The sequence below is a fragment of the Opisthocomus hoazin genome, chromosome 4 (assembly GCF_030867145.1).
Source record: "Opisthocomus hoazin isolate bOpiHoa1 chromosome 4, bOpiHoa1.hap1, whole genome shotgun sequence".
Taxonomy (NCBI): Eukaryota; Metazoa; Chordata; class Aves; order Opisthocomiformes; family Opisthocomidae; genus Opisthocomus; species Opisthocomus hoazin.
This window is the reverse complement of record NC_134417.1, coordinates 58,726,158-58,789,769: the sequence shown is the minus strand read 5'-3', so window position 1 is coordinate 58,789,769 and position 63,612 is coordinate 58,726,158. Positions and strand designations below refer to the sequence as shown.

At 40.5% G+C, this 63,612-nt stretch overlaps 1 protein-coding gene across 8 annotated transcripts; it reads right to left on the bottom strand.

The window, feature by feature from the left end:
- Positions 1-7,309: 7,309 nt before the first annotated feature.
- HYCC1 (hyccin PI4KA lipid kinase complex subunit 1) lies at positions 7,310-54,997 on the bottom strand. 8 transcript variants are annotated; one of them, XM_075419173.1, is made up of 12 exons: positions 54,909-54,991; positions 34,267-34,346; positions 33,245-33,366; positions 28,516-28,695; positions 25,511-25,591; positions 24,980-25,095; positions 24,545-24,640; positions 22,203-22,319; positions 21,368-21,455; positions 20,674-20,833; positions 11,507-11,874; positions 7,310-9,364 (listed from the first exon to the last, which is right to left on the bottom strand). In XM_075419173.1, the coding sequence occupies exons 2-12, from the start codon at positions 34,325-34,327 to the stop codon at positions 9,320-9,322; spliced, it is 1,434 nt and encodes a 477-aa protein (XP_075275288.1). In that variant the 5' UTR covers positions 34,328-34,346; positions 54,909-54,991; the 3' UTR covers positions 7,310-9,319. The 8 variants fall into 8 exon arrangements, with proteins under 8 accessions (XP_075275288.1, XP_075275286.1, XP_075275283.1 ...); XM_075419176.1 differs by lacking the exon at positions 7,310-9,364 and adding an exon at positions 12,795-13,009 and having other exon boundaries at positions 11,778-11,874; XM_075419175.1 differs by lacking the exon at positions 7,310-9,364 and adding an exon at positions 12,715-13,009 and having other exon boundaries at positions 11,794-11,874; positions 33,245-33,346; positions 54,909-54,997.
- Between the last annotated feature and the right edge of the window lie 8,615 nt (positions 54,998-63,612).

The following is a 63,612-nucleotide window of genomic DNA, read 5'->3' as shown; positions in this document are numbered from 1 at the left end:
ATTGTCACCCTGCCGTGCTTCACATCATCTGTCCAGGTAATGAAAGCTGCGAAGAAAAAGTTTAATGTAAGTATACCCGTAGAGCACAGAGCAACAACCCACACGGAGGCTTTGTGTGAAGCCTCAAGGAAATGTGATCTGCTGGGGTAACCAAAAGCTTAAAGGAGACCAACCGCTGGCCATGTGAGTTACTGGAGTGTCCTTCTTGGCATGGAGAGTCCTCTCCATTCAGGCCACGTACCGTGGCACGTGAGTGAACCTGTGGAGCTGACCCTGGTGCCTGGGGAGGGAAAGATGAACAGCTCAGGCAGGGCACTGCCTGAGATGCCTGGCCTTGCATTGTCAATTCAGAGAAGCAGCTGAGACACTGACTGTAGGAACGCAACCTTACTGTGCACCCTGCTTTAGCCTTTGGATGTGCATCCCCATGTCCTTGTACTGACTGGCCATGGCCAGTCAACGTCAATCTTCTCGAAAACATTTTCTTGTGCTTGCTGGTCTCAGCCTCTGTTCCTCCCCCTCCCCCTCCTTTGTGCTTTGTCCCTTGTTCTGTTTTTATAGTTAAGGAATCTGTACATGCATTTTAATTTCCTTTGCAAAAGTTGAACTCAGTTCTGTCTTCCGGTAATTCAGTCCTTCACAAAGACTTTCTGATCGCACCAGACCATACGTTTTCTTCTGCTCCCCCTTCATTCAGTTCCTCACAGGTGCTCAAGTACACTGTTTAAGGGAATTATATTCCAATGCCAGCTTTCTATACAATATTTCTCTCCTTCTTAAGGTGCAAATGCTAGAGACTCTGTCCTTTAACTAAAGTTTCTTTGAGCTTCTGGGTTGTTGGTTTTTTTTTTTTCTTTCTTTCAGGCCAGTAAACTTCACTGTCCAGCCACCTTCATTTCTCAAAGTTTGCCCTTTTGAAATAAAAAGTCCTTTCATTTATGGTCTATTTTTTACTGTTTGTCTAAAACAACAACAAAGTTATTTTATATAGCTCTCTCTTACTTCACTGTAAGTCTTGCACAGTGGTAGAGGTACCAGGCCAACTACCACCAGCCAGAAGGTTGCTCTCACCAGCCAAGTTCCCACCTAGAGCCGATTTACTTCTTTTCCCAGTTTCAGAAACCCATTGCTTGGCAGTGTGCAACATAAAGAAGCTCAAAGCCTGAAGCAGTACACCCTATTCTTGGTTCAGGAACATTTTGCTGAACAAGCATGTCACTTGTGACTTCCAGAAGCAGTAAGGACCTGCAATTATTGACAGAATTTGTCCTCCAATCTACAGCAAGAAAATTTAAGTCTCTCCAATGACAGTTTCTGTTAACGTTCCTCTGCGAAGATTACAAATGTTTCCCCCAAAGGATTACAGCAGACCTGTAACGCTATCCCACTAAAATGTTTTTACTACTCTTCTCCCAAGAGATTTTAGCTCAAAGACCACCCAGTCATTTCCTATTTTCTGCCACATTGTTCACGTGCTGCACTAGTCCACCCACCTCACCTTTATCTGTGCCTTTCACAGTCCCTTGGATCTCTCCGTGCTCATATTCTGCTTCCAAAAGCTACTCCAGCGTATTATTTCTACAGTAAACATTTTCACATACTGCTGCATGAGTGGTCTCTGTTAGTCCTGTTACGTAAATTCCTTGCATTATTAAAAAAACCCCATCTAAGTCACGTCACACTGGCCAGTGAGACAATCGGCAGGATTTTTTTATTGGCGTCTCTCGTAGAGTCAGATCTGCACCTCATTCTTGCTCTGGGTGGACAGATCAGCTGTGCCATGCCATGTGAACAGCTGTGTTCCTCCACCACACCAGACTTGCCCTTTTCATGTACCTTGTGAACTGCAGGCTCCTCATTCTCCTCTTTAGTTGATATCTGCAAATCTCGAGATGTCCGTCTTCCAATGCTCCATCCTTATTGATGTCTCCTTCACACCTTGCATGGTCAGGTCTGACCAAAGGCTGTAGCCTTTGCACTGTCTCTTCCATTACCTCCCTCAGATATCCAGGTGATAGCTAGCACATTCACCAACTCCTCTTAATTCTATTGTCTCCTCCGGCTTAAGGGCCACCTCCTTTAAGAAACAAAAAAAATGCTTCACACCCACTCATTGTCTGTCCTTTTCTTTCACCCTGTGCCAGAAGCAGTCCAGAAGTTCCTGGCATTTTGGCTTCAGGTACCAGTCATGTGTTTCTTGACACCAAAGCACGACAAGAAAATCATCGACACTTAAAACCTATGGAGCAGAACACAGCCACCAGTAGAATCTTAGAGTGTACCAGTACTGCCCACAAACGCTCTTCTCGTCCCACGTTAGGTTGTTTCAGCACTGATTTCCTGTATTGGTTACTGTGGTAGCACCAGCGCTCACATTCCTCTCCAAGAAGGAGACAGAGACACAAGTTGTAGGCAGAAGGAGGGAAGGGGCAGAACACCGAGCCCTGCCTGATGGGAAGATGCCTGCCCTTGCAGTCAGGTGGGAGCCACGGGAGAAGAGATTTCCTCCAAAAGCTCTCCCCCCTCCAGTAATCTCTCGGCTTTGTGCCTCTCATTTTGTGGGGCTACTTCGTTCATCCAAAACAGAGACAGGCAGGGAGGAAGCGTACTGGCCATTCTGAAATGCGTTTGAAGCTGCTGGTTTAGCCTCCCATTCACCTCTTTTCCCACAGCTCAGCACAAAGTACACTTTATACAACGTGTTCCTCCTTTCAAGCATGAAACAAAGCTGCCCCTCAGTAGCTGTGCTGTACGGCGCCTGCTCTTCGAGTAGGAAGGAATAATTACAGGGATTATGAATGTGGCACTGAATGTCAAGGCGTGTTAAAACTGTTCAATATCTCAAGATCAAATAAAGACTCTTGCAAGGTGCTGCTTTTCTGCCTGAAATTAAATTATGGCATCAAATACCTTATAAGTGGATCTACCTAGTAACAAATTTTGTTGGCGTATTTAACAAGTTACTCATCTCACCGTTAACAGAATGCGTCAAAACTCTTCATGCTTGCAAGCATCGCAGAGTTTTTGATCCAATACTGCTCCTAAGGTACAAAAACATTCTGTCGTTCATTGAGAGCAGAGCGCACATATCATGCTGCAGCATGTATCATGTATGCCAGGCTTTAAGAAAGAGATGGATTGTACAGTGTGGGACCTCGGAGAAATGCATTGCTCAGTAATTTCTTCAAGTTATTGTCTATAAGCACATGGCATTTTGGGTAGTGATGCCAAAGCAGTGAACTAATCTGTTTACAATCCGGAGTGCAGCATTTCAGGAGGTTGGCAGCTGAATCGCTGCTTGGGCTCAATGCAGTGTCCAGCCCGAGACTTCCGAAGCCGCCTCTCCAGCCGGGCATTTGGGAGGTGCATCCAGCCTCCTGCTGCTCCCCACCGCAGAGATCGGCCCATGCAAAGGCTGAATACTGGAAACTTCTCCAGCGGGTGACTGTGCTGGCCCCATCCTCGCTCCCGTGGCCACAGGTAGAACTGGCTCCATACGAAGGCCTCTGGGCAAGGCTGGCAGCACCGTCACACATCTGACATTGGTCAGACTGAAGAAGCAATGGCGTTTTGCTGATCTGGGGAAGACCTGAACACCTGAAATGCATTCAGGTTAATGCTGGATTCAAGGCCAAGGTTCTTGTAGCATGGCTTCGTACTCTGGCAGCAGGAAAAAGTAAGGTCTCAAGGATAAACAAAGAAGCTTAAAGTTATGAATTTGATGCAGCATGCGAGGCAGTCGAGAAGCTCCTTCCCAGGCTGAATAGTCAAGAAGCAAGGCCCAGATTTGTCAGAGGATTCAGCTAGAGCTGAACAGGCATCATTCAGCTGCAAGGAAGCTTTAACAGCCTTGCTGCTATTCTACCTTTAAATTCAAAAGCTGATAAAGCTATTACATATTTTTAAGTGGGATCCCAAAGCAAGAATGGCAAAACTAGGAATGCTAGAGATTTGTGCTCCAGTTCTTTCCTTTTTCCCTGCTTTAGACACTTGCAAAGGCAGCTTCTGTTGGCTTTGTGCGGCATGAAGGGGGCATGCGGATTGAGCTCAGTGGGAAGCAGCAACGCTGAGTCGGTCGTTGAGGAGGAGAAGGAAGCGAGAGGCAGGATGAAGGCTTTTGGGTTGTCAGGGAGGATCTCCCTGCCTCAGGATGTGCCCGACCAGTTTGACAGGGCCTGGATCTTTCTTCAGTCAATCCCGGGAGAGCTGAAATGAGTAGCTTACATAAATAGCAGTTGGACTGGTTTTCTTTAATGGCTGAAATGATGAATATATATCCCAATGAACTAACAAGTAAACAATCTTCTGGGGAATATCAATGCTGTTATCTTGCAAAAGCCTTTCCATTTTGTGATTTATTATAGCAGATTTCTCAACCATCAATTTTAGGGGCAGGACAGTCTGCTGAAGGCTGACATTTGGCATGACAGTTGGCTTGCACTCGATTCCAAAATGGTATCATCTATAATGTTATCCCACTTCAATTATTCAATCTGAATTATTAGCAAAGTCTGAACTGCAGGTTATTAACAATAATGAAACCACAATGCATTTTAACAACAAAAAAAATCAAAACATTACTATTGCAGAGGTTTTTAAAACATATTTAAGGAATAAGTGCAAGATCCTTTACCATTTATGTTCAAATTAATTTACTCTCGGCAGATAACACCACAAGGAAAATACACCAGTGACAGCACAATGATTTAGTGCCTGGCTATGTTTATTTTAAATGGTATCATAAGTCATCGACGTCAGTGCTGGTCCAAGCCTCTGCCAGCTCCAGTCGTCTCCCCAAAGGTTCTACAGCCTCCGTACCTTGATTAGCTGAAGAGGAAACCATATATATGTGTACATATAATAATGTTTTTATATGTATATTTTAAATGAGTCACTGTTCTGTTCCTACTTTGATAGGAATCAAAGATGATATTCAAGTTTCATGCATGAGCGAAGCATCTTTCCAGAGAAATCACTGAATTATTTTCATATTATTCATTATTTTGGTTCACTATTTGTATCGCAGAAACATTGGAAGAATCATATCCACACCAAGGACTTCTTGTGCAAGTACCTGGCAGTCCTTCGTTTACTTTGTTGTGTGCTGTGGAGGTAAAAGCTCGTATTTCTTCTCACCTCCTCTGAAATCTATCCTCTCTCACTAGAAAAATCTACCATCGTCATCCAGACGAAGACACTCTATGCAGAGGACTGCCAGTATTAGTCCACGTTAATGCTGAGAACAACAACTAGGCAGCTTGTCAGAAGTACAGCGTGACTCAGACTAACTTCCACAAGTCTTTCCGCACCATTAAATTCCAGTATTGTCCCAGCACATTTAGAGTAACAGATGATTAAACACAACCTCATTTTAGGAGTCAAGTTAATGAAGCGAGCAACACGCAATCTAAAGACTTGTTTCACACAGGTTTCTGGAGCCACAGTGACACTTTTTCCCCACTATCCTGACTTAGCAGATGTATTTACTACCTGCCAGCTGTGGGTTGGCAGAAAACCCCCACACTGAAGTCATCTTTAATACAGAGCTAGATGAACATAAAACATGAAAAATAATTATTACAAGCTCAATGCAGGCAAATAGCTGTAAAGTCCATAGAAACAAATGTAATTTTGGTAACTGGTTACTAATTGCTCATATTACCTTCAAACATCCCTCTCACTGAATTGTCCGGCATGCTCTCAGGTACACTCACCCCCCATTAAGGGCTCTATTTTAGGGTACCATTACCATCTTTTGTACTCCCTACTACATTCTGGGAACAGAAGAGGTATTCAACTTCACGTTGTCTTTCACTGATCAATAACAATTCCAACCTGAAACCACGTTAAGAGCCTGTTCTAAGCACTGCCTTTCACCCACTATAACTGAAAGATCAAATCTGACACACAGGACAATCACAGCATGAAAACTAATTTGTACCTTTTGGAAAAGAAAACTTTTAGCTTGTTCAAGGGACATGTTAGGAATCTGAGAGCTCATTTCTCACCCATTTGTATGAAAGGAAATTGAGTTTTGCCCATTGAAAAGAACTGGTTAAAGACTGATATTTGAAAACAATGCAAAAATGCAGTGACATCTCCCACTGCTGCCATCTACTACAGCTCTTCCATTTATCCAGGTTTCTTTACAGCATTGCACCAGAGACTACATTTGTAAGTGGAAAGAAACCTTGAACAAAATGCAGAATCACAACCCTAGACCTACAGAAGATCAGAACTGGCCTCACGCAGGGAATCTGCTCAGTAGATGCCTATGGAAGACCATTCTAGAGAGCAGAAGGGCCTAGGAGAGCAGGTCAATGTTCAAGACCCATCTTCTCCAGGCTCAAGAATGGTCCATCCCAACTCACACAAAATCAAGCAGGAGGCCTGGATGCACAGACAAGGAGCTCTCAACTAAACTTAAAGCGGCATACAAGAGGTGGGAGCAAGAGCAGGGGACCTAGGGTGATTATCACTGCACTATCCAAGCACGCACTGATGGGGTTAGGAAAGCCAAAGCCCAAATGAAGCACCTCTGGCAAGGGAGGTGAAGCGCGAGAAAAGCTTTAGCAGAGAGAGCAGCAGGAAGACTAGGGAAGAGAGCCTCCACAGGCAAGTGGGGCAGAGGATCTACTGACAGGAGACATGGCCGAGGTACTCCCTACCACCTTAGCTTCTGTCATTACCAGCAAGAAGCAGCCCTTGAGAATCCCAGGCCTCTGAGCGCAGAAAACCACCTCCATGGCCAGGCTCAAAGGGCCAAGACCAGTGGCACAAAGCCCAGCTAGAGACCTGGCCTTACTGGTGGACACCACGGGTCAATACCCAGGCCAGGACAGTTGAACATCCTCATTAACAAAGCCAGCCAGCAGCCCACAGATCATCGTCAGCAGGTCACAGGAGGACAGTGAAGGTCACTGGACAAAAGATCTAACAACAAAGACACATTGCAGGTAGCGGCTATATAGCAAACCACTATTACCTTAAGACCATCAAAACCACCAAGCTGGCCAAGTAGCGCTACGTTACTGACAGGACAGTCACCTACTCCTGCCATCAACCAGTCCACAACTCATCTGCTCGAACTTACCTTTCACCTGTCAGTCACCTGACAAGGTTGCATTGGCAGAGGCTATACTCTGTAAAATGGGTATTCAGCATATTTTAAGTGGTCAACCTTACTGTGACTTCTAGATGCATATAATGAAAAGTGAACAAATATATTGCTATCTAATGTGTATTTCAACAAAGGCTGTAAAGAAGAGGCAAAATTTTCTGTTGTAAAATATTTACAAAAACATACAGCTTCAAAAAAACAGTTTATTTCACTGGCCAAAGTATTAAACACCAAGCAGGACAAACTTGTAGTTTATACATTAGGAATGTAAGTTTTCATGTACAATTAAGTGAACACTTCACTGAAGAAGGTGAAATACCATATTACTAAAACACAGAACAGTGTCACACAACAAACTGAAGAATATGAGAAAGTGTGGCACATTCATTTAAACTCAGGCTCTCAGATGAAGACAAACATCTACAGACTGATGCAGCTACTCCACACACTTTGGTGAATATTAAGAAATGTACACATCTAGTCTTAAAAGTAGAATTATACAAACACAAAAGGCAATATATTACACTCCTATATACAGCACGGTAAGCCTCAAACACCGACAAAAGGTATCAGACATCATAATATGTTAGAAATTTCTAGAATCCTCATAGAAGTCAGAAGGTACCTCCTTAGAGAAGCGTGGCTAAAATAGCTATATATTTCTGTACCTGTCAAACCTGTCAGGTATTCAAGGCAATTCAAGGACATTTCACTCCCTTCAGAAAAGTCACTCCAGCTCCACAGCAAGAACTTAGAGGCCATACGCTTTTTGCACAAGTGTTATTGATCCTCACAACAGACACAATTCTTAGCTTCAATAGATTTTTGAAAATGTTTCTGTTCAAAGCCATCCCTGGAAACAGTGCCCTTCGATTTAAATTAGTAAGGTCAGTTATAGATGTCATCATTAGAACAACGTCTTTTATTACAATTTGCCATGATTCACTCCTACATAACATTTTCTCTGCAGAATGCTGCAGCTGTGTATGTTCTTTGGAGTGTATTCGTCAGAACTACCCACTCCCGGCTAGACTACAATATGGGATGTCTTAATAGGTTTTCCTTACATTGTTCAAAGACCTCTACTTCTTTAATATGCATTTTTCATTCACCAGCCTCAAGTGATCAGCTAATGGTCAAAACCCAAGAGCTTGACAATTTTAGAAATATCACAAAAGAATTAAGATATTTGCTCCCTGTCCTACCGTCCCGTCCCCCCCCCAATCCTGCACTGTGTTTATTTGGACAACAAATAATTTTGCCCTCCTCCCCTATCCTGGTTTTTTTTTTTCTTTTATATTTTTAAGAAAAGAAAGAAGCACAACTGAAAGTTTTACTACTCGCATCAGGAAAGAAATCCTTTAGATTCAATTAGCATCAAGGTGTAATGTCAGTTCAAAAAAACATGTTGATTGTATAATTTGCTCCAGAGACCAATACATACACATTTCTGTGAAGCCACACATGTATTGAAACAGTAATCTTTAGTATCAAGAACCTTTCCTTTTATCATTTTCTCAAAAAAGTACGAAGCTTTATGTGACTTCAGTTGTTCCAGTATGATCCTATATCTTGGGTTCAGGCCAGACCACAGTTAGAATAATTAGCTGGATAAAACAAAAGTATAAACTAACTTTACTTTGACACTGTTTGACTTGTAGCTAACAGTATTGTAAACTTCATGTTACATATCTACATTTTATGGCATTTTAGATCCTTCAAATTCTAATTATTTATAGCTAAAGTGACTAAATCTTCCCAGTATAACAAACATCTTTTATACCAACACCCAGCTTGAAAGAGTGTCTACTGTGGAGACAAACAATCATGAACTAAAGGAAACAAAACTAAACCAGTGGAATTGCTTAAAAAAAATCCAGTCCTTTAACACTAACTCACAACTAACACCCTCACAACAAACACTCGTCAATTGAAATTTTATTTATCTATTCTAGTTTATGTTTCAATTTAAATTACTGTAAAGTGATTCCAAAGTATTCTTAAATGCTACCCTGCAAGAGCAGATTGGGGGCAGCTGTAAATTCTGCAGGTTATTTCTTCATAACACCTAGAACAAATTTCAAGGAAAGGAAGAGCTCTACATTCAGGATGTGTAGTCTGAGCCACTGTCTGCTGTCAGCTGCCTAAAACCCTTCTATTGCCTGCGGTTATGCAAACTTCAGCAGCCATGTGTATCAGTCATTCTGAAACAAATGTGCTGTCTAACATGTATTGCAGAAAAACCTGTAAAAAAGAAGAGGAAAAATTTTCTGCTGTATACAAAGTATTTACAAAAACATGCAACTTCAGAGAACCAGTTTATTTCACTGGCCAAAGTATTAAACACCAAGCAGGACAAACTTGTAGTTTATACATCAGGAATGTAAGTTTTCATGTACAATTAAGTGAACACTTCACTGAAGAAGGTGAAATACCACATTACTAAAACACAGAACAGTGTCACACAACAAACTGAAGAATATGAGAAAGTGTGGCACATTCATTTAAACTCAGGCTCTCAGATAAAGACAAACATCTATAGACTGATGCAGCTACTCCACACACTTTGGTGAATTTTAAGAAATGTACACATCTAGCCTGCAGTCTTAGAAGTAGAATTATACAATTTACTTGTCCCTATCAACTATGTCTCCTCATCTCTTTTCATTAATTAACCGGTTTATTAATTGCAATAAACCTGAATAACATTAGCTGCTTAAAAGTTACTTGTGCTTCAGTTTAAGTCAAAAAGGGATATCTAAACTTGTCTCCAGCCTAATATGAAAGTCTACGAGAATATTAGCGTTTGTTTTGTGGCAAGGTTCTTGACAATACAGGATCACCAGCTACAGAAATCTGGACAGTAGGGAATGACTATGCCTTAGATCTTCATCCTATTTCTCCACTCATAACAATATATCGTCTATCAGCTAATCAATGCTACTGAAGTGGTTTTGTCAGCTATTGCTTCTCCAAATTTCTACATATTAAGTTTTAATGTCCATTTTAAATTAAAATCTTAACACTATAAAAGTTGGTATCAAACAAGGTCACCAAAGTAACTGAAGGTTAAAGGTTAAGTAACCTTCAAGAGGGTGTTGTTTTAGAATTTCAGACTAGAAAAACAACAAATATAAAAGACTAGGAATTACAGTGCTAATTATATTTACATTATAATTTCCCTTTGTGCTTGCAACCTACTGAAAGTACACATCCTTTGGTAGTATTCTCTTAGTTGCAGAAGTAAGAAGTTAAGCGCATTCACACTCCTGATTTGCTTGAGTCAGTGCAAAGGGCTCACACCTTATTTCCTACATAACGTTGTAACATAAACACACCTCTTCCCCATAAATCATAAAAATACTGATGACAGCAACTTTTCAATCAGTAGCTTTGTGCCTGATATTTAAGAATCTGAAATAAAGACAGAGTCTGTCACACAATTTGGAAGTCTAAAGAGTGACTACTGCAGCAGCTGATCAGGACTCCCATCCACAAGTGCTGCTGCTGTACGACTTTTGGCCCAGTTTCAAAGACGTACAGAAAAACCAGAATGCAGCTATGATTCAGACTCATACAGGCATAAAGAAGTAGGAACATGGCAACATGTACTAACTACTATTACAAAAAAAAGCCGTAAGATCAACCACTGAACTGATGCTTCTAGTTTCAACCTTACGTGTAAGCACAGCTTTCTCATGGCTAACACAAGGTAATGTTCGTTCTTATAATGCTGTTCCAAATTTTCATGCCCATACTACAAGACTCCTCTAAAATAAAAGAAGTGCTTGCAGTTTTGCCTATGCCAAGTGGTGGCGAAAAAGCAGAGTCTGGGAAAGAGGCTCTGTTTGTTCCCATCCTACGCATCTGTAAAATGCCACACGTCTTGGCCAGTGGCTAAACCACCAGTCAATGCTTCTTAAACTGGTGAAGCTGTAAGCTTCATATGAAGCCATAAGCAATCAGGTGTATAAAGTACAGTAAGTCAAAGAGGAACTTTCCAAGCTATTAGAAGTCGACGCAAAATAATTACAACTGTTGTCTATTCACGATTACTGTCAAATGTGAGTCAATAAGAATTTATGGGTTTGAGGTTTAAGAAAGTGATGTAGAGCATATTAAGGAGCTTAATGTACCAACTTACCAACATCAGCATAAACCCTCAGTATTTTATTTTTCATACTTGCCAATTTAATATCAATCTGTTGACAAAGTTATGCTAATACTAGGAGGTCGCTGCTGATTAGGCTGTTTGCCTAAAATCGGAAGATCTGTTCTTTCTGTTCCGTATATAAGTTTTTCCTCCTGAAGACTGCAAGCTGAAAACCTGTTTGCCTCTGTACCAGATACACCACCACGATTATTTGGAACTGTGACACCACTGACCTGTTCAAAGGATTTACTAAACACAGTAGTGGTTGTTCTGGCCAGACTATGGCTGCCAGGCTTTGGCAGGGACTGGCTAGTTGTCAGTGTCAGTCTCTTCAGAGAGACAAGCTCTAGATTCTCACTCAAGGCTCTCTGAGTTTGTTTTCGTGACAAGTGTTCTCTGCAGGTTTCTCCATCTTTTTCTTTTCCTCCAGGTTTGTTTCCTCCAGACCTTCGTTGGCTCTTCCCTAAAACATTCTTACTGCTCATGTTGCTGCTGTTAGATAGGGCAGACTGACTTGTACTAGAAGTAGCCCTAGAGTAAAACCCTTCATCAGTTTCAGACACTTCTATCAGTTCTTCTTGAATTGCTAAATCGGTATTACCTGCATGGTAGAAAAAGAAATAAAGAATCAGCAACTGACTTTCTCACATTTATTGATTTTATGCATTGTTAGATTTTGATATTTACAAGCATGAAGCCACACAGCAACACAAGACAAAACACTTACCTATTCCATTACATTTTGGAATTAAGGTTCATTAGGATATAAAGTTGCAGCAAATAATGCTGCATTAACTAGATCAAAAAGCATGCCCGCAATCTCATTTTGTAGTGATTTTGAAAGAAAAAAAATGCACTCTTGTTAATTCATGCAGGAGATTAGAAACTTATAGATTAGAAGATACCACACAGAACAAAAAAGTGTAAATCTTATTTTGAGCAAGTGCTCCAATATATGATTTTGCAAAGCTCATTAAGTATAAAGGTATGTGATCAATGCCCCAGGACACCCAATATGGCATCTGCACATTTAGCAACCCAAGAATGCTTTAGGACTGAAAGGTCACTTTCTGCATCACAGGTCTGGTGGTATGAGTTGGAAACTCAAGAACAACATGAGATCTCCAGTACACTGTGAAATGTGGAATTTGAGGTTCACAGCAAGATACTTTTCATTTCCATTTTGATGGATTCTTCATACCATTGATCACTGGATTTTGTAATCCCAATAAATATGCTTAATAAATTCAAAGGTACATTGATCTTCAGTGTCTTTTCTCCAGATTAAATAAAATTACTTGTAAGCATGTCATCGTTGTCTGTGGCACAGACGAAGCTCTGTGCAATACATGCATTTGTGTTATTACACATGCAAATATATTAACTGCATACTTCAATTCTCCAAACATGCAGCAGTGACCCTTTCAATCAATAGTGGTACCTTAGAGTGCAGCTACAAGTGCTCTGCTAAAACTGCACTCTGCCAGATGAGTTTATTCCATCCTCCATCATTTTTCTTACAGATTTTTGCCTCCTGATTTCTGGCATGCCTTTGCTGTCAGTTCTAGGATCTGTAGCTGTTTCCTGTACTCCCTGTAAATGCTGAACATCATTCTCTGCTAGTGCTCTGCTCTTTTCCCCATTCCCGGTCCTCTCTCCAGCCACACTTGTGACACTAATCTCAGGTATGATAAAGTTGCCCAATTCAGTAGCATCATTAACATTCTCTGGTTGTTCTAGAATTAAAGATGGATAAGAAACAAAAAACAAACAAAATATGTCTGAAACAAAACATGAAACAAAAGCCAATAGATACAGATGACTAAAGCATTATGAATCAAAGCAGATGGTCACATATTAACCTTTTGTTAATTAGCAACATTAGCGAGTATAGAATTCTGCTTTGTTTAAATTGCAGACTTCAATCTTCCAATTATTGGCCCGCACCCACGTACTGGAAAGCCCCATGTCTTGATCTTTCAAAGTTGAAGTTTTTGAGGATCATGAAACAAACATTCAGAGATTATCAGAAATCAAAGAACTCTCCATAATTCACTTTTATGACTATATTCTCTGTATCACCATGCTAAAGTGAAACTAATTTTTACAATGAAATGGCACACCGACTTCATGTAAGACTAGAAATTCTACACATACAATGGCATGATGCTGCACAGTGGTGAAACAACTAAGCCAACTCAAGCACGCTAACTTCCATTTTCTTTCTTAATTTCAAAAAACTGCTTTCAACCAGAAAGATATTTACAATTAGGAAAATGCTCCAGTTACTAAAAATCAACTTATTCAAATAAAACCTATGGAGTTTTACTGAAATTTTTGCTATCTACTAATAATATAACATAAATGTTGATGATCTCAGCTTTTTTAAGCTCCTTATATGAGCTTACAACTAAATTAGTTTGCAACAAACTTATTTGTGTCACACAAGTCAGTTACTAAGTACAGTTGGGAAAACATGGATTAGGCTGTGGGGAGGGAAAGCATCACATCTTTCTGCAGCACTAGGGAAAAAAAAAGGAAATTGAGGCAAAAACCAATGCAGCTTGGCTCTAGGATTACTTTTTTCAACTGGGTAAGTCATCAACAGCAGATACACAAGTGGCTCAGCCTGGCCAAAAAACTATTTCAAGACAAAGAGTCCTGCAGACACAGCCAAAAATCCCCAGGCAAACAGAAAACTCCACTGCTACCCAAAATGTGAGAATGATGGCTGCATGTAACCACAAGACATTTAATCATTATATTTAGTGATAAGAACGCAGTAGTTCCTACCACGTCCTGGTAAAACAAACCCCAACACAAAAGATGCCTGTCTACGTTAGATGAAGACAGGTTAGAGAAGGATGAACTCTTCAGGGGAAAAACAGTGAAAACAAAAATTAGAGTTGAGACTTTATGGAAATTCCAAGTGTATGCCAGCAACAGGTTACAATCCTAGCGACCTGTCAGCTCCACAGTGTTTGAAGCATTCTCAGTATCTGAAGGTCTTTTTTTTAAAAGTATTCAGAATTGCTTTATGAGCACTAGCTCTATAACCACAGAACTGCATTTACATGACCTAGAGAGGAAAAAAGAGAAGCCATCAGTTACAGATAGCCACGGCACATCCTCCATTAAGATGTACACCACGAAATAAAGTGAAGAACAAGAACTACACCATATGCTAGAGTTATATGCTCTATAGGTGTTATATACATATACTATATGCAAACACTACGGCCACTAACTCAACAAGACTAAAATGCACTGAAAGCACAGCTCAGAGTAAAGCTCAACTGAACCTCTGTGTTTTGTTCATAACGCAGCTCTTTCAGACCTGAGGACTGAGTAAGGGCCACCCAGACTATCTTGCCAGTTTGCTGCTGCATATGACAGAAGCTGGCAGCACAGACATTTAACTGGCAGTATGAAGTCAAAAACCAGAGGAATTTATGATGAGATGGTTTTTCACAGAGGCAGCTCTAATGCTTTTTAGCTGGAGGGGATCCTCTCTCTCTCCTCCTGTCCCCACACTGAGGACTCTTGTGCAGGCACAGCGTACTTCTAGGTCAAGTGGGCTACAGTGCTTTTCGCTAGCATTTGTGTTGTCTGCGCTTACCACGACAATGAAACAAGTCTCAGAGCGAGAAGGTTATTCTGGCAGCGATGGACATCATTGTCCCCCAGTGTAAGAGCTATCCCTGATTTTACCTGCAAATGTTAAGTACAATGACTCTTTCTGACTAGTCAACTACTAACGAAAGTATCTATTTAACAAGCTGTACTATGCAAAGGAAATGGCATTAATAATCACTGCTGTCAGCCACTAACTTCCTGCTATTTGGCAGGAAACTGAAGTTAGAACTGTTTCCAAGTGTTACTCCTAACAGGACCTTCTGCAAAAGTCTTCTATCATCAGTAACAAAGGCAACAACTGAGCACTATGAACTGCACTAGTAATAATAAGAAGAAAAAATAACACTAATGGTAATAGTACCACCAAGTATAGCCTTTTTTCTGAAAAACACAGGAGCAGAAAGTTTAGTGAGCAGAGATGATCAACGCTCTGATTGGCCTCATTGGTCTAATTTTACTAAGGCGAAGTACCTGTGCCTCTCCGATGGCAATCTTCAAACCTCTTCCTGCTACCCCGTCAGTGCAACTATAGGCACCTTATTTCAGTAGACCACCTTCCCAGGATCCACTGATGTCCATCTGCAGAAGTCGATTCTGCTAGAAATCTCATTTAGAGCCAGGACACCAGAGACACGAGAGGGTGGAACAGGGCTTACTGTCAGTCCCTGCCCCACCAAGGGCAGAAAAGCACTAATTAACAGCATACAGCTCCAAAGAAAGGAGACTTGGAGTGCACAGCAGAAATCAGAGGAACAGAGGAAGATTTTTTTTGTACAGATTTTGTATAATAGCGATACTTATTGTTGGTGGTATGCATTTCTAAGTGTAATACCCTACTGTGATATCAGCACTTTACCCATCACTGCTGCATTCCCACAGCTGTGTAACCATTACCACAATGAACTGCGGAAAACCCCCAAAACTCAGCACAATTAATGTCTAATCTTTTAGTTAAGTGCTATTAACTACTTCTAATGAAATGAAATATACTTTTCTCCAAGTATAACATTGAACTACAGGAGGAAATTAATGAAAAATGGGATACTGAGTATCTCAACTCTTATTAACACTGTCTACCATAGCATCTACAGTTTCATGGCAGGAATAAGACTACATAATCCATGTCCTTCGTAGTAGCATCCCCTCCTTATTTTAAAACTTTTAAGAACACCTAAAACAAACCTTCAGCTTCGTAGTGCTTGGTTTTGAAGATAATAGTGCGTCAAGCTGGACAGCTCTGGGGGTCTATCCTTTGAGAAAGAGATAGTCAATACCCAGTGCACAACGCAATGTAGCAAGAGAGAAAACAAGAAGACACTGCTAAATAGTGTAGAAACAAAACTGAATAATTATGTCAGCTTGAAAGTTAATGTAAATCTGCTCATAGCAGCTGAAGGAAAACGCATTTGGAGTCACATTTCTGAATGCTTTGAGTAGTACAACCAACCTTGATAAATGCTTTTCATGATTAGTTCTTAGCACTAGTAATTCAAAAGATATTTCAATCATAATCTATTACGGTCACCTACATCATTTACCTCAGACTGCACAGGCAAACTGCCCATTTGGATTGTAATTTGATTTTAACCACCACAAGCTCAAGCTGCATTTCCTGCACAATGTTAATGTTTTGAATTATTCACAAAAGCATCAAGCTTATACCCCAACATTAACATTCATTCCAGATTCCTAAAAAAAGTTAACTATTCCAGGAATTAATACTGATTCAATGAAAGTAAGAAAATTCTCTCTACAGAGACTCAAAGACTACTGTTTCTAAACCTTGTGTACTACTTCAAAGTCAATGTCTGCAATGGGGAAAAACATAACATCTTGTCCTTCTTCTCTAGCTGAAGTCTTTGTTTTTGTGTTATGCATCTTACTAACATCTGCTTAGCTGTTCTTACTCAGTCTGTTACATCAGGGTATTTCTCTTATATGCGTTACCTCTACACACAGGAGTTTTTCCTGAGCAACCCTTTTATGGCGCAGTTTGGCAGATTTTACATTAGCAAGGAAAGTGTTGCTAGGGCTTGCTTTGGTTTTTTCCTAGCTTCTGTAAATAACCATTACATTTAGGTGTTAATGCTCCTTACACATTATATGATTTTTCTGATTTTCCTCTGTGAATGGAAGCGGAGATGCCTCTCAAGGCTTGTTTTTAAAACATGAACACAACAAAAAACTAATGCTACACAGAGGAGCTAATGCTCCTCTTCTTTAAGCATGATGATTTATAGGCAACCCAATTCAACAGCACTAAATAATTTGTTGATAAGTGGTGGCTAGTGTCAACCGACTCTGTAAATACTATCCATTTGTGATTAGATGGATCCATTTTGCAAATGACCTTCACCTTTAGTACCTCTAAAGTACCTACCTTAAGAGTGCAAATTCACAATACCAATTCGATTTTAAAAGAAGTCCTTCTAAGTAACAGCTGTAATGAGTGAGTTACAGGTGCAGTATCATAAGAAGATTAATTGTTAAATTGACCATTTTTCAAAACTGACTTCAATCTAGAGCTCTAGCAAAGGCTGGAAAGATCTAATCTCCAAAAACTTTTATAGTAAAATGAATTTTTTAAAAGATAAAAAAATAAAGCCCATGCTTCTCAGCCTGAAGTGTGATTGGCTGTAATCCTTTTATTTTATTTATTATACACAAACAGCTAGTGATTGAAAATTGCTGCCCTTGCTTCCCCAAGGGATATTTTGCTTCATTGAGTCTTCTGGTCCAGGTAACGTATAAGATCAAACTACCTCTCAGCTGCCTCCTCTAACTTTCCAATCCATTTGTACAACTAGTTTTTATTATACTGAAACACAAAAATAAAACACCCGAATACATTTTTTTTCCTCCCCTTACACCCTGGGAGAGAGAATAATGGTCAGGACGTACAAGGTTTGTCATCTGATTTCTACTAATTCTAGTATTTATTTTAATTTAAACAAACATCTGTAAGCACAAGGCTTTTTTTTTTTTTTTTATTTTTGCATGCTGACCCTGAAGATCTCTTCCATATCTTTCTTTCATCAGGAATTATGGGGCACTGAATCATGTTACTAGGAATTCTGAAATCAGGAGACCATCCACTCTGACTTTAAAAAGGCTTTTCAAGTCACAAACAATTTTAGTATTTTATATGTTTATGTTAGTATTTTATAATAAAAATTTTGAGATTAGCTGAAGTGGTATATGCATGGGACACGTACCATTTAAAACAAAACACCGGGATGGTCAGTTAGCCAAAGATACCATAGACTCAGTTTTGACCTTTAAGATAGCCTAACGTTTACATAGCCTTCAAATTTACAACTACTCCACAACCTGCTATACAAGTTCCCATCCATCCCTGCCCTACACCGAGTGATTTTCTTCCTCTTCATTAAATCCTGTACCATCAATGCAAAGCCAAAGTTTTCCCAATAATCCAAACAAAATGTTGTCAAGACCTTTTTTGTGAAATCTTAATCTTTCAGTCCTGATCCCTAAACACTGATGACTTCTCACTTGCGCCATACTAACTAGATTATCACTCTTTCTCTCAACTTGTCCTGCTTTATCATACTCCCATAAAACACAGCGTTCCCCCCATTTCTATGAGTCCTACTATTATTCTCACTTCCCTTTCACCTTACTGTGCAGGGTGTGCTGCAGGGCACACTTGTCCCACCCATTTTTCCTTGAACTTCACTAAACATCATCCCCTGCAAGGCAGCAGTAATTGTAAAAACTTCTGGATTTCTGTATTCGCTGAAAAAAAATGCATTCTTATAAGGATGGTTCCAATACTAATTCTGTAACATTTCTATTTCATTTTTTCTGTAAATGCAAATACAAAAAGAATGTTTATTTTAATACACTTTCAATTCCTTTGAATGAACTAGCACTCAGTATCCCTATCTGTGTTATCCACCACCACATCTGAACAAACACCAGAACCACTCAAAAATAATAGCTGACAAAATTGACAAGCGTCAGAGGGCATTTGTGCATTTAAAAGCTAAGGTATCATACAGGTTTCTTGCACCTGGTCAGTAATCCCTGCTTAACAACTGTTAGGTTGAAGAAAGGAAAATATATAATAAAGACTAAAACGCTCTTCAGCAGTCTTGATATTTCAGTAATAATTTGCTACTGGACCTCGCTGAAGTTAGACACTTATGTTTTGCTCCTCAGCTTTGTCTGACAGTTTTAAGCAGTTTTTAATCAATTGAAAAGAGGTTTGGTTATTTTACCTTTCTTTGCCCTCACCCCCTCTGATTAATATTAATATCAGCTTAATATTGGTTCTACTACCACCACCAATGTGTATCATTACTGCTCAGAAAGCTCTATCATTATTTTAAAGTCATCTTCTAATAGCATATTTATACATAATTTCCTGAACACTTACGTGAATTACCTCTCAGTCCTTTACAAGTAACTTGGCAATATTTTTCTAACTGAACTGTCCATATACTACAAAAGTTCATATAGTACGCATCATACACAATTTTTTATGATACTGCTGCACAATCTTTATTGAACCTATTAGAAGAGCATTCTTATCTACACTCACTCGCTTAGTCTGTCATCAGAATTACAAGCCCAGCAGGACAAGGCATTGATAATTTTGATCACTGGTCCAGCAGCTCTTCCTTCATCTGAAGATGGTAGAAGAAGTGGAATATAATGTTTCTTCTTTTGCAGTACATTTAGCACCATTTTTTCTACTTCTGAGCCCAGACCTGTGTTTTACTTAGTGGAAGCCCTTATATTAATTTGCCCAAATGCACTGGTCTTGGCTGGGATAGAGTTAATTTTCTTCACAGTAGCTAGTATGGGGCTATGTTTTGGAGTTGTGCTGGAATCAGTGTTGAGAATACAGGAATGTTTTTCTTATTGCTGAGCAGTGCTTTCACAGCATCAAGGCCTTTTCTGCTTCTCACACTGCCCCACCAGTGAGTAGGCTGGGTGCACAAGAATCTGGGAGGAGGCACAGCCCGGACAGCTGAACTCCAACTGACCAAAGGTATGATGTCATGTTCAGCAATAAAAGCTGGGGGAAGAACAAGTAAGGCAGGGGGAACAGGACATTTGGAGCGATGGCGTTTTTCTTGCAAAGTAACCGTTAGGCATGATGGAGCCCTGCTCTCCTGGGGATGGCTGAACACCCGTCTGCTGATGGGAAACAGTGAATGAATTCCTTGTTTTGCTTTGCTTGCGTGAGTGGCTTCTGCTTTACCTGTTACACTATCTTTACCTCAACCCACAAGTTTTCTACTTTTACCCTTCTGGTTCTCTCCCCCATCCCACCGTGGGAGAGTGAGTAAGCAGGCATGTGGTTCTTAGTTGTTGGCCAGGGTTAAACCAGGACACCAAAGTCCTTAAATCCCTCTACATTTAAATCTGATTTTTATGTAAGTAATTTAAGACAGATGAGGTTCTGTGGTACAGTTGTTAAATATTTGCTTTACCTCAGGGACTATACATTACTTCCCAGAAGAAAACAGGACCATTGGTCCCTAAAGAATCAATACCTTTGTACAGTTCCCTTTAGGAAAAAGGTTTTTTGTGTGTGTTTTGTTCAAATATGAATAAGGAAATAAAGAACACACTTCATATGAACTGCATTAAGATGCCCATTCACCAGTTAAGAAAATAAAAACCTCCAAACTTCTGCTTGCTTACTAGCAATAAAGATGTGCAATAACAAAACTCTCAATATTATTTTAAGTATGTGCAAAAAGCTGAGAATTCATTGCAAAATATTTCTTACCATGTCTTTTCCATCTATGTCCTCGGATAGACATGCTAGTCACAGCATTTCTTGATATTCTGGATGAAGTAGGTGTAATTTCAACCTGAATGCATCTTGTACCTTCTTTACTAGATTTCATAGCACCCTGAGGCAGTGAAGCTTTTATTGCATTAGCAACCTAGAACAGAGAAGATGCAGCTAAGTTCTTAATATAAAGATCCAAATTTTAGAAAAATTCCATCAGGGGATTCCTACTACTCAAAGAAGAATACTGTGTACAATTCCAGTTTAAGATCAAAAAGCACACTAGCTTTTAGCAGGGGTTATGAAGAACCCTGGTTGCAATCACCTCTCACAACTAAGTTACATTTAATACCTGACACTTTTTAAAAGAAAGTTTCCAGTTTAAAGACGTGACTATTACTTTACAAACTCCTGCACTATCATCTAACCTTTCAAGACTTACAAGCATTCTACTGAAAATAACTTGTTCACTAGGAAAGATGACAAAGTATCTAAGTATATTGAAAACATCCGCGCATATATGTGTGTGTGTGTATATACTTGCAGATCTAGCTATTCACAAGAGCACAGACACACAGACCTCACAGGATTTAGGTTCCTGGTGTCATGTTGCATCATGCGCAGTCACAGGAAGGATTTCCTGGACTAAAAATTCCACTCAAAAAAAAAGCTGAAATACAGTACCTACCAGCAGAGGTTCTGGATACAGTTCCAGCTGTGCTCTATACAAAACGTCATCCATTGCTTTACGAGCCAGATCCCATTCTCCATTATAACTATAAAGGTAAATATATACATAATAATAAGCATCTATATCAACAGATAAACCTTCTTGGTCACATAACCTTCACAGATTCAGTATTCCTTGAGAGCTCAGTTTAGGGGAGTTGAGCTACTTGTGTTCATTCGCAGTAAGCCTGCTATTTAGAAAACTTGTTCTGAAGTAGCGTCTATGGAGACAAAGTTTTATTTTCATTGGCCACCCTGAGCAGTTTAAAAATGGCATCATTAGTTATTGATCAGCTAGTCATGAAATATTCTGAAATTCAAACAGGATCATTCTAATATTATTCCACCTTTTGAGTATGCCTGTGTTACTAGTCTCTAGTTATTTCAGTTAAAAAGAGAGCTTTACGCATTAACATGATTATCGACAGTTAAATGACATCAGCATTTCAGAGAAAGCATAAGAACTTTTTTCCTTATCTAGACTGATGTCAAAACTAAGCATGCAAAAATGCAGATAGCAGACAATGGTTGGAAAAGGTTTGGGTCTTTTAAAGGATTTTTTTCGCACCGGCAATTATACCTATTAAGTGCTGTTCTAGCCCTCTTTCCCCAATATGACCTAGGTAACTTCAGCTAACTAGCTGGAGAACCATACTCTCTTCCTGAGGACCTTACTGCTAGATATAGCATCTGTCCACTAGAAAATAAAAAATTTCAAAGGTAGCATGCCTAAATGAATGTAGAAACTAAGCTGACATTTATTTATTTTGTATGCATATAGAAACCCAACTTACAAGGCATAATAAATCCCTGTTAGCATTTGCACCATGAATTCAGATGAAACTGGAATCCTACTGTTGACTCCCTTGTACTTTCTCACTTGTTGGCGAGGGTATCCACAGACACAAATTCTAAAGAAATCATGCATTTGTCATTAGCAAATAACATCGAGCGACTTTTGTCTAGAACTCTACAAAGCTAGGTGTTTAGCATACATTTTAACTACAACAGCCCCACAGGACGGTACCCATCCATCCCCCAACAGCCCCGTGCCGGGGCAGACTGGTTCTCATTAGGGAAGCAGGCTATGCCCTCTACCGGCACAGTCCCAATCCGCCAAAACAGAGACCGCCTGGACACTCCTGTTACATTTACACTGCACGGAAACATGCAAGAAAACTGCCAGTAATAGCCATTCTGAATCCACGCATTTGCTGCGGAACAGACAAAAAATAAGTTAATAGTATTTAAGGAAATCAAGCAGCATAGCAACTGTATTACAGACACAAGCATAAGGGTCATTGCATAAAATACGGAAGCTGCACACAAGTTTTCAAGTAAAAAGACTAGAAGTGTCACATTCATAAAACTACTTTAAAATGCAGTAAAAGTCAGCTTTAGAATTTAGTTCTGAACTGAATTCCACAACAGGTTCTTAGTCAAAACATTTTGGAAATCAAAGATATTGGGTAGTTAAATACTGAATTCATTGGCTGGACTTCTGGAGTGACCTTTAATGACATTAACAAAAGGTATGTCCTTCTCCAAAGCATAGACTAGAAGGTCTAGTCTCAGAAAGCTCCAACTCTTCAGCTTCAATACCAGAGATCTTGTAAAACTCTTCTTAAATCTATTTTTGCCCAGAAAAAAAAAAAAGAGTAAGATTGTATTGTAGTACCTTTCAAATTACACCTGTAACAGATTTCAGGAGCCTTTTTTGTTAATAGTAACTTCACCACTAACTTACTGCACTTTTTTGTGCTCCTCCTCTATGCTGCAACTCATCTTTTCTGCTTTGGCTGCTTAAAAAAATAACCAAACAAAAAACCCCAAAAAACCAGAGAGCACGCCCAAGATCTCTGGCTCAGCAACTCTCCCAATACGTACTTTGCACCTAGTGTGATATAAATTTGACCCTTCATGGTGCTATCACCATGTTTCCAAATAACAACAACAACAACATTTTAAAAACTTCATCAGGAAAGACAGGAAGCCATGCTAGTGACAACATGCAAGGAAACAAAAACATTATGAGATTACGTTTATAAAGGAAGAATCATAGAACAGTTTGGGTCAGAAGGGACCTTTAAAGACCATCAATTTCCACCCCTCCTACAATGGGCAAGGACGTCTTCCATTAGGACCAGGTTGTTCAAAGCCCTGCCCAACACATTAATTGTAAATTGCTTTCATACAGATCTTCCAGAAGAAACCTATATTCAACACTGCTCAAAGCAGTTAAAGGTGTTATTCTACAGATTCTTCCGAGAATTTTGTCAGCACCACATTCAAACAGGATACTGAAAGATATTCCAGTCTTCTGACACATATTCCCTTGAATCCCTAAATGCTGTCAGGGCAAGATTTTCAGTAAGTAGAGAAACATGGATGCCAAAACCAGTAGGGAATGAAGAACTAAGATAAAAGTCAAATTGTGTAGTATACAGTATCCAAACATTCAGCATCTTGAAGTAGAAAGACTTGCTTGCACCTACTGGTAATTTGCTTGGGGTTTTCTGGAGGCTTTTAAAAAACTTTTTATTTATCAAAACCCAATGAAGCAGAATAAGCAACATCAGTCTCCTGTCCATGTTCCTTAGCTTCTGAATATTTTCTATCTTAAATTTTAGACCAGCATGTCTAACAAAGGTCTTGTAAAGACTCTTGTAAATATTGTCAAGTGTTTCAACGCTCTCTCACCTCCTCTGAAGAGGAGTTCCAATGTTTACTATAATTTCAAGAAAGTTTCAACTAGCACAGCACCCAAATATATTTAGTAAGCTTGCCATGCAAAATTTACCAAGATTCTAGAAGACATTTCTGATTTTATTTAGTTAACACACCTACAACTACTTTGATTAAAAACCAACAGTTCCTTTGGTTTGACTTCTCCACTTAACAGCACAGCATATAAGCCAGGTCATTCCTTCCCCATTTTGAGATGTCAAGCCAAAGTTAGATTAGACATACTTTAAAAGCAAATAATGCAGCTGTAAACACTTATGAAAAAAGTCAAGTTTACAAGCAGCTTTTGGGAACCTGAAGGGTTTTTTTTTAAAAAAAAAAAGAAAAAAAAACCTGATTGCATTTCAAGTTGAAAATGCCATTTTAAGTGTAATCAACATACAGAAATTACCTTGAACAAATCTGACACAATGACTGAAGAGAAACTGCAGGCATGTAGCTTAAGGCAGCATTGTAACAGAGCAGAAGGAAAGTCAGCACTTCAAACCTAGGATTTACAAGAAACATTAGAATTATATTACCAATTTTATTTTTTAAAAGAAAACAAGTTTATGCAGACATTTGCAAGAGTTATTTGAACAGAGTTGGTATTTCATTTCAATAAAGTTGACAATTGAGTAGTCTGGTTCTGTAAGCTTTTTCTCTTCATGTAGTAATGCGTGCTGCTAGTCTTTCTGCATCTACTTTACATGTGTTTAAAAACAAAAAAAACCACCACAAAACACAGCAACCACCTATCCACCTTCAGTCTATACCTACATTAAAAATTATGACAAGTCAAGATTCATTAGTGATTCTCAAGCAATATCCTATCGTACAATTTCACCTGTTCTGTGCTGTTAACATCTCCCTCTGAGGATGAGGTCCACTGTATACAACCCTGGACAAACCATGCTGTGATAAAGCTCCTTCAGTGAGAGCCATGGAGCCAATGCTGGAAGGCTAAAGGAAAAAGGATCATTCAAAACACGTCCACCTGAAGTCTTGCTACAATGCAAGTGAAAATAGACAACGATCAGCATCACCATATTGGTACATAAATTTTCAACAGGCTTAACGTTATCCGACTGCTTAGCTGTCTCAAATCTGAGAAGTTATTTTACACCAGATAAGGTATATGGCTTCAGAATAGAAAAAAACCACACAGTTGGTGCATGGATGTTATGAAGTTATGACTGTTCAGTCCTGACGAGGCCTCAGAGACCAGTTAGTAGTACTCAGAAGACCAGGAAATATGTTCCTATGCCATTATGCAACACGTTAAAACTAATTTGCATTTTTATTCTTAACAAACAGGTCCCCAAAGCATACTGCCTTTCTCAATCAGTAACAACTTTATGTTGTAGATGTCACTTACTTCATGATAGACTGAAGGTTTGGACAAAGATGGAATTGTGAAACTCAGCACTTTGCTATGTCCCTCTTTATCAACTATCTCCTGAAAAAGACAGAAAATACCAATGGTTACACTGTACTACAGAAATCAGACATTCAAAAATGTTAAATGCTGGATGGGGCTGAATGGATAAAGAAAGCCAATAAATTGTTGAAGGGACAGATAGCAATACTATAACAATCCAAGATACAAGCTAGAAATTGTCTGTATTTACTACCACAGTGCATTTGTTTCTGAAAACTATTCATATAACCTGGCAAAGGGCACATGCATTTGCATACATAGTCCACCTTAAAAACACTAACTAGAAATCTCAGTATGTTTAAACAGTATTATCCTTTTTTAATGATACACTATTTGCTAACCATGAAGGTTAATGCTCAGTAATACTGTTCTGAAAACTATTTACTCATCAAGTAATGACTCTACATGTAATTGGTTTTGGAAATATTATAGCTCTGGAATGACTGCAGCCTCATATGGTTTGACAGTAGCAGACATCATAGTATTTGCAAAAGCCCACAATTGATAATTCCATTCTTATAGAGGCAGTTAAAAGCATGGATGCAAAGCTTTAGAGAAACTGCTTTCCTGCAAGATACCAACATAGCAGTACACTGACAGACGTCTCACTCCTTGAAGTTAGCGGAAGGCTAATGGGTAAGGCAAAAAAGATGTGCTACGTATCACAGAAGAGCACTGAGGTACTTCAAATAAAAAATTGCTGAAGTTCCAAAGTAGACCTAACCAATAACCAACACCACACACAAGAGAACTTTTTTTTGTTTTCCTAAATTTCAGCAGCAGATTTCATATATCCAAAGGTGGAAAGTAGAGGGGAACTTCAGTGTCTCCTAACATCCATGCCTTGGAAGGCTGAAGGACTAGCTTCACATAGTAATTATTAAAACTCATGTCTTAAAGTAGAATATGAATTAGTAAAAGAAGACTGAGATGTATCAAAAAGGCACACAGAGCTGTTCTGTCTGAAGAGATACATAGCTACTCCACATTCCATATAAAACACTGATACTTTAATTTTCAGTATTGTTTCTGCACCAATGTGGAAAACAGTTTCCTTGATATATGGGAGGAGAAGTGAAGAGAAACTGGCTACATCCAAACTCTAAAAATCTAGAAATATCAATATTTTGACTCTTCATTCTATCAGATTTGTAATTAAGTTTCAGGAGTGCACTTGAAGACCTACAGCCAGGAAAGCCAACAATCAACTGCATGCACTATCACAGTACGTGTCTCCAAGCTGCAGGTAGAACAAACCAGTTCATAATCTCAAGGTTCAACCACGGTAGTTCCATACCCCTGACAACACAGTGAATTTAAAATTATTCTGAGCAATATGTAATTTTTCCATTTCCTTCAGTAAGAAACTGCAGGACTCTGTTGAGCATATTAATTCCTTCAGGTTCCAAGAGGCCACTGTACGCATCTACAGAAGGATTATTATTTGTATTTGGCTACATCTTTCCTCTTGCTTCTGAAAACAAAGTCACTGGTTAAAAAGAAAATAAGTATCAATGCAGGTCATCTACTACCTTTTCAACATTGTATACTGAAGAACAGTACCATCTTGCTTCAGTTACAAGCTGCATACAACTTCAACCGAGGGGAAGAAGTCAGCATCAGTAACATGGCATTACTTTAGCATAAGCATTCATTATGTCTTTGGCGGGGGCGGGGGGGGAATACATGTTTCCAAAAATCAGGTTGATCTACAGGTTCCTACAGAAGCTTGCTGTAAAATTCTTATGACCCCAAGCAGCTGGAGATGGATGGCTACATTATTAATTAGGAAACTGTTCATAGCTAAGAGAACATGTTACTGGACTGATTTCAAGCTCAACTGTAAATGTCATCTCTTCTAGGAGAAAGACAAGTGATTATAGCCACATCCATCAACCATTTTAGATGACTTCATCATGGAAATAAAGGAGTGAGTTGATTTAAAGCATAAGATATACCATGCGCTTTCCACAAATGTTTTTATTCCCTGATACAACTAAGCACATAGAAGGCACATGAAGTGTGTACTCTGCCTAAAAAAAAAAAAAAAAAGGGTTGAATATAAGGGCTCAGGTCTTTTTACATAGACTGCTGCATGAAAAAATGTTTTCACTCGCTTGAAGACACTTGAGATCATTTTTAGAAGAAGGATGGGACCTGCCTTCTCCACATTTTCAGAATGGGAAGAGAAGACTTGAAGTTCATTATAGTTTCACATGCCAAAAAGCCTTCCTAAAGCATCCAGAATATACAAACTACACTGAAGAGAATCCCAATAGTCATAATAACACTAAGCTTTTGATAATAGCCATAAAAAGACTAAATGCATTTTGCTGTAATAACTAAACTATTGGGCTCTTAAAGGTTCCTTCATAATTCTGTTACTAAATTACTGCTTTGAAGAAGAAACAGTATCTTTTCATATAATATATGAAAATGTCAAGGTTATTACAAAATGAAAGAATACCTTTATTTTCTCAAAGCTAAGCAATCTGTTTGTCAATAGAGTACTAAGAATACATTGAAAGTGATTTTTTGTTTACTAGTCAAGTTAGTCAAAGTACCCTAGAAAATATGGGCAACCACTTCAGAAGTAGCACTTCTAAAAGCTTTCAAGCAGAATATAAGTTTAATCACCATACCAAGAATTAAGTAACAAAAAAATTAAGAGGTCTCCTTTGGCTCCTTCAGCATTAGTGCATTAGGACTTTCCAGGAACCACAAGAAGAGTAGGAAAAAAATATTCACCAGAATAAAAGAATAAAAGTTCACGTTGCATATTTCTGACAAGGACTTCAATTTGAAGAGTCAAAACAGATACTCAACCACTTCATTTCAATCCTGAAACAAAATTCTAATTATTCCTCAGTGAAACACTCTACAGTATCCCCCAAAAGCACACTAATCTTTTTATGCCCGAATAATTACATGTGAATACAAACCAAGTTATAAACTCCTAGGAGAAGAGCCTCTATGCATCCACTGCTCTGCAAATCTCTGCTGGCTGAGACAGCAAGATAGCACCACATCAACTCCGGTAGAAACTGCAGCGTAAATCGTAACAATTGTTCCTCACCACTGCGATAGAACTCAAAGAGCTGATGGCAAACTGGCTCCAGAAGCTGAAATATAAATTACAATTGTGAATGAATAGCACATTACAAGAAAGTGCAGCTTTGTGGGGATCAATCCTTTAGACAAAACTGTACACCGATAAATGTTACGTTTTAGCCATTAGGGAGTGACTGAAACAATAACAAGTCACCTTACACACTTTTCATCCCTTATAACATACTTTCAGATGATAAAAGTAGAGCCTTCCATCCTGTGTGAAGAAAGAATTCCAAAAGTTCCTTTCTCTCATTTTTGGTTCAGTTCCTCCAGCCTCAAGGGCATAAATAGAGGATACATGTTATCACCACACCTCATACCATGCCCTCAATATCTCTAATATACAGGAAAAGTACCTGAACAAACGGTCTTGCTATTCCAGAGCTCAAACAGCGTACACACAAATTGCTAGAAGCTTTTACCCACCACGTGAGAAGAGCTGCAAAACACTCAACTTCAAAGTATTACAGTAACTTACTATACAGTAGAATTAGTTCACTTTTCCACTCTCATTAGAATCTTCTAGAGACTTCAATGTATCTAGAGGTTTGAGACAGAAATGGGAAGCCTCAAGAGTAATCTTATCATAAAATTTGTTAAGCTGATACAAATGAAAGTAATACACTGAGCTAGAACAAGTTAAAAAAAGACTTAAAAGCAATTAAGACATCAGTTCACACCGTGTTTTTGGATTTAATGTGCATTCTTGTGTTACCACCTACCTCTGCTAGAGGACAAAACAGTGTTAACCATCACGTGTCAATGTATTGAAGTTATATTTTTATTTTGTCACCTAGATAGCAGATTTCCTAACCCAAGTGGAAAATACTGTCAAAACCAGTAGGTGCTTTCAAAGCCAGCTGAACTGGACACTGAACTGTCAAGCAAAACCTCAAAAACACAGGCTGAAAAATACTTTTTGTCAGCTGTCACCATTCCGAGTGACATCGACAAACACAGCAAACCATTGACAGGAGTTTGGAACTGTAAAAGGATTTCGTCTAAAAAAAAAAAAAGTGGGATAAGGAAGGGAAAAAGGGGATTTTTAATTAAATCTTCTAAATCATTTATTTGCAAGTAACAAATACGAGGACTCTATCACTCAAGAAACTACTCCCTGAAAAAGAATCTAGGTAGTTGATGCATTTATATTGGCAACTTTACAAAATGAAACCTGAGATTCCAGCCATTTAGAATTCATTTTACCAGCTCCAGCTAGTATATCAAAAAAGCATTACATAAAGTGTGACATTCTCTAATTGCAAATCTCTGAAAGACAGGACTCAAATGTAACATACTTAAAGCACTAGTTTTTCTACCTTGTTTCTTACCTCCAAGATTTAACATCTTAACAGTTCATCTACATGACTCACAGAAATAGACTCTAAATTCATCTCAAAACCACACATGTTAGGGCTAGTAATAGATATTCACTGAAATGTGTTCCTGCACAAAATCCTCGAAAGTTTCAACCTGGAAATGATGGAATCCAAACCCAATAGACATGCATTTTAGAGTATTTTAGAGATTGCACTGAGAAAAGATACCATAGTCATTAGAATTGTCACTACACTTCAGAGAGCAAAGTATTACTTAACACCTTTCTGAAAATCTTTAAAAACAGATAATATAGATATGTACTTTACTGCTAGTAACATGCAGATCATGTTTCCATTTTATTCAAACTACAACACTCTGTTGTTCTGCTATTTGTCTAGGTCACACCCTCAGTTTTCCAATTGAGCAAGCTTTCAAAAAGGTAAGAAACCCATTCTTCTATATTCTCCTCCCTCTATTGCAACAAAGGAGGCAACGCCACCAGAAGAGCATGCTAGGAAGAAAATCTGCTTGCTTTCCCAAGATTTTCCTCCTGAATACAAAGAAAGTTGAGTCAACATTTCTTACTCTTCAAAGTTACTTCTGAACCTAATGGATCTTAGCAGGTTTTGGTTCTTTTTAAGAAGTAATTTGGGACAATCGGATCCATTCAAAAAAAGAGGAACTTTTAGCTTCTGACAGACATAGCTTCTGTTTGAAAAAATCATTTGTGGAAAATCTACATCAAAGGCAAAAAATCAAGCCAAGCTAAACAAGTCATCAGTTTCAAGAGCAGACTATCAAAAAGCCTTTTAGAAAACTTTACCAGCACAAGTCCTTTCCATCTTCAGCTTACATATTTCCCACAATTTGCATGCTTCCTTTAATGAAGTATCAGTTCAGAATGATGTGCTTGAACTTTAAAAGGCACATAAATAGCTATGACAGGTATCCATGTTTGCATCATTATCTCAGTTGAGACAGCTTTATATCAGCACATTTAAATGTGTAATCAGTACAAAACCAGACTTTCTTCCTCAAAATGCCACCACATGCTACAACCTACTATCAAAAAACACTAATGATTGCTGCTGTTTCAAGAGATTGTTTTACACTGAAACAGTTCTAAAAAGGTCTCTAGACTGAAATAATTTTTAACACTAGAACAGAAGAATGTCCTTGCAATTTCATCCCTCTTCCTTTTAAGCTGCATCCAAATGTGTTAGACACTCCAAACACTTTCTATTCCTTAATGCAAATGGCCTGCTTGGCTGTTATCTAAAAAGGAAAGCAACGGTGTTGTAGGTAGAAAGAAAAAAAAAAATCTTTAATTTGTGAAGAAACAAACCTCAGGTTTGGTGGTTTTTTTTTTAACATTGTTGGACTCTTTAAAGTCCTTTAAATATTCATATCTACTGTGAAGACTCTCTCCTTGTATTGAATTACGTTTTTTCACCTATCAGTGGCCCAGGAATTTCAAAAGTAACTAACAATATCTTTACTAACAAAGCTACTATGAATTGGGTATTTCTTTGCTATAGCAAAGAAGGAGTTCATTTATCTCAAACCGATTATTAACTTTTTGAAAAAGCAAACCAAAAAAAGCCACATGAAAAGCAAACATGAACCAGCAGGAAAATGCAGTCATAGATGCAAATACACGTGATTACTTGTCAGATGTTTAAAAAAAAGAATAGATCCATCCACCAAAATAAGATTAATCACAATTTTAAGGTACAGGTAATTATTATATTAGAAGTACATATATTCAAAGGTATCCAGATGGGGTTGTTTGTGTGTTTTTAATCTCAGCAGTATTTGTAGCGTTCACAGATTAATCCTTCTCCTTTGCATTACATACATGAGATAAAGGACAGCACATATCCTACACTATAAAGCAAGCTGTCATTCCACAATGCAGCTAATAGATCTCGAGTAACAGTTGAAAGGAATTACTACTTTAACTGCTAGTTTACAAGTATTTTCACGATGTGGAAAGCTCCAAGTAGCCCTTTCCACAAAGTGACAGGTACTCAGAGAACGGTCCAAACAAAAATTTCAGGACTAGTTCTTCCCTGGCAGTACAACACTCAGTGTCAGCACTGGCTCTTCATTTCAATTCAGAGTCTCACTAACTGGGAAATCTTCGATACTTTGCCCCGAGAATTGTCCCAACAACCTTTTAGAGCAGAATTTGCAGGGCCTTGACCACCCTGCTACTAAGGTCCCTAAGAAAGATAGTGATAGCCAGAAGTAGTAAGACAGCAAAGAACATATGAAAGTCTCAATATGGCTATCAACAGGGAGACTCGTCAGATTAATTTACATGTTGATACGCTTGACTCAGTAGCTGGAATGACGTGGAATGCCTGAGCAGCAAAGTAGAATTACATTTCTTCTTTCCTGGACAACCTGAGAGTTTACCTATCAGCATTCTCTCAAAAAATGTATATACTGAAAGCCTCTGACCACTACTGGCAACATCTCAAACTTTGGTAAGGTTCCTTATGCTGGGTCTTTTTGGAAGAGGAATTAAGGACTTGATGCAGTTTTAAAATCATACACACAAGGTTTGCTGGATGGTAGAAAATGAGACATTACAGTTAACAAGACGCAACTAAAATCAGCTCAGTATGTTCTGAACTGACCTGGACACTTTAAAACAAGTGCAGTCATGGGGTATGGAACCATTCCTGGCACAGGTACAGAGCAAACCTGCCCCCTTCCCCACAGATTTTTTTTCTTAATTTTCCATCATTTTAGCAAGGGTACAGCCACTGTATAAATGCATATATTTAAAACAACAATAAAAAACCCTAAAACCTAAGGAATAACTTAAAAGGATTGCAAACCCATCTAATATCGTTCTCTTAGGTTCTAACAGATAAGCTTCTGATAGGCTTCCGATAGCTACAGATTCACATTCAAGTGATACTGAATTACAGAAATAATTCTGTCAGTCTCAAAGTTCTCTCCAATTCCGTAACGCATTTCTCAATTCCATACCAAAGTCCTGAAGCCCATGAGCGTGATCTACCAGCTTAGCTATGATCAGTAGGTTACAAAACTTATGAATTGCTTCCATGATAGCATGTCGTTGCTAAGAACAAACATTTTGACAGAGACTTTTCATGTATTTCTGTAGTTCATGTAGTTAGAACACCATTAACTAGCACGCAAGACCTTATTTTATTCTGCTGGTGTTATGTCAGCCATTTAGTGTGACAGATCCGATATACTCACTTCACTCTGTGGTTCCTGAATTACTTTGTAAAGAGACGAAATCAAAGCACTCTTGTCTTTCAAGTTTGTAGCATAGCTGGATATGGATGCTTCTGGCAGCGTCTGAAATAAAAGTATTATAACTGATAGAAAAAAGTAATTTTTATCATGAAAATGTAACAGCTATTTCAACAACAATTTTCCATTACAAGTTACAATTTATCAGAGTTTACTATAAACTAAAACTTGTTTCACAAAGAAATTGTTACTACAGAAATCATCATGTTTTCAGGACAACAAAATTGCCAGAAGACACATCACATTTTATCCTTTTGCAGATAGTTTCACAGAGAATGTAATAATAGTGCACAGGAAATAAATAAAACCCCAGAGCTTCATAGGTGCAACCCCACTGAAATTTCCCTGTGAAATTTCACTGCAAAACTCAGCAGTTTGCAGATTCACACTTTATGGAGTTTTCTCAAGACTGACTGTACAAAGCTAGTGAATATTATTACAGGATGTATATTACTCTGAAAGAACACAAATTCCAGTTGACATGAACAGCTTTTCTCTAACACTAGATAGATTTTCTGACAGTACTTAAAAGAGTAAAAATCCAGTCTTTTTAACAACCCTTTGGAAGCTGTACATTTAAACTTACTGTTTGTAGCTCTTACAGTACTTCTTATCTGCAGTCGCCCAAAGGAGATCATACTCCACTCTACAGACAGGAAAACACATTCCCAGTGTATCTAAGCAGACCAAGAGCAAAACCTATAGTGAAGTCTAGTCTGCACTCAAACCAACAAGACCATTCATCTGTGACATACATTTTCACTGCTCTGTATCGGGAAGTATGTAATCCCAAAGAGGGCAACGAAAAAAATCCTTTCAAGCAGACATTTGTATATATCACATTATCATCTCAGCAAAATCCAAGGTCACTATTTTTCTTCATTTTCTACAGTAATCAAGCCCTCTTGCATACTGCTCCAGCAGCAATTCAAACACTACCGGCCAAATATCTGAGACTATATTACCTTGAACTCTGATAACCACTCCTCCACAACCCCAGTATCCACAGCTAACATCTTCCAACATCCGTTCCAAAACCTTCAGCCTGAAAGAATAAGCAAACACAATTTGTGAAAACTATGTAGTCATTGCATTAAGCAGATGATGAAAATGAAGTCCCTGTGAATATTTAAAGAATCTTATGGTGCCTTTACTTGTTAACATTTCACATGCTGGCATTACTTTGAACTTTTATTCTACCTCACTTATGCAAGCTGCTGAAAGCATTAAGCATGGGAGTCTTCACATACAGCAGTTTAATAAATTCCAAGTATGTATTGCGTGGGAAGCTCAGTAAGTCAAAGATTTGCAGAAATGGCATTTTGAAAACAGAAAATATTACCTTCTCAATTTCAATTTATTTTTCAGCTTACAGAACTGGAGAGAAAACTGTATGGACTAACTGAAGAAAACTGACCATTTTGGTTTTTCCTAATCAACTGCTATTCCTAACTTGGAAAAGGTCACTGAAATAAAGGCTGATGGAAAACCTTTCAATCCTCCCCCATCATGGCAACTGCAAGACAAAGAGCCTGCTGCCTCAGCATGTAGCCTAAGATTCACTCCTCTGCCCAATCTCAGACAGAGCAAGATCAGCAGTACTAAGACTTTTAACACAAGAGATGCAGAATGGCTTTTGAAATTAATTTCTTACTTCATAGTTTTTCTCTTTAAAAACAACTGTCCTTTGGAACAGCTTATTCTGAACCCAATAGCAATATATCATTAAGATATAAAACTATTAGAAGTTAAAATAGCATGCTGTGGGGGATATTCTAGTCATAGGTAAACTATTCAACAATACACATTAGCTTATCCAAATTGTGACCATGGATTTTCACAACAATGACAAAACTAAAAACTCATCTGAGGAAAAAAATTAACACTTACTTGGTGAAATGTTCAGTCATGTGAGATATCCCATCAAGTTTTGCTTTGCCACTTTGAAATTAGTTATGAAGTACTGATACCCAAGTATGGGCTTGTTGATGAACAACAAGCAAGGAAAGAAAGGGAAGGGGAGAATTAAGGCTTTACTTAAAGAGAAAGCAACCAAAATCTTTCAATGCATAGCACACAGGTGTGAGGAAATCACTATTCAAACATGAACAGCAAAAGGAATAAAATTGATCAGGCTGTCCAGCAACTTCTTGAATCATTTTAATACACAGTAACAGCGTGAGCAGCAAGAGATTTCCGCCTCCCCCTCACTAGTACTACCATCAAATAAATGACCTGGTCATGTGAAATCCTGGGGAACCAGCTAGGGCAATCTCCTCTTACAACTCCAGAAAGATATGAAAGTCTGCACAAAGCATACCAGAACAGTGCTTTCTGAGAATGAAAAGGGAAAAAGGGTGGGCTAAGGAACTATAAACTGCACAGAGCTAGTTTTAATTTCTGGAGAAAACAGCAGTAGTGGATGTAAACACCTAGGAAGTACAACGCAGCAGCAACTCCATTAAAAGGATTCTCCTGGCAGGTAGAGGGTTAGGGCAGTTCCATGAGGAGGATACTAGCAACATCAGGGGAGGTAGATGACAACCCACAGCCAAGTGAGGAAGGAGCAGACTGGGTTGGCAAGCAAAGGGTAGAGTGACATAGGCAAGAGACACCTCGCAAACCAAAAAACAGAGCTAACCAGGACCCCACCACAAATGTAAGCACATATATAAAGCACTGCCTGCAGGACAGCATGATGGGAGAAGCTCCAATACCTTTTCTAGCACAAGACCACAGACTCTCAACTTGGATTAGCAGCAAGAAATAGGATTTATGCTAAACAATAATTAACAAACTAGCTACCCTAGTAGAACATCTATTTAAGTGAGCATACATAAAGCCATACAGCCCTTACTAATCTCTAACACTAAAACCCTAGGACATATGCAACTTGAGCTCTAATAACAACAGGAGAATAAGTCTAACTCACATTCCACTCAAAGTCCACAACCCATTTTGATACAGCTTGAGGTAAGACTGTTCTCTGGATCTGTTCCCAAGTAATAAGCAGCCTCTGAGAGCTATAAATTGATCTCGCTCTATTCTAATACTATAATAAAACTCTCCTTACACAGCGGATATCAATTTTTGCTTCGAGATGAGTAGTACAACTCGAATAAGATATCAAGCAAGTTTATCTGACAAAAGCTATTCTTGTTTGGAAGAGACTTCTACAAAGTCTCTACAAAGACCACTCTTTTTTCCATTATAGCACAAATACAACAGGAACATAGTGAACTCGCTGCTTTTAACAGAGGGCGGAGAAAAAGTTGTTATGCACTGAGCTGGTGAAGGGCAAGCCACAATAAATTAAGGTGTATCCTTTGCCAAACTTACTAATGGATCCATCTACTTAAACAGCTTCAGTTTTTAATACCTGTCACTCAAGACTTTTTTAATACAATAATATTAAATCACAGCCTTGAATGAAATCACAGACAACACATGCACAGGTTGTTCTTTAAAAAGAAATTCTCACAATAGGTGGCTTTCCTATTCTTTAAAGCAACTCAGTCTTTGTAGAATTCATCCACAGAACGCATGTGTATATGAAATCTGGATTAAGTACAAGGAGGCTGGACTTGGATGAAGAATGAACTCTTGAGTTCTGCAGAACTGACCTTCTGGAACATTCTGGCATTAGGTATTTGCTAGGGGAAGTCACAGAGCTGGAAAAAACAAAACCAGAAGCCAAAAACTGCTCAAGTCCCATCCTCTGGGAACTGCTGAAAGAGGAGTGAAAGCATATACTGTGTCCTTACCTAATCTGAAAAGTATCTACTTGGAAGTTTGTACTATTTGCTAAGAATTTTTATATTTTTTTTAGTCCAAGGGAAACACAGACCAGAGAGTTAAGATTTTTGTGAACCATCAGCCGCATTTGTCAACTCATCCCAGACGAGGAACAAAGTAAACTCATGAGCATTCTGTTAGGATGTACCAGAACCACAAGAGATCAAGCCCCTGGTACACAATGCTCTTGTATTCTATACTAGTTTGTGTACAAAAGTAGGGAAGGGCCAATTAGGACTCAACTTCTCTTACCCCTCGACATGGTACAAGTAGTATTAAAAACTTTTTAAACAGCTCTACATCATACATCAAGTTAACTTACTGACTACAGTCTATACTTAAAATTCATGTTGCTGAACCCTTTCCTCTCCCAACACTTTTCAGAGACAAAGACACAATCCGTTGTAAGCCTCTGAACAGGAAACAGTAGTCAACCAAGTGTATTCTTGAATAAATTGCCAGAGAAATGCATGTATTTTCATGATGTTAATGCACAACTCATTCTAGTGATACAGTGATCTGTTCATTTACTATACAATTTTGAATATGGCCAAGCTATCCTGTTCAAACAGATACTTGTAGGTGTAGTAATGGGCAGCAAATCATTCAAAGTCTTTTGAGAAAAGAAACCAATGCTACTGTGCACCTCAAAAACCACCCTGACAAGTTTCAGAAACAAAGGCAAGGTCTGATTTCTTGACATATTTCAAACTTGCACAAAGAAACAAAAACCCACTGTGCTAAGCCTGAAACAGTCACATGCTCTATTCAAATATACAACACAAGCAGTGCTCAAAGACAGTATCACATTCTCTGATAATTGCTATCTTCAGTGTAAAATCAGGCAGTGTCAACAAGATAGCTATGGTGCGCCAAGCATCACTGACTCAGGCTCAAGCAAATTCCTAAAATGACAAAAGATGGCTGTTCAGTACCTTCTAAGAAGAGAACAAGCACCAGGTGAAACACAGGTGACAGGCTCAAAACAAACAAAAGGGGCTATCAAAAACAACGTGAAAGAAGTATGTATTGAGTCACAAGTCTGAGTACATGAACTTTACATAAATGCACAGCAAAAAGAAGCCTGGGCACATCCATGAAGAATCCATCCACAGCCACTAAATATAAAAGCACTACTTTCAGTTCAGAAAGCTGAAGTCAGAAGTTGCTTCCCCAGAGAACTCTTCCAGCTTCCCCTATCAGTTCCTTTCTTGGCCTCTACTAACAGCCACTGTTAGACAATGAGGTTTCAGAAATTCTGGTCTGATTCAGCATGGTCATTACTGCAGAATTCTTCACCATACAGTAGTGAACCTACATAAGGATAACTTTTAACCATGTTTGTTCCCAATGGTTTGTAAAGGTTACTGAACCTTAGAAACTGAAACTGCAGTCAATTTGAATTTCTTACTGCCAACGGTATTTTTCAGTTTTGCTGTTTTTTTTTTTAAACCCCTGTCAGTGCTAGAAGCAACCACCTTATTTGCAGTTTACACTTCAGATGACAACATGGAATGTCAGCCTTGAAGAGTCAGGGGTCAATGTACTTTGCGATACAGATTTAAATAAGATTTCCTGATCCTGTGTACACATGCTTCTTCAACAGTTTACACTTGGGATATGACAAAGTGATAGATATTTTCCAGTCAAATTGAAAAGTCATTCTGAACCATATCCATTACGAATTTTTATAATCATAGGGCTAATAATATTCAGCCACAGACAACAGACCTCAATTCAGTTTTGATGATGGCAAATAAGGAAAAAAATAGTTCTCCAAAGAAAGAAATCGTCCATTAACTAGACTGTATAGAAACGATAAATAACTGTCTTAAATGCACGTGTTTCTTGTGTAAAGGATCCAGCACCAGTGAATACTGATGCTTTACAGCCCAGAAACCTACACACAAACACTGGCATATCAAACTATAAGTCACCCTTCTAGAACCTTCCAATTCTGTCAATAGGAGAAAAAACCCAAACCAAAACCTACAGTTGAGCCACAACATCATTTATAATGCTGGCAAATAGGGCACACATGACCCAAAATATTAATGATGAAAGCTTTCTTAAGTCTTGATCAGAAGGTAGGATCCCTATAAGCACAGGCTTTTGAAGATTTTAATCCTATTCTTTAACTCCTGGCAATTATATTTGCTCAATTTAAGATTAGCAAACAACTACAAATCACCTTTGTACACAACCAACCTTGTACTTGCCCTTTACCAGAAACGAGATAACTCTTTTAAGACAACCAAGGGATGCGTGCCAGCTCAACAACTCACCAAGATACAGATATAAGAATATACGTTGGTATATTCACTTGAATTTACACAAGCATAGTAAGTCAGATTTCTATTGTTAAAGCAGTACAAAAGTGGCCCTAGCAGTACAGTGCCAAACTGAAGTAAGATGAAGTAACTTCCAGAGCCTGAATTTCATTTTTTCATTTTAAATCTTACTTTACTATTTCTTCCTTGCTGCCTGCTGCACAGAAGCACACTGTAAGTACAACTTCCATACTGGTATCCACAATCAGTTAAAACTGACCACCTGTAAGCCAACTTACTCCAGTTACATCCCATTCTCCAGCTTGCAGAAGCCCTATTCACTTTCAAGCTACTTTATTTGCTGTATATCCTCAACTGTTAGCTTTTCTATCATCTGTAATATACCAATAGTTACATTTATTAAGAAAAGTAAAATAAGAGCTATTACTTTCAAAACAGTTTTTCATAGCAGCTGAAATGTACTTGTTTCCTCTTTTGTTTTACTCTATGCAAACACTTTTGTTTACATCTTACTAAATCTTTAAGAACAAACAGCCTAGTCTTAGATAAACCAAAATGCATGTAGTAGAAAAATCTTGTCTTAAAGCACGCTCTTACTTATTTTGAATTAATATAGAGAACAGTTTAATGTACACAAAGAAAAAGCAAGGTAATAACTATATGCATCATAAGGAAATAGAATTTAAAGTTAACATTAAAGTGAGTACAACCACAACATACCCGAAAAAACAAAATATGTGTAACACAGAACATTGTCCTAATACTACAGAAGTGACCTAATCCACACAGGTTTTCAACTTTTTGCTTTAACCACAGAAGTCTACAGTATTAAAATAAAGGTAACTTCTTTATGCTCTAATAAGCATAAACTCAAAAGCTTCAGAAAAGTCTGTTTTCAATGTATCAGCACTCCTGTAACTTGTGTCAAGAGCAGCCATGAGCAGGCAATACCACAGTGCAACAGTGCTGTTGCCACTTCTGTAAGGGAAAGCAGTGTTGCAGATGTCCCCCACTGACAAGAAACATTCTCTAAAGAACCCCAAGCAAATTAAACTTCCTGTTCTCATACACCTACCTTCCCTAAGCCTAAAGTACGCTATACCCCTATGAAGTCAGAAAGCTTCCCTGAAACCCAAAGACAAATTTAAAATAGTGAAATAGACTTTGCAGAGAGAATAATTACATTGCAGCTCTCGTTTCAGTGTTGCATGCAAGCCTTGAACCAACCAATGGTCTTTTTAAGAGCACAGAGTATTATCTTCATAGCAATGCCATGACATCTAGTTCTTCACCTGCTCAAACTTCAGCGATACTACAAGTATACCTTTACTAGTAGTTAGTCATTCAGCTGTTTGTGAAGTCTGTTCACTGCAAGCTGACTTTAAAAATAAGTTTTCCTTTCCAAGCGAAAATTGCAAGCCATCTCAAGTTACCAAGTGTTTTCGTTTCGGCTGCAGCCGGCAACAAAAAAAGCACCACGCGGCCGCCCCTCCCCCCGCCGGCGTGCAGAGGAGAATGGAAAGAAACAGGCAGAAACTGGTGGGTCGGGATAAGGGCAGTTTAACAGAACAGCAAACAGAGGGAAACAGGAACAACAACGGTACAAATAAGGAGAAAACACAACAACGAACCCTACGACCCAGACAGCCGCTCTCCCGAAGCAGGACCGGCGCCGCGCCCCCCCAAGCCGCGAGCGAGTCCCCGCCGCGCCCAGACCGGAACCCAGCATGACGTCACATGGTATGGAATACCCTGCTCTGTTTGGCCAGGTGGGGTCAGCCCCCACCCCCTGGCTGTGCCCCTTCCTGGAGTCTGGTGAAAATCAACCCTGTCCTGGCCAAACCCAGGACATTATCCACCCCTTATTCCATACCATCTACGTCATGCCCAGGTCCCCCATTGTCCAGTTGATCACCACCACTTCTCCTGTCTCCAGATATCATTCCTTTAATCTATGGATCATCACTCTAAAGTGTCCGTTGAGTTCATTTAATCCATGACTTCAGGCTCCATCTGTCGTAATGGTCTTCCATGGCAGGAGAGGTGATGTGTGGTGATGGGCGGTCACTTGCTGCATCCGGAGCTCACGGCTGGTGTATCTGGTGCGGCCCGTGCCCACAGTCTGCAGGAGATGTTGATCTTGATGAAGTTGCTGGATGCCAGTTGTTGAAAACCAGGTCCAGTCCCATCATCGCTGTGCTCTGCTAGGTTTCATCAAAAAGTCCATCCTTCTTTAATCTGAACGATTCTTACTATGCTGCTACTGGTATAACACATAACAATTATAACAGTGATAACAGACAGTGACAGGGTTATTTAACAATTAACTTTATACAATTTATTTATGGACTATTCTCACCCAAAATCAAATCCCCATGAGGTACACATCGGACTTCCCCATCCTTACGCATTACCCACCAGGTACACCCAGGTCCTTGAGCAAAAGCAATCCTGCGGACAGGCTTGCCTTTGCCCGAGGCAGGACTAACCCAAACCTTCTTCCCTAACATGTTCCGCATGTGCACTACAGGGACTTTATCCCCTTCTACTGGGCGCTGAGGTTTTGACTGGGCAGGACCAGCCCGGTTGGTGGATCCCCTGGTGTTAACCAACCAGGTGGCCTTTGCTAAATGGGTATCCCAATTTTTGAAAGTCCCACCCCCCATTGCCCTCAAAGTGGTTTTTAGCAGCCCATTGTACCGCTCGATCTTTCCAGAGGCTGGTGCATGGTAGGGGATGTGATACACCCACTCGATACCGTGTTCTTTGGCCCAGGTGTCTATGAGGCTGTTGCGAAAGTGAGTCCCGTTGTCCAACTCGATTCTTTCGGGAGTGCCATGTCGCCACAGGACTTGTTTTTCCAGGCCCAGGATGGTATTCCGGGCGGTGGCATGGGGCAAAGGGTAGGTTTCCAGCCATCCGGTGGTGGCCTCCACCATTGTGAGCACATAGCGCTTGCCTTGGCGGGTTTGTGGCAGTGTGATGTAGTCAATCTGCCAAGCCTCCCCATATTTATAGTTTAGCCATGGTCCTCCATACCACTGAGGCTTTACCCACTTGGCTTGCTTGATTGCAGCGCATATTTCACATTCATGGATAACCTGTGCGATGGTGTCCATGGTCAAGTCCACCCCTCAGTCACGAGCCCATCAGTATGTCGCATCTCTTCCTTGGTGGCCCGAGGTGTCATGGGCCCACCGAGCTATAAACAGTTCACCCTTCTGTTGCCAGTCCAGATCCACCTGAGCCACTTCAGTCTTGGCAGCCTGATCTACCTGGTGGTTGTTTTGATGTTCCTCAGTGGCCCGACTCTTAGGGACGTGGGCGTCCACGTGATGGACTTTTACAGCCAACTGCTCCAGGCAGGCAGCAATATCTTGCCACAATGGGGCAGCCCAGATAGGTTTGCCTCCGTGCTGCCAGTTGTTCTTCCATTGCTGCAGCCACCCCCACAAGGCATTGGCCATCATCCAAGAGTCGGTGTAAAGATAGAGCACTGGCCACTTCTCTCGACTGGCAATGTCTAAAGCCAGCTGGATGGCTTTCACCTCTGCAAACTGGCTGGACTCACCTTCTCCCTCGGCAGTTTCCGCAACTTGTCGTGTAGGGCTTCATACAGCAGCCTTCCACCTCCACCGCTTCCCCACAATGCGACAGGACCCATCCGTGAACAGGGCATACTGTTTCTTATCTTCTGGCAGCTGGTTATACAGTGGGGCCTCTTCAGCACGTGTCACCTCCTCCTCTGGCCATGCTCCAAAATCTTTGACTTCTGGCCAGTCCATGATTACCTCCAGAATTCCTGGGCGACTGGGGTTTCCCATTCGGGCGCACTGGGTGATCAGAGCAACCCACTTACTCCACGTAGCATCGGTGGCATGATGCGTAGAGGGGACCCTCTCTTTGAACATCCAGCCCAGGACTGGCAATCGTGGAGCTAGGAGGAGCTGTGCTTCAGTGCCGACCACTTCTGAAGCAGCTCGAACGCCTTCATATGCTGCCAGAATCTCTCTTTCAGTGGGAGTATAGCGGGCCTCGGATCCTTTGTATCCCCGGCTCCAAAACCCCAGGGGTCGACCTTGAGTCTCCCCTGGTGCTTTCTGCCAGAGACTCCAGGTCGGGCCATTCTCCCCGGCTGCGGTGTAGAGCACTTTTTTAACATCTTGCCCTGACCGGACTGGACCAAGGGCTACGGCATGAACTATCTCCCGTTTAATCTGTTCAAATGCCTGTCATTGCTCAGGGCCCCATTCAAAATCATTCTTCTTCTGGGTCACGTGGTACAGAGGACTTACAATCTGGCTGTAATTTGGGATGTGCATCCTCCAAAAACCCACAACACCCAGGAAGGCCTGTGCTTCCTTTTTGCTGGTTGGTGGAGACATAGCTGCTATTTTGTTGATGACATCCATTGGGATTTGATGGCACCCATCCTGCCATTTTATTCCCAAAAACTGGATCTCTTGCGCAGGTCCCTTGACTTCACTTCGCTTAACAGCGAAACCAGCTTTCAGAAGGATCTGAACTGTTTTCTCCCCTTTCTCAAAAACCTCCTCCGCTGTGTCGCCCCATATAATGATGTCGATGTACTGCAGATGTTCTGGAGCTTCACCTTTTTCCAGTGTAGTCTGGATTAGTCTATGGCAAATGGTGGGACTGTGTTTCCACCCCTGAGGCAGTCGATTCCAGGTGTACCGGATGCCCCTCCAGGTGAAAGCAAACTGTGGCCTGCACTCTGCTGCCAAAGGGATGGAGAAGAATGCATTAGCGATGTCATTTGTAGCGTACCACTTGGCTGCCTTTGACTCCAGCTGATATTGAAGTTCTAGCATGTCTGGCACAGCAGCACTCAGCGGTGGTGGAACCCAGCGTGACGTCACATGGTACAGAATACCCGGCTCTGTTTGGCCAGGTGGGGTCAGCCCCTACCCCCCAGCTGTGCCCCTTCCTGGAGTCTGGTGAAAATTAACCCTGTCCTGGCCAAACCCAGGACACCAAGTTTGTTCAGAACTTTCAGTCACATATCAAAAAGCAAGGTTTCAGGTAATTTAGCTGCTGGAAAGACCTTCAGTGTAAAGCGTGCTTAAGCACATGCTGCACAATAGCTTGAATATGACCTAAAAAGCATGTGGAGAATTGAGCAGAGGCTGTACTTCACCTCTGAGCATCAACTGTTAAAGGCACAATTCCAATACCTTCTACCATTACAGCATGTAGTTTCAGCTAGAGTAAGTGGAGAAGCATTCACCTAACAAGTAGTTCAGCAGTGACTTATCAGAAGGAAAAAGACTCTGCTCACAAAGTAGGAACAGGAGTTTGAGCACGCTCGTCATCTTCCATTTTTAATACTCTTCACCTTCCACTTTTTAGTAGCAACATTAAGAATGCAACACTTTTGGCCAAAACTTCCCAACTCCCCTGACTGAGAATGAGATTTTGGAAAATTCTGCCTATTTCCAACCCCATTCTAGGTATCTGCACCTCACTTAACTTGAAAGGCAGAGATGTCTACCTGCAAGCCAGAAACTGACTTCAGAAGACAGTACACAAGCCCCATGAGGAAGAAATTTTGTAGCAGCTCTTTGCACTTCATTTCAACTGAATTTTCCTTCTGCTTCCACAAAAAGCATGGAGCTCCACAAACTGAGATGTAGGTTGCAAAAATTACAGGTGCTTCAGACATGACTTATTTTTATTTGCCAAAAATTAGTTAAGTTGTAAGTTCTAAGAACTTTTAAATGGTACTACTAGCATGAAAACCATCTAAAGAGAATTCTGTCTGATTTGAAATCAATACCCTCCTTTGCCAGACAGTTGCACATGTCCAGTTAAAACTTTCCTCTATAACCCAGACTCCTACTCTGCAACCATTCATAATTTTTCATGTACCCACAAATATGAACTATCTTTTCAAAGCTTTTCTGCTTGTAGCTGAGAAAGTTCAGCACATTGCATTTGAAACAGGCATGAAACTACGCTTTTGGCATAAATCCTAGGATAGGTCACCGATTTGGATGTCCCAGAAACAGGCTTTAAAGAACTTGGTACACTGCAAGAATAACCATTATGGTGTGTTTACCAAGGGTGTATCTACGAGATAGTGTAATAACATCAGACATGATCAAATACGACTCCAATGGAAGGGTTTGATTTGACTTTTACTCCACAGCGTTTATTCTAAATGAGTGCTGTGATACATCCCATCATCCTAACTCTACCAATGCAGCAGCACTAGCTTTCTTGATAACATCTGCAAAATACTATCTCTAGTACACCATTCTAATATTTCCCCAAAGATCATGAGAGAAAAGCAGGAATCTTGCTATTAGGAATACACCAGACATTTTCTAGCAAAAAGAGGTTTATGTCAGTCTATTGATATGTATGTTAGTAGCTCATTTTAACAGAAACAAGCTATACGAAAGTCCATTTTCCAGAGGACAGGTACATCAATACTGAATATAGTCTTAGGAGTTAGTTTGCTTTGAGTGGTTGATGATTGCTCCCTGTTAAGTTACAGAATTAAAATGATCCATCAATACATGCACATAATGCTGTGTTAAATAGCTCCAGAAAAAAACATGCTTTATCTCTCCATGGCAGTTTTCTCCTTCCTTCCTCATCCACTGTCTTCCCCGCCCCTCCAAGCCTGTTATATTCACAAGACTGGACAGGATCATTTGAAAAACATTTTAGAGCACCCAAGAACGACTTTGTGGTTTTTACATACTCTATAAGCAACAGCAAAACATGACGACTTTAACTAAAATTTTTAAAAAGTAACAGCAAGACGCATACTTCTGTCTTATTCAGAAAAGATAAATCCAACACAAGAAATGCTCTATTGCCACATACAATTTCAGTGATGTCGTACAGACAAAGGGTGTGCAACTTTAAATTTCAGACAATTTACTACCCTGTATGTCTTGCTCTGTATGGTAATTCAAAAAAAAAATAATCAAATCCCAAAAGCATAATAGTGGCAAAGCAGAAAAAAGGTGTTTATTGTCTCACATTGTTGAGCATATTAATTTAGGTTGAATTCATATTAGATGAAAAAGCTCTTCAGGTAATAATTTCCCACTTCATGAAAGCATCTAAAGCTCAGAATATTAATAATTCCAACAAAGAAATATAAATCTAATGAAACTCAAGTTACACAGGTTCTGGAGGGACTCTTATTTGAGCAACCCAGGTACAGATGTCCAGGGTAAATGGTACCACCTAGTATTCTGCCACTGTTCCAAAGCCATAACAACAGAAGCTTTCTACTAAATTTATATTGATAACACTTCAGTAGCAGAAAAGAGTTTATGATTAAAAATAACAGAGCATGCATTAATTTTCTTTTCCTGTTTCTGTTATTTGCATTCTCATTAAACCTCAAGGTGTTTTCTGCTCAAGACAGGCCTGATATCTAAGTGCATTCTTTAAGACGTTCACATATAGTTATTTCTAGAATATGTGAACAGTACTTCAATATTCAGCTACAAATTAAGAGCCCTGGTTTAGAGCACAGACTTCATGATTTAGAGCCTGACGAATATTTCTGTAGCCTAACAACAAAGCAGTCAAAAGTTGTTTCTATTATCATCTGAAGCCTATGAACTTGGAACTTGATTCAGTGTATTCTGCTTACAAGCAGCAACCGAAAAGTTACATAAATGGCAGATGCAATTATGCCAATACATGGAAAATGATCATTGACTACACATGCATTTGGGACACAGTGGACTCAAACGAACCAGAGCTGAACGACATCAATACAGCTTAACAAGCCTAGGAAGCAACATGTTATGCTCATAAAAACTGTCATATCCATAGGAAAGAGGAGTTGCAATGAACCAAGAACAAAACAAGCTGTATCACGAGAGGAAAAAACAAGTATCATCTCAGTGAACGGCAACTTTTCAAACAGTATAACATTTGCGGGTTGGGGTTAATAATTGCACAACACAAAAGGATCATACACCTATCATTTAAAAATCAGTAGACATGTAGAAGGAACCTCTTGAAGGGTACACGTGGCATCATTTGGTTCCCGTTTCATCACTCAGTTAACTTCCTGCTCACACTTTTGTCAGTTCCTCTGTTTACTGTACAAGCAGGGACCTTCTTTTCGGTGTTCCTTCTTCCCTTGATGTAAAGTATACCCACATCCCACTGCTGCTACTGAATTTATAAAGGCCTTTTATTTTACCACACCAAAAATCAATTGTAAACGGTTAAGTTAGTCCTTGTCAGTGTTTCACTGGATTGCTGCAACTTTGTGAACATAGGTGAACGATCATCCACTTCTTCACCAGAATAGGACAAAATACCTAAGACACTTCTAAATGCCACTAAAATGAGAATGAATCAAAGGTCTTCATTACCTCCTTAAGGAATGAATGAATGTAAGCATTATGTATGCAAAGGAACTCCACAGTCTAGAGGTTTTCTCCGATTATGCTGTGTTTCAGGTGGAAAGTCCTTCTCGGTTTTCCCTGTACAGCTACAGCTTGCAAGTAACAACAGTTTGGGATAAAATATCACTGCACAAATTACCACTACATTCTAATAAGAACTCTTGGTAACCAGTGCAAATGCATATGCTTCTGACATTCTTAAATTTTGGCATAAAACAAAAAGAATAATATTGAAAACATATGTGCCAAACAAAAGTTACTAAGGCAGCAAAAAAATTAAAAGTGGCAGAGATTGCTAACCTATTCAGCCAATCTCTAACACGATGTAAAAGTGCTGGAAGAGTAGTTCTGCTATATTTGCACACATTACTGAAAATTTAACAAAACTTCAACCAATTCTAGCTGAAACAACAGAATTCTGAAACACCAAGCAGTATCACTAAGTACTCTGCAAAACAGATGTTCCCTTTGTTGTGTTCCACTAAGTAACATGACAAATTTGATTGTCTGAAGTGTAGTGTCTCATCACACCCCCACTGTGGTGAAAATACCCATCATTTACAGTACTGACACAAAATGCTGCTGTGAAAACAGGGAGGTGGGAAAGAAACTTGAATTTTTTTCCTCAGCTTTACAATTAAATGTAAATCCCATTCTCTCAAGAGAGGCAGGAATTGCTAAACACTATACCAGCACTAGCAAAGCTACAGAATGCATGTGTAAACTGGTGTGCAGAATTACTGTCAAAAGCCTCTCACCTGCTCCTCTGGCTGCTGCACTGGGAATTTAGTTCAAAGCAGGAAAAAAGATGCAGGAGCCTATTAGTCTTGCTAGACCTGACATATGGAGTCAATATAATCGGGAGCATGAGAAATGCGAGTGGAAAGCCTACAGCTTATTGAGCCTAAAAGCTGCAACAGAGTAAAAGCAGTTGCACATCCACAGCATGTAGGTATTTTGGCACAACCTAAAAAAAGTCAGAAAGAAAGGTATTATTTTGACTGAGTAGACAGTAATTCATTCAGCCAGATGTGCTACTAACCACAAACTGTAGGAGAATACTCACAGTTTCACTGGTAAAATTCAGTGTAACGTTGCTGTAAAGAAAATAAAATTGTTGTTGTAGCACTAAGTACCAGGAGCTAAGGAATTCCCTAACATCACTCCTCCCCATGCTTTCAAAAAATCTCCCTTCATCACCCTAACACAAAAAACATGACATTACAGCCTGATTTTACAATCTACTACAACTCTGGAAGAGTAACACAACTTCCTTCAGCCAGCAAACACTGACAAGGAGTGTCACTGGGGAAGAGATCCTATAGCCTGCTTCCTCAGACAGAGATGATACTATAGTATACCCAGAATGTCTTGCGTAATAAACTGTTGGAAAATATTCACAGTATCCTCATTTTCAGAGATGGTGGCTGGTATGCAAAACCTCTTCAATGCATTTTTTTAAGATTTATTAGTTCAACCTCATGCTCTTATACATATTCCAGTCATTTCATTTAATATAGGAAATGTTGTAGGATTAAAAAGAATTTTTAGAGAATAGGATTGAAGTACTTGAAAACAAACCACAATGATATAGCACAGCCTTGTCCATTAACCAGACATTCATGAAGACCTTATATTAACCAGCACTGGCTTTTATACAATACCCAGACTGCTAGACAGCTAAATTATTGAGTATTAGATTTAATTCTCTACTGCATGTTTAAAGAGTAATGGTCTTCTTCCCCCCCCTTTCTAAAAAAAAGAATTCCAATAAAGCATACTAACACTACTGAATCATGGTGTTCAGTATTAACAAAAATATTAAAGTTGTATGCACTATTCATCAGGTTGAAGTTAATGCCTTGCTGAAGCATAAATATTTATCCAGTGCAAACAGCAGGAAACCTTAGGAGACAGCATGGCTTTAAGCACTGAAGTGAGTTAATTAGTATCCAGTGCAGCTTCAGAGCATACTATGCTATTTTTAATTAAATGTTAGCTTCCAAATAGAAAAAAGTAACAAAATGCAAAGGATATCTTATCTCTTACCTAGGAGAGGAGTCTTTAATCACTACCAAAAGTGCCCAAAATACACCGTTTCTGTCACTAAATTTAGAATGAGAGCTCTTACACCATTCAGGGTGAAAAACAAATACTCCACAACTTTTGCATCAGCAATAGGTGTGCTGTCACCCACTAGTATTGCTTTTACCTAAATTTCTTTGTTACGCTTTGATTACTACACAGCATTTAATATCATCGGAGGTTAGAGGCAGAAGAACACAAACATACATCTGTTTTGGAGAGACAACCCATTTCCAGTCTTCCTCTCGGCAACCAGATGATCCTTCAGTAATGCTGGTCATTTAAAATAAACTAAGAAATGTTTTCACACATGCCCTCACTTTTCATGGCATTCTCCATACAGAAGAGCAATGATTATTTAATATCTGTCCAAATTCTACATGCTTTATTGATTCCAGATCTAATAAATAATACTCCTAGTAACAACTGTTTATCGAACCCACTTGTACTACATTTGTACACCATGTAGAAGTTACGCTGAAGCCTTATAAACAGAGCCCTTAATTCATCACACTGAAACAAACCCACCAACATCCTCCCATTTCTGGCACTGCAATGACAAGAAAGGGTTGCACTCAGACAATTCGAGTACTCACTTGGGCTCTAAGTTATGTTGCTTTCATTCACTACATTTCGACTTGTCACGAAAGCATGTAAGTTCATGTGGGGATGCATCTAAAGAAATCACTCTAAATAACAGTCGCCCTCCCAGACTAAGCCGGCATTCTATTTTTACTCTGCTGCTCTTGAACATGGTCCTAATTAGGACAAAGGCTTGACAACAGTTCCACCAGAAGTACAAGACAACACACGTATCCTGTGTTATTTTAGATGTGCTATAATTTGAAAACTATTACAGTTGTTATATCTTTCAGAAGTTGTTTTGAAGGTTTTTCAAATATAATTCAGGAGTATTCAAGTTTTCATGCTAACAAAGTTCCAGCACAAATTCTGGTAGACATCTGGTGATTTACAATAAGCATAAATGCAGAAGCATTTCACCCACCAGCCTCATGGAAAAATTCCTAAATTTTACCACTGTTTTCAAAAAACTTCAAATATTTTCAGTGCCAGTTATTTATAAAGAAAATCTTGACAGCATCCAGAAGTACTTCATCTTAAAAGCATGTCATGCACTTACAATATACATTAGAGAATATAGGGAAGATTCTGGCCAATGCAGGAACTAATAACCATTTTAATGGCATGCAGAGCTTGAGCAACCTAGAAGCTTTAAACACAGCCTTGCAGCAATATGCAGTAGCTATATGGTCAAAATGTTTTCATACTTTAGTACTCCTTGTCTTCAACGACACTGATCTGACACAGCTTTCAGTCCTTATCCTGACACCACTTTGTTATTGCCTCCCAAGATTATCTTGAGAGGCATTTCAAATAAATTAATCCAATGTAGGAACTTCCAATGTAAGTTCCTAATTAACTGGTGCTAATAAAACAATGCCTTAATTCCAATACATTCTTCCAAAGATGCATTTAACACACTACCATTTCAGTTCTGACAACTGAGGACAGCGAACGGCCAAAAGGGCCATTTTTTTTAGAGAAGAAAGAAAATATGGATTTGAAGAAAAGGTATCATGCCTACAATTCTAATTAAGTTGTCTGGGTATTTTTTTATACTCCCATAATTAAACAGAACAGCATTAACAAATCAAAAGCTATAATTTTGTTGAGCAGGAAAACTATCAGACTCCAGTAAAACGGCAAATACTTTCAAGTACATACTACGAAGTACAAACCAAAACACCGAAAAACACTGCATACAAAACGCAGGTTTTAAGCACATTGTATTTTCATAATCTCAAGGAAGAAGTCTTAGAGATTACACAGAATCACTCCAGTCATTAAGCTACTACACCTCAGAAGATAAATACAAATTTGCAATCTTCTGTTTTTCTAAACTGTAAGGGATTGGGACTCTAGTTCCCCTAACTTCAGCGAAGACAGAGCATACACATAGCGAAGGTCATATTGTCAGGCTTCTCACTTCCTATACAGCATGATAGGATCTCCTGCTTAACCTTCATGGGTATTGCTCCTGAAGACTGACTGCTTGGTAACTGGTAACACTAAGTAACACACAAGCACAGTGATTCATACGTGTAATCTCCATCTATGCTAACAAAACCACCCGCACAAATCCTATGGCAGACTTAAGCATAAGCTTTGTACCCAATCTCGCATTTGCAAGCGAGGAAGCATGCCAGGTTACACAGACAGCATATTTGTCTCAGTGAAGGCTTGGGAATGAAACCTGACCTGGCGATCCACCTAACAGATTTAAGTCTAAGCTGTTCCCGATATAGGCTTTGTATATTTGCAGAGTGCCCAAGTGATCTGAAAGTTAAGAGTCCAAGTGCTATTTCATTTTAATATTCTCATTAACACAAACATAAGCCTCATGAAAGTTTCATTTGAAAGCCTCAAATATAAAGAGTACTCCACACAGGAAAGTCCAGGAACTGTGCCTTTTCTCTTACAAATCATGGAGATTTCTCAAACTATGCATTTTCCACACAACCTGAAACAAAATGGTGCCACATCGGGCCATAAAATATATGTTTGTTTTCTAATTTCTGTCTAGCCAGACATTAGCCAGCATTTGATAGCTAATAATATAAGTCTCCAGAATGAACAAGGCGATCTTCACATTGCGTACGTTAGTCAGTGACAAGTTAAGAGAGAACCTAATATTTACCTTAGGGCAGGATTTAATGAAAATGCATTTCTTGACATGAACATACAGAGAAGGCTGAAGATATTGGGGTTTTACACTAGCGTACTAAGAAATAGGCTTTAACTCAGCGATTTACTATTAGGTTTGACACAGTCACAACACAAGCATCAGTAAACGGCCTCTTCTCACAGCTTAGCCCTATTGTACTGAGTAAAATACAGATGACACATACCATTTGTAGTGCCTAGCCTTGCAATACCTCACGCACATGCTTGTTTGTGATACAAGTCCTTGCAAAATTAGAATTTAAGTGACTTAACTACCCAGCTATGCCTGTAAACATGCCTACCATGGACTCTCTCAAGTGAAAGAAAACCCTCCCATTCAAGAGACTATGGCAGAAGTTCAACACGACTCTGCCCGTGAAAGCCTTTTTCCTTGTAAGAAGCATTCTGAATAAATTTAACTTGTACCTTTAAAACAGCCCAACACTGAAAGGAAGTGAATTGCTACAGTTAATAAATCACCCGAAGCAATACTGAACTTCCTCAAAACTGTCACCCCTCTGATAAAAGGCCTATTAAAAGTACCTTGTCTCACCAAGAGATTATCACAGAAAAGAAGTAACCAAGTTTTGCATTTCAAAAGTAGAATTTTCATATTGTCTTCTTACTCTGGAAGAAAAAATACATTCAAGAACAGTGCCAGATGTATCTAAAACTCAACTTCAAAGTACATTACCCTTACCAAAAGTATTTCACTGATGAAAGTAAAACAGATTGGAAGTTAATTTGACCGAGCTTTATAATGCTACTTACTTTTCACAACATAAAAGAACTTGTTGGAAGGTGTAGAGGACTACAAAAGCAATGCACTGTCATAAAGGAAGGCATTCTGTGAAGAGCACAAGCTTCTGAAAAGACACTTTGTAGCACCTAGCTGCATTATTGGAGCAAAAAATTGCAGAAAAGCCATCACCAACTTCACTCTACACTTTGCTACATAAAACTGCTCTTTGCTTCTCTGCAGCATCATTTGTTCAAGTTGCTGTTAAAAAAAAAAAAATCACCAAATCTGAATTTACAGCTAACAAAACTACCTAATGGCAGTCACTGAATAGAAACTTCCATATTTTGTTCTCCCATGTTCGTCTTCTCACACACTAGCACTGCATCTTAAAAACGATGAAAGCTCGATGCTAACAAGACCTAATAATCCTCGAATAGGCAAATCTTTTCCTTGGGAACTTAAGACTTCAGGAGGTGTTTCTGGGATAGAGTTAGAACTCAATTGGACAGGAAACAAACATGATGTCTCTGGGGATTACACGGAACAAGCCAAGTCCGCGGGCATTACCTCCGCCTTTAAAACGCAAAGCACAAGGCAAGTTCTTTCAATTTAAGGTGCGTGAAGTGAAAGAACGACAGCCTCCAGAGTCCCAAACCCCTGCAGTCTGCGGCACCTCCTGCTGAGGAACCTCAGCCCCAAACTCTCCGCGGTTCTAACTGTTGCTGCCACCTCCCGCATCCCTGCCCGCGGGCACCGGCCAGCGCGGCAGGGAAAAAGAAAGCAGAAGAAAAGGAAAAACACATACAGAAGAGGTGGGTTAGAATGAAGGTATTTCGCAGCCCGCCGAGGAGCTACGTCCCAAAGCTCACCCGGCGCGGGCAGCCGCCCTCGGCAGAGGGAGCGGGAGGTCTGCTGAGGCTGCCCCCGGCTGCCCCCCGCCCCGGGGAGACGAGCGGCCGCAGCTCCTTTGTCTCGCCCCGGCTGCCTTCTCCAGGCGTCGCCAGCGACTGCTGCCCCGCCAGCCCCGAGCCGTCCCGGTGGGGCCGCTGCTCCCCCCCCGCCCTCCCCGAGGAGGGGAGCGGCCAGGCCGGTGTGCGCGGGAGGACCCCGGCGGGCGGCCGGCGGCCCCCGGGGGGAGGCTGAAGCCGCTCCCCGGAGCGCGGCCCCGCTCACCTCGCACCGGGGGCAAAGACCAAAGGCCAGCGCTCCCCGGCAAAGGCGGGAGGGGGCCCGCCGAGCCCCTCAGGGCAGCTGCGCCGCCGGGGAGCGCCGGCCCTTTCCCCGGCCCCGCGCCCCCCGCCGCCCCCCTCCCTCCTCGCGCGCCAGCCCGCCGGGTAACGGCCGCTCCAGCCGCGCGCCGACAGTTGCCCTAGGGCGGGGCGGGGAGGGGCGGGGGAGCCCGCCGCGGAGTCGCCGCGCGGGACCCGGAGCCCCAGGGGCTCGCCTCAGCCAGCCGTTAGTTGCCCAGCGGCCGCAACCGTCCTGGCGGCGCAGAGGAGGGAAAAGTTGGCTCCGCGGGAGCAGCCGCCAGGAAAACTCACCCGTCCCGCCCGGCGGCCCCTCCGCCGCCGCGGCCGCTCGCGGACTTACTCGCCCGCCGGGAGCGACAGCGGCGCGGTCGGGCGGTTCCAGCCCGCCGCTGCCCGCCTTCGCCGCTGCCTGGCGGCGGCCGCAGCCAATGAGAAAGCGAAGCGCGGTCACGCCAGCCAATAAGATGGCAGAGCGGACCGTGCGGGCGCCCGCGCCCGCCTCTTCTCCAATGGGTGGTGCTGCCCCGCTCCGAGGGCAGGCGGCGGCGGGGCTGTGCAGGGGGGGGCGCCGGTCTGTGAGGGCGGCCCGGGGGGAGGGAAGGCAGTGCCGCGTCCGGTCCCGCCGCCTCAGGCGCTGAAACGTGAGAGGCGGAGGCAGCCCCCGGGGGGGGAGCGGAACGAGTCATTGTTTCCCCGCCGGGGCTGAACGGGGGAACGTGACTCCGGGCAGCACCCAGCCCCGCCGCAGGGGAAGCCGAGGCGGAGCCCGGGGCGCTGAGGAGAGCCGTGCTCCGAGGGGAGCGCTGTCCCCGGGCTGCGGGAAGCCCTCGAACCTGTCCTGCGAGCGCGGGTGGGAGCTGTCCCACGGAACAAAACGCACAGCGGCAGCGCCGGGGGGCGGGGGGCGGTGAGGGACCCGGCTGCCGGCGCCCGTATTTCACCGCTGTCCGAAGACATAACCCTTCCGGCCCCCCCCCCCCCCCCCGCCACACGGCTGACGAACGGCCCCGGCTCTGGCGACAGGCTGGCTAGCGAGAGCACACAACGAAGTGAAGGCTGTAACTTCCCCGGCCCTGGGGCTGGCTGGCAGCTCCCAACGGGTGTCTCCAGGCTGCCCAGCGAGAACGCCCCCCCACCCTCACCAGGCGTGCCCGTGTTGCGGTCTAGCTGCCGGACTCCCACCAGGCTCCCCAGCGTGGAGCAGCTGGGGGCCAGTCTCGCTGCACAGCACTCCGGGGCCTCTTTGAATCACAAGGGCTTTCCTCTTTTTTTTTTTTTTTTTCCTATTGACTTCATCCTAGGAGTGCTCTGAAGAATGAACTTGAAGTAAAACTGAATACTGCATAATTAGCTACTTATTGTTTTAATGAGAGTTCAGTTTACATCTGTTATTACAACGAGAGTTTCTTTGCAAGCATGCTTTGAGGATTAAGTTTTAATCCTCAGAAGCACACGTTTATGGTAATCTTCAGGATTAATAAAGATTAAATCAGTCGGTAATCTAATTGCTGTGTGGTGAAACCACAGCAAGGTGGTTGTGATTTGGTCAGTGTCAAACACCATGCAACGACAGAGCCCCAACTGCCTCTACCAGCTCTTACTGTCACAAAGTGTTGTCCCGTACAAGTACTCATTTAAAAGCCATGCTCTCCTGTGCCTTACCAGTCTTCATTTCCTAAATGATTCTACAGGTGGACCACTTGTGTTCACACACAGGTTTGGCATCCCTGGGGCCCTGAACCTGAGAAAATGACAGGTTTGACACATTTCTTCAAGGTTTCCCGGCCATCCTGTGTACGTACGTCAGTTATCTTCTTGTCTGAGCTGTATCTGGACTTGTGCTATTGTACCATTCATTTCCATAACTATCTAGAATACCATTTCAATTTATTGACAATAAAATATATGAGTTACTTTCAACAATCTTTTATAATACAAATTATAATACATAAAATCTGCTTTTAGAATATAAATGTCTTTCCTACTAAGCCATTTGTCTTTAGAATACTCCCACTGTATTATGGTCTAAATTCATTCTGGCATCAGTCTCTATGACACTGGATGAAATAGGTCTGTTTTCCTGAAAAAAAAAGATGATATTAGTTCCAAAGGTGTAAAAGCGCTTTATTATTTTACTAAGATGAAGAGAGACAATTAAATGTCATAATCTTAGGAACAACCAAATGGAACTTTATGAGCGAGATAATAAATTTATGTCTTAGAAAGAATATATATCTGAATCACAGTCATAAGGCTTAATGGTTTGGGGTTTTTTGAGCTCTTTATCTGAGTTTCTCCGCATTTCCACTACTATTTCTGCCAATAACAGCCTAGGCATACACAGCTCTCTCCACAATGTCCTTCCTACCTGCTGCCTGTACCTATTCCTGAGACCCTTCTGGTTTTCACAACCCAACAGTTACACAAAACACCAAATCAATTTAATCTGAGGAGGACCAAGCGAAAAAAAGCGTATTTTTTAAACACAGTTCTGTTCCCTGAGCTGGTTTACCGCTCAATGCTGCAGTTCTGAGGGCAACATGGACCAAAGAGCAAGCGATGGGAGCAAAGACAGAGCAGTGCAGGAAGAGTTTGTCAGCCTGCATCCTCAGGCCCAGTATACATACAGAGTCAGGAGGGAGACCAGGTACTGATGTGGCTTGTGGCACAGATGACATAGTAAGTGACCCTGACAACTGCAAAGAGGTGTACTGAGATCATACCGTCATTAGTTATTCGTGTTACTGTTATGGATGTGTTATGACTCTAATGATTAGTAGAAGTAATGAGTCACCCACAAACAAAAGGCAGGCAAATTCTTCACATGCAGCATACGACGTACATTAACAGTTCTGCAATGTCAGGTCACATTATCAAAAGAGTTTGCTTTATATCACTTCCAGATTTCAATACCTACTAAATTATTTTAGTGTTTCAGGCATTCTCACCACATTATCCTTAAATACTCTAAATGCACAAAATCATATGTAATACATTTTCTTTTGAGTGTAATTATATTTCTGTGCATAGATGTGCACATCACTTACTGCCTTTTAGTCTTCTGTTTATGGCAGGGGTTTTGCCATTAACAATCCATTTTAAATTGCCCTCTAAGAGGAAGGCTTACAGAAAAATCAGAACTTTTGTTCTACTTCCCCAGCAGTCAGGGCTGCTCAGTGTTGTTACAGAAACAGTATTTCCAGGAAGACACTTCCTTTAATTTCATAAAACATTTTTGTTGCTCAGGAACATAATTCAGAACCTACAGCTTCTGCCTGCTTCATTATTTTTGGTCTGCACTTTTTCATTATAAGTTCTTATATTGTGAACTATAGCAATAGATATAGATTATAGCTACTATATAGATTGCAAACTATAATGGCATTGTAAGCATCTTTAAAAATATAAACCCTTGATAAATAAATACTTAACAACTGTAATCTGTCATATGACCACGATCTTAAAGCTCAGTTCAACACACAGTCCATATTTAAAAGATAGTACATCTGGACCTTGGGAAAAAAACAGCAGTTGTTTCCAGTCATCTGATCTCACAGCAAATCTGTAGCCTGTAATACACTGAGAAGGGCACTGTTCAGGCAGAGAGACAGAGCTCCAGAAGTGACATTCTGTTGGTCCTCTGTCCCAGTGCCAGCCTAGGCCAGGCTGGTTGTGACCATAACTGCTGCACCCCCTGCTAGATGGACAGCAGCACCGTTGCGGAGCAGCCCTTCTCTTCCCATCAGGACGGAGCAACACTCGCTGCAGAATGAAGAGCGGTTCGTCATCTTGATTAGAAATTCAGCTAACATTTTCAGCAATGCCCAGAATTCTCATTGCTCTCCTACAGAGCCTTTGATAACTCCACTAATTGGGACTACAAGGAAGCGTCAAGTCGTTCTTCAAGTCAGCAGAGCTCCAATAGCTTTGTATCAAATGCAGAGGACTCTGGAGATTTCTGGTCTGATATCCTCCATGAAAACAGTTTCAGTAACCAAAGCATGCAGAAAGGCTGCGGAAAAAAGTAAGAAAATCATGCTGACCTAGGAACAAAAACCAGACATTCTGAAACTTCTTTTCAAATAGAAATGAGAAGTCAACACTTTCTGCAAAAAACAGAAATTCTGCAATTTGTATTTTGGGAGCTCTGACACAACTGACAAATAAAATATTTTGACAGTATCAGATGTTTAGTTTTGACCTATGCTTTTCCTCTTAATATTCTAGTTTCAACCATGAATAAAATATTCTGATAGCTTTCTCTTGGAAACATAAATTAAACTGATATCTTCCCACAAAAAGTTGTATTTTATCAAATCCATGTTTTGACATAAAATTGCTCTAGCAGAAAGCTCTTTACCAGATCTTCCAGGAAAGTGAAAAATCACTAACATCTGTTTGACTCTGAAACACTGGATATCTCAGTCTCAGGTTTCTCGTATTACCACAAAACCCTTCAAAGGAAGATGTTCAAGAAAGAAGGCCTCCATAAACATTTTGTTGGTCAACTGATTGAATAAAGTCATTTTAATAGAACTTCAGATTTTAAAAAAATCTATATTGACTATAAAAAAAACATTTCCTTCCCTTCATAATTTATGATAAGTTTTATTTATTCTAAATAACAATAGCTTTTATCTTAGGCTATTTACTGACCTGGAGTTCTCCTGGCAACCTGGAGTTCTCCTTAGGTCTCCTTACTTAGTTTTTCTTGGCAAAACTTACATACACAAGCATAATGCTACTATGCCTTCATTTGCTAACATTACAAAGAAAGATTTATGACAAAAACACTACAGTAGAATTAAAAACAAAATAGTTAGTTCATGCTACTACTCAAACGCTTTCCAAAAGTTTAAACTCACATAACTCAAATTTAAAACCAAGTTTGACTTGCTGTTGAAGGCCAGTTCTCTAAATAATATGTTCCATATCAGTATTTTGCACTAAGCAATGACGCTTACAACACCAGAAAATAAAATGTAATAGCACCTGATTTTGATTAAATTTTAAGGAGAAGCTACTATGGGGATGTAACAACAGAAAAAGCTTTTTCTTACTGTACCACTAATGTAAGCCAAAATTTTAAAAACATAGCAACCAAGTCATAATAAACATAAATGACACATAAACTATCCTTACTACAGGAGAGCTACAAAATCCATTACTACTACTTCCTCACACTTTACAAGCAGAGGCTAAAAGCACATATGTAGGTTTGTAAGCACAGCAGTTCACAAGATTAATTGTTTGAGTGGAGAGACACAAGCACTGCACCAAAGCCCACGCAGTCCCGAATCCCAGAAACAAGCCCTCGAGGTAAGGGAGGGGAAGAGGAGAACGCTCTCATGAGAGGTACACCCAAACACACAGCATCACGACAGAATTGAGAGCAAGAAAGGCTGCATTTTGGAGGGGGAAGCTGGATGAAGGTCACAAGGATCCAGCACAGCATGGCATCTCCTGTGAATCCTGCAGCCCTCCCTGCAACACTACAGCCCTCCCTACTCAGTAAAGTACCAGAAGAAATTCTGTTCACCACCAAGCCTTTTATGCAACATCCCCACATTGGTATTAGCAGCTCAATTAAGGTATCACAGCTATTTTAATTATCACAGCTGAGCCGGATTTCCTCTCCCTAACCACAACTGTTTGCGTTGCTTGGCCGGGGGTTCCTCCTCACTGTATAAACAAGGAGGAGCAGGGAGGGCTGGTGGGGATGCTGTGAAAGTAAAAGGGAGAAAGATGAGGGGAAAAAAAAAGATGCAAGACAATCCAAGGATTTTTACATTTTCATGGTTCTTCAGATGCTCGCTAATTTTATACCCACAGAAAATTGTTCTGCCAGCCCACGTGTGCCTGAGCACCTTGACAGTATTTTGAGTGTGTGCATTTATCTTCTCGCTGCTGGGCTGTAGAGAATGAACAGCTCCGTTTACAAGAGCTTGCAGACACCCTGACCAGCCCGAGATCTGCGTATTCTTCTCTGGAGATGCTTACAGTCATGAGCCGTCTCCCAGCAAGCAAACCGCCCCGTGTCCCACGCTGCCTCCCAAGGGATGCAGGGGCTCCGCCGGGAGAAGCCCGGTCCCCCCGGGGCAGCGGCCGGGGCAGAGCCGCTCGGCAGCCCGGGCGTTGCTCGGCGCGTACAGGGCTGGCCCCGCTGTGCTCACCGCTTCCTCCCTCGGGATGCGGTTAGCTGATGAAGAGGGTGCGGTTGGGCTCAGAGCTACCAGCTGACATTTCGTTGCTGCTCACTCTTGGGTCATGCTTGTCAGCTTTTCCTTTGAATCACAAGAGCTAGAAGGACACACACACACTTTGATAACGGAAGCCCTCCCTTCTGACGTAATCCCATTAGTCCCCAAAACTGGGGTGCTACATGCAAGTCTACAAAGTGCATGTGTCTTCTGCTAGCCTGGAGAAGCAGCTTGACGTCCTTCTTGGACACCCTGACACCTGGCCTGTGTTAGTAATCCCTTAGCACACGTACCATGGTTGGCTCCGTACAGAGCCAGCAGAAGCAGCGCTGAAAAGCAGCGTCAGCACGTCTGCACAGCAACACCTTTTTGGTCTGACCCAACGCAACTGCCATGGGCCCATCCTACTCCCGGCTGTAGCTCCTCCAGGGCACAAGGACCAGCACTGTTCTGAAGACCCCACATTTCAAGCAGTTCCCCCAGGGAAAGCTAAGGCTTCAGCTACGTTACCAAGTTTCATAACAGCAAGGGCAGATAATGTTCATTTTCAAGCAGATAGGGCGACAAATTACAGGGCTAAGCTGCGAGGGAGACAGACGGCAGGCATCGGGAAGCCCTGCTCTGACTGTACAGGTAGCACTGCAACGGGAGCAGACCACTGGAAGAAAACGCGGAATTGCCATCAGCTCAGTTTTTTAAGAACAGTTTGGGTATATTTGACCCTGCTTTAAGACAGGCACAGGGAACTGTGTGATATCTCTTTATGACTGTCTTCTGGACTTCTGGGCTTTTATCAGCCATGCTTACTCTTTCCTCTCAAAGTAATGGGTTACAGCCTGAATATTTTAAGACTTAAGTGAAACTCAGAATGCAAAATTACAGTGTTATGAAAGGCTTTTAGGATAAGTATGGGAACACTGTTAATGGGAATGTAAAGAGTATGTGTGCAACAAAAAATTCACATATTTGAAGCAAAATCCAAAGCAAACATGAGATGGATAGTTATCTTTGTTACCTTTTCTGATAGATTATAGCTAAGTATGTCTCCTGCTTTTATAGTTTATCCTCCCAGTTCTTAAAATATTACTGTGGGTTTTTTAACAGTTTGTTTTCATTATTAACTTTGATCATACATCACCTTAAATTTCCTGAGGATAAAGACATGCTTTATTTCCCTGGATCTATACTACCTTGACAGTACACAAATGAGATGATAACCTGTAAACAAGTGCATTCTTTGCACCCCTCTCATTACCCCATTTATTTTAATAGAGTTTTATGGGGCTTTTCTGACATTTTATCTGAGATGGTTTTGCCTACTCAGAACAGCCAGACAGATGTCTGTTCTTGCTCTGTCAGGAGCATCAGCTGCTTTGTTTTGATTAGATATTTTGGTTTCCTGCCAGCAGACAGCCTTTCCACTTGGTCAAGGACAAAATTCCAGCCAATGTCTTTTTTAAGTATGTGAACAATGAAAAAAATCTTGCCAATAAGACTTGCTTTCCTCTTAGTGTGGGCGGTCACAAATTTGGTCTAATCATTTGGTCATTTTCCCTAGAATTTATAATGTTGATTGCAGAGATTTGCTTCTGTCTCAAAGACTGGACTAAGGAGGAGAAGCAGACTCTTAATCAGGCCACTAGTGCTCTGCTTTCTTGCTGTCTACTTCCCCAAAGCCTGATATTTTAAAGAAGAAAAAATTATTATTCATAGAGCTATTATCCAGACAAAAGAGAACACTGAAATTGTGGACTTATTTGATAAAGTTGCACCCTGATGATTTTTGGAAAGTCACATTTCAGCTCAGCAGCTTTCTTGCTTCCCTTGGCTCAGCTTGTGCTTTATTTTATCCGATGGCACCTTACACATTATCATTCTGTCATGGAGAACACAGGTGTAGCACTGACTGAAATTAAAAAGGGACAACACGTACTAGGTAAGGATGACATATTCAGTCAAAGCTGTTGGGACTTCCAAGATGGGAAAACACGTCTGATTTTTTTTGCTAAGCCAGAACTTCATGATCTTGCCTGAGAAACTCAGATCAGCTATTTAACAATAGTTAAACATATTTTCAACATGTTTTTCAAATTCTTTTGTATATGTGTATGTTGCAGCCTTGCAGCCCTTGTGTGTGTAAAACTGCCAGTGACTGACTTGTCTCTTGCCTTTTCTGGGGATTTGTTCTCTGAGAGATTAAAATGATACCTAGTAATAACATAGATTTGTGGATTTACTCACTACTCTGTAACCATCGCTCACGCAAGCAGCTACGAACCTTAAAACTGACTGGATGCCCAGCAGCTCAAGTGCTGATGGGTGTGGAGAGATTCATTCTTGGTAAAAATTAAGCAGGAAGTTTGGGGTTTTCCTCTGGAGAAATTACTTCTAAAGAGGATTGGGGCGGGGGGAGAGGGGGAAGTATAACAGAAAGGATGTGATGGCTTTGAGCAAGGGCTGCCATACAAATTATACTGTATAGTTGAAAAAAAAAAGCCATTGACAGACCGAGTATTGCACATGCATGTCTGCCCATATGTATCTATATTTATGGCCACCTTCAGAGCATATGGACACCACTGCCATGGACCACTGCCCTGTGCAACCTAACTGGTAACTGTTTTAATAGTCACCATGTTTTTCAAAGCATTATAGAAATGAAAAGCTCTCTATAAATGCTAAGCATGGAGAGAACTACCTTGTTTTGACAGAAACAAAGTCTGTTATAGCAAAGCTTTTTTGCTGCCTTGGCACAGGAGGTCTCATCACCAGTATCCCCAGCAGTATTCTCCATT

What these genes read in the sequence shown, in the direction of transcription:
- HYCC1 (XM_075419168.1), bottom strand. Translation starts at nt 34,327, where the DNA reads ATGTTGGAAGATGTTAGCTGTGGATACTGGGGTTGTGGAGGAGTGGTT. An exon ending in AGTGGTTATCAGAGTTCAAG is followed by an intron (nt 33,367 to 34,266) that starts GTAATATAGTCT and finishes TTTTTCTATCAG; the next exon opens with TTATAATACTTTTATTTCAG. An exon ending in TTGTGTCAGATTTGTTCAAG is followed by an intron (nt 22,320 to 24,544) that starts GTAATTTCTGTA and finishes TGATTTCTTTAG; the next exon opens with AATTTGTGTCTGTGGATACC.